General features: G+C 35.0%; 1 protein-coding gene across 4 annotated transcripts; it reads left to right on the top strand.

Annotated features, from left to right (window-relative positions):
* The first annotated feature begins 20,969 nt into the window (after positions 1-20,969).
* MAP9 (microtubule associated protein 9) lies at positions 20,970-49,574 on the top strand. Of its 4 annotated transcripts, none has more exons than XM_081077775.1 (14): positions 20,970-21,085; positions 21,922-22,076; positions 22,848-22,932; positions 23,904-24,224; positions 29,980-30,209; positions 33,475-33,568; positions 35,613-35,860; positions 37,503-37,573; positions 38,677-38,842; positions 39,850-39,939; positions 41,419-41,580; positions 41,709-41,854; positions 42,032-42,164; positions 45,473-49,574. In XM_081077775.1, the coding sequence occupies exons 2-14, from the start codon at positions 22,002-22,004 to the stop codon at positions 45,593-45,595; spliced, it is 1,944 nt and encodes a 647-aa protein (XP_080933901.1). In that variant the 5' UTR covers positions 20,970-21,085; positions 21,922-22,001; the 3' UTR covers positions 45,596-49,574. The 4 variants fall into 4 exon arrangements, with proteins under 4 accessions (XP_080933901.1, XP_080933900.1, XP_080933899.1 ...); XM_081077774.1 differs by having other exon boundaries at positions 33,475-33,571; XM_081077773.1 differs by having other exon boundaries at positions 29,977-30,209.
* Positions 49,575-72,089: the final 22,515 nt, after the last annotated feature.

The raw sequence follows: 72,089 nt of genomic DNA, 5'->3' as shown, positions 1-72,089 counted from the left end.
GATTGGTGAGCCAAATTTCTCCCGAACCCACCCACACTCATACCTTTAGAATTTCACAATGTTTATAAATGGTCTTTCTCTCCTTCTATTAAACTTAAGCTCATTTGAAAAGTCTTACAGAATGATTTCACTTCCCACATGCAAACATTTCTATGTCTACGATATGCTTTATCTTCAAATCATTTTTATGTGCCGCAAAAAAAAAAAATTCACTAGAACTTTAATTCACATGAAATAGACTCTTGCCTGGTTATGTGATAAATGCTTTAAGAGTTGTCATTTTTTAAAGTTCATTTTCACTGGCTCTTTGACCCAGAAAAATATGGGATTTACGAACTTCATCAGACCACCAAGATCATTTTTATATCTGAGTGGAATGAATATGTTTGGTCACAGCTCACACACAGAATCACGTTAACCCTGGAAAGGGAGGCTGACAGAGAAGGGTACCCAGTTAAGAGGGACATAATGAAACTGCATGTGATCACAACATTCTCTACCAGTTATCCCACTTGTAGAAACTCAAAAACTTTCGCACATAATTTATTTCTAATACAGAACTAAGCATATGGTCTTTCAATCATCATGAGATCATAAAAAGGAGACCAGTTTGTATGTCTAAAAGCTGAAATCACCTCTTCCTATCTTTTTCAATACAGAAGATATCTATTTGTCTTTCATTCATTCTGTACACTTACTCAGAGATTATTATGTCCCCGGTAGTGTTCTAGGCCAATGGAGTTCATGAGGGGGATTTCTGTTTCTGCAGGGGGAAAAGGAGACAGATAATCAAAAATAAGTCTAATAAATAAATTATGTAGTATGTTCGAAGATGAAATTTTTATGGATAAAGTGCAGAGTACAGTACCAGGAATACGCTGTGGGTATAGGAAAGTGCCTACTGGCAATTTGAAGTAAGATAATCCGGACAAACTTGTTAAGAAGATGACAACCGATTAAAGACATGAAGAAGGTGAGGACGCAAGCCGTGTGGATATCTGAAAGAAGGGTGTTTCAGAAAGAGAGAATGGCCATTGCAAAAATCTATGGAAACCAGATACTTGGAACAGTGAGGAAATGCAAGAAGGCTAGCATTTGGGAGCAGGTCAATAGAGAGGAGGCTATTACAATAATCCAGGTAAGACACAATGGTGGTTGGCTTGGGCAGCAGTGGAGGCAGTAGGAAAGGTGAAACATGACCAGCTTCTGAGAGTCAATAGACTTTCTTAACAAAAACCAATTCAATATTTACCATCAATAGATCATCATTAAGAAAGGAAAGAGAAAAAGAATGTGCCTGCTATAAGCCAGGCCTGGTGCTGAGCTCTGTTCTAGATAGTGCAGCAGCGAGCTAATAGTAGAATGATGGTGACAACCAACATGGTTTCTGTAAATTTGTAATGAGTTTCCAAGTCTTCTCTTGAATATTTTACTACCTTAAATCTTCTAATAATGAAAATGTAAGGGACTTTAAATGTATGAATGCAAAAGAGCCAAAAGTAGAATTATGTCGTTGCCAGCTTTTTAAACAGGCTTCTAAAAGCTTAGTTGCCAGAGAATACTAAAATGAGTTAAAAAAAGAAAATCCTATACAATAAGAAACGTTTGTATGAAAAAACATTTTCAAAAGACAAGAGCCTGGGGGAAAAAAAACACTTCAAAATAGAAAATTCCTGGGAAAAGCAAAGCTGCCAAACACAATCCTTATTTGTAACAAAGAAGGGGGAACAGTGAAATGTTATTTATAATTGCAAGCTGGAGTTATACAGACCATTCTCCAATCTTTATTCACATAACCTCTGTTACCCTAAACCTTGAATCATGTTTCTGTGTCCTCCATTGAACCCAGAAAACTGGACATACTAGAATATTTAGTACTTAGTTTTCTCAAGAGTAAGTTTATTTGAAACAAATATTATACTGACAATAAATAATACCTGTGTGTTTAGGTAATGCGCCCAGTGTTGCATAGCTAGTTAGTGGCTAAACCCGAATTCCAACAAAGAAGAGTGAAAATGGGGTTTTGGTCAACTCTCTGAAAAATGATGGTTTCGGTATAAGAGTGATGTCACTCTCTGCTAGGGCTGTAAAATACAAGTATATTTCAAACAGAAAATCTATCAGCTGTTTAATATTTTTTCCCAGTTGTAATGACATCCAAATTTAGTTCCAACAACTTTTCTCACTACTCTCAAAGCGTTTACCTTCAGCCACAGTGGACGCCAATCACCATGTTGCCTAACACATGCCCACACCTTGCCTATATTATGCATGATTCAAACCCCAAATGCCGTTTCTTCCTGTCCCTGCCTATTTAAAATTCACATGCTGTCCCTTGCAATCTCCTTCACACGTTCCTTGATCATTCAGCACCTGTCTCCCTTTCCATAACTGGCCTCTTTCTCCACTGCTGATTCTGAGACCTAATCACACTACTTGCCTTGCTATTGAAGCATTTGTTGTAAATGTAGCTGGAATGATAGTTATGCAGACAAAACTGGATATAAAAAGATGCACTGATAATTTTCTATCACTGAAAGCTATACATTTCAAGGTTTTCCATTTCCTCTCAATAGCAAAACAAAACAAAAATTATTTAATCTTGCAAATTTAGAAAAACTGTCAATTGCAGATTAAAAACTTTTTTACTTCCCCTGTAACTTCTCAGTAGTTAATACAGGATTCCTTTCTTTTACCTCCCCTCCCCTTGTCTGTAGGTAACATCAAGTTTTGGGAGGGGCTCAGACAGCCCCACAGAAATCAAGGTAGGTCAGGAGTGCAACAGAAAGGAGCTCCTTAGGTGTGTGACCCTCTTGTGTTTTCACAGGTTTCCACAGTGATGTGATGAGTCAGCCAGTTCCCACCATTGGCCTTCTTCACCATTACATAGGTCATTGGCATCTAGAGTCCTTTGTTTTCTTTTTTTTATTAAATTTATTGGGGTAACACTGGTTAGTAAAATTATATAGGTTTCAAGTGTACAATTCTATAATACATTGTCTATATATTGCACTGTGTGTTCATCACCCAAAGTAAAATCTTTTCCACTGCCATGTGTTTGACCCCTTTTACCCTCTTCTACCATCCCCCCACCCCCCACCCCGGTAACCACTAAACTGTTGTCTGTGTCTATGAATTTTTGTTTATTCATTTGTCTTATTCATTTGTTGCTTTCAGTTTTGTACCCCACTTATTAGTAAAATCATATGGTTTTCAATTTTTTTCCATCTGACTTATTTCACTTAGCATGATAATCTCAAGATCCATTCATGTTGTCACAAATAGCAGCATTTCATCTATGGCTTGACATACTCAGGTCTTCCTTATTCAAATGACAATGATTAGTTGAATTCTCTGTCTCTCTCTCGACGCTTTTGGGGGGGCACACACAAAAAAAAGCTTTTGAAAATTCTCCCAAACCTCTCTAGGCTTTCGGAGAGTAGGAGACAATCTCAGACTCCTTTTTTTCTTCTAGTCTCGCCTTACCTCACTTGCGAATCCATACTCCTATTCCATGCTGACCTTCTCTAACAGGATGCAGAGCCCTTTAACAATGTCTTGAGAAAAAGACACAAATACTCTGTGCCCCTCCCCTAAAAATTGTCTGCTGCTCTATCATTTCCCTCTAGGACACAGAAGAAAAGGACAGTGGGAGATCCTTCTCAGTAATCTTTAACCTCATATTTTCCTTCTCAGTAATCTTTAACCTCATATTTTCTCTTTAACAAGCTGCACTCTAACTCCCATATTAAAAAATAATAAAATATTTTTGAGGAGATCCAACATGGTGGAGATAGCAAAGTTGATAAATACCATGTCTACTTCCTTCTATAAACACATTAAAATTATAACTAAATTATAGAACAATCAACCTGAAGATCAATCTGAAGTCCAGATGAATAGCAGTTTTATAACTAAGAATATGAAGAAGAAGCCACATAGAGACTGGTAGGAGAGGTAGAGATGCGAAATGGGCTGGCCTCAAACCTCCATCTGGTGGTTGAGAATCAAGAGGGATATCTCTGCCATGGAGTTTCCTCCCAGAGGAGCAAGGGACCCCAGCCTCACAGAGTACTGGTGCTGGGAAAAGAAGTCCTCACAACATCTGGCTGTAAAAAACAGTGGGAATTCCAACCATCCAGGTCAGATGGAAGGTTGCAGGAAACCCAGACATCACTTAAAAGGCCCGCACACAGACTCTCTCACTCCCAGGCACTCACCCTGGGCTCCAGCGAAGGGAGGATGACTCAGGTGGCATCAAAGACATACAGGGAGGCAAATTGAGGTGTGTGGTTTTCAGGCTAGAGCTCAAGTAGAGTCGCCATTTTCCCATGTGGGGTGCTTCTCCCATGCAGCCAGCAGGTGGGCGCTGTCTTTTCTGTGTTGAGCCCTCCCCACCAGGGCCAAATCCGAATCTGATTGGCCCAGTGAGCTCCATTTTGACACCATACCATTGAACACCCCAAATGCCAGAGGCAGTTTCTCCTGAGCACCCAGCCCCACCAATATTGCACTCTTTCTTGGAAAACTATCAGCGTCCCCAGCCCCAGGACAGTGGCAACTGGCCTGCGTGTGCTCTGAGAGTTTTGCTGAGTAGCTCCAGGCTCATCACTAGCACCAAACTGGAATCTAATTTAACCTGGTAAACACAGCTCTTCCCGATCTAGTGATTCCCTGAGACCTTGCCTCACACAACTCACATACTGCAGAAGACTTTATCAGTGGTTAAATCTTAAGGTAACTGGCAGGTGGCAGTGGGACTCAGGGTGTCCTGGCATTTTGTGGAGCTACCTCAGGCCTGGTACTGTTGACAGCTGTCCTTGGTTGGCAATATGGCCTCTCCCACGTGCCTCCAACTTTAACATAGGCAGTGAACAGCTGCTGATAGCTTTGTAGCTCTTACCAGATAGTCCCCAGATGATTACTTGCAGTGGATGACCGTGGCCTGCACCAGAGCCCCTCCAAAAAGGCCCCAGAATCAACATACTTGGAGGGTAGCTTCAGACCACAGCAGAGCACTGTCCAATTAGCCCCACAAAGGGCACCAAAAAAAAAAAAAAAGAAGAAGAAGAAGAAGAAAAAAACAGTCTCAAAAGGCACCAAAGCCCACTAGGGCAAATTCAACTCTGTGGGGTAAGACGCATGTACAGCAGCTTATAAGATGTGTACATGGAAACAAAATGTGGACAGGATGTGGACATGAACATAGAAACAAAAAAAGCAAACAAACAAAAACAGAAGAGGTGGCAATACTCATACTAGACAAAATAGACTTCAAAACAAAGGCTATCACAAGAGACAAGGAAGAACCTACTAACCCCACTTCTGGGTATTTACCTGGGAAAAAAAAAACAAAGAAACGCTACTTTGAGGGGACATGTGCATCCATATGTTTATTACAGAATTGTTTACAATCACCAAGATGTGGAGGCAGCCTGGGTCTTTGTCAATGGAAGAATGGACAAAGATGAGGTGGTACATATATACAATGGAATATTGCTTGGCCATGGCAGAGAATGGGTTCTCACCATCTGCGGTGGCATAAATGGACCTGGAGAGTATTTTGCTAACTGAAGTTTCAGACAGAGAAAAATGGATGCAATGTGATTTTGCTTCTATGTGGACTCAAAAGAACAAAATGAAAAAAACACCCAGAAACATACTCATAGATACGGAGAATACTTTGATGGTTGCCAGATGGGAGGGGGATTAGGGGTGTGGGTAAAAAAAGAGAAAGGGATTAAGAGAAGTACAAATTGATAGTTACAAAATAGTCATGGGGATGTAAAGTAAAGCATAGGGAATATAGTCAATGATATGGTAATAACTATGTATAGTGCCAGGTGGGTACTAGACTAGTCAGGGAGATCACTTCTTAAATTGTATAAATGTCTAACCACTATGCTGTACACCCAAAATTAATATAAAATGATACGGAATGTCAACTGTAATTGAAAAATTCCAAAAGGGGGGAAAAGGTGAAGAGGAATAAAACGTCCATATTTCCAGGTATAAAAGAAATAAGTGATGGGGATGTAATATACAACATAGAGAATACAGTCAATAGTATTGTGATAGCGTAGTACGGTGTCAGATGGCTGCTGGACTTACCATGGAGATCACTGCTTTAGGTATGTAAATGTCGAATAACTATGGTGTACACTTGAAACTAATAGAAAATAATATTGAATGTCAACTATAATTGAATAAATAAAAAATAAATAAGAAAGAAAGAGAGAGAGAGAGAGAGAGAGAGAGAGAGAGAGAGAGAGAGAGAGAGAGAGAGAGAAAGAAAGAAAGAAAGAAAGAAAGAAAGAAAGAAAGAAAGAAAGAAAGAAAGAAAGAAAGAAAGAAAGAAAGAAAGAAAGAAAGAAAGAAGGAAAGAAAAAGAGCTTAAAGAAAGAAATGGTCTTTTCTGTTAATGTGGTGAGAATAAACGTATCTTACTTTTGGAAAAGTCCTATGTTCTTTTTCACACTGTAGTTTGCTAATTAAAACCTACCCTCTGAATCCTTCAGACTTTTCTCTTGCTAATCAATGCTATAAATTTCAAGTTCAAAGTTAAGTGTTGGCTCTTTTATTGTTGTTCTTTATGTGTGAAATTACAAAACTACACTGAAGGCAGTACACATAAAAAGTTATTAATGTTGTACACCTGAAATCTATGTAAATTTACTAACAATTGTCACCCCAATAAAATTAATAAAAATATATATATATAAAAAAAAGTTATTAATGAAGCCTGAATGATAGGGGAAGGGGCAGTAGTGAAAGGCATTGAAAACACAATATTTAAAATCAAAACTTTACTTTGCTATTATGTCTTTTTTCACTCAATATAAGCTCTCCATAGGCACTGATTTATGTGCCTTACATATTCCCAGATACAGATATTTAGCAGTATTCTTGACTTGTTAACTGAACAAATAAAGTCAACTCCAGAAAAACAGATATTTAGAAATGTATAAAAATGCCTTAAGTGCATTGGAAAAAGGAAGATTAATGATAAAATAATAATAACTGCTTGGGCTATAAATCAAATCTCGTGCTTTGTATGCATTTCCTCATTTAATCAAAATCCTCTGTGAGGTAGGTATGATGCTGAAGGACACAAACGTAAAGCAATTTGCCAGGGTCAAATATGGGAAGTTGAATTCCAACCCAGGCAGTCTGGTTCTATTGTCTGAATTCTTACCAACTCTGCCAAGGTGGTAACCTCTCAGTAGAAACACTTTTATGGATTTGGCAATGGAAACATGCACATTTATGCCAAACTATTCAATGCATATTACACAATCTCATCTCTGCCTTCAATCACTTTGAACGTGAAAATTATTTTCTGATGTTTTCTCTGAAAAGCTTCCTCTGAAAATATTAGATGTTGAGATAAACCTTATTTTTGCATGTAGTTTCCTCTTTTTCTAATCACATTGGACTCTGTGTGTGTGTGTGTGTGTGTGTCTGTGTGTGTGTGTGTGTGTGCATGTGTTTAGTAAATGTGTCTTTTATTCTCATATTTTAGGCTTAGGGGATTCATCTCTGTAACACATACTTCCATGCTAATTATCCCTATCTACTTTTTTATTCTGTTTTATTTTCTTCTCTCAGGACATTTTGTAGGTTAATTTTCAAGGATGACTTATCAACCATGGCAAATCCTCCTTTTACTTTACTAACAATCTGTAAGCACATGTCATTGGAGTCAAGTGGATATTTTTGCGATCTGCTGCATGGATTTTTCTCTTTTATGGAACCAAAATTTCATTCAAACTATCCTTCCCACATTTGAAATAGCTTGAAAAATTTCTTCGACATCTGCTGAAGTCCTAACTTCCCATGGATCAAAACCATTTATGAACATTTCTGCAACAGGCAATAGTATGGCAAAGCCTAACTGACAAATTCAGCATCCCTGTCCCCCATCATATGAGAAAAGGGAAAGAAAGGATTAAGAAGTACAAATTCATAACTACAATATAGTTATTGGGATGTAAAGTATAGCATAGGGAATACAGTCAATAATATTATAATAACTATGTATGGTGCCAGATGGGTACTAGATTTATTGGGGTGATCACTTCATAAGTTATACAAATGTTTAATCACTATGTTGTCAACCTGAAACTAATAATATTGTATGTGAACTGTAATTTAAAAATTTAAAAATATATTTTAAAAAAAGAAACACATAAAATCCTAATTAATGGCTTCACAGAGAAATGAAAATATATATCAGTCCAAAGCAAGGGTAATGGATGTAAGCAGGCATATAAACAAAGTTTGGCTGGCAGGGAGAGATTTTAGGAAACATTTTTAAAAAATAAAACAGAAAAACAAGTAACAGGAACTTATTAGCATTGGAATTGGGGAGACAGAGCTGAAAGATCAATCCATGATGTCCAATTTCTAAATAAGAAAGGTTCTATAAAGAAAGAATAGAAAATGAAGGAAGAAATTATCAAAAGTAGAATTAAAGATAGTTTTCCAAAACTGAAGGACATGAATCCTGATTGAAAGCATACAAAGTTTCGAGACAAAAAATATAAAATTACCCACACTCCAATGCGTATCATTATAAAGTTCAGAATATCAGGAATAAAGCCATTATTCCTAAAAACCTTTCAGGAAAAAAAAATAGTAACAAGTTACACTTTTCAATAGCAAAATCAGGTAACAGAGACATAATTCCTTCAAATACACAAATGTTTCTTATTTTAAAATCATAATATATATGATTTTATACATATATACATATATGCACATATATGTGTATCTACATATATATGCTATTTTATTGAATTGCTATTTTATTGAGACTTTTACAGACAAAGACTTCTAATATCTACATCATACACCTCCTTTTAAGAAGTTCATGGCAGTAACAGTAGCAAGATGGCAGAATAGAAGTCCTCTACTATCCTTCCTCACATTAACACACCAATTCAACAACAATACACAGATCAATTCCGTTTGTGATAAATCTAAAAAGTAGTCGAGATGCTCTTGCACCACTGGGCAGATGTAAAACCAACCACATCAAAACTGGTAGGAAAATTAGAGACATCCTTTCATTATAATCATCACCACTATAATCCTGATCTGCCTTATAATCAGGAGGAAACCTTAAGCAATTAGCTTCTTCTTCAAGAGGGATAGAGTTGGGTGGCTTATACAACTCTCAACATTTGCAGGTGCTCCCTGAGGGGCTGGACTTTGTCTTGCTGTCTAGGAGCACTGACAGAACCTGGCACACACTAGACCCCAGGGGACTACAGAGAAGAAAGGCTGCGGTTTGAACTAGTGCACGGACACCCACCATCGCTTGTTCTCTAAGCTCCATATAGAGTAAGTAGGCATTTGAAAAAAAGTCCAGCCTCTCCCTGAAGGAGGAAAGAATTGGCCCCATGTCAAATGTCCTAACTTTTCCAGGAGTTGCCCAAGGAACAGGATTCTGTCTCACCTGTCTTGAAGCATTGATGGGACCTGGTATATTCTAGACATCTGGGGGCCACAAAGAACAAAGATAGCAGTTTAGACTACAAGAAAGGTTTGAGAGATTCACAGAAGCTCTGGCCAAGTTGATTGGAGAAGGTCTTATCTTGTATGAGGCCAATACATGGATGCTTATAGTTTTAGTCATAATTGCCAAAACTTGGGAGTAATTGAGATGTCCTTCAGTGAGTGAATGGATAAATAAACTATGGCACATGCAGACAAGGGAATATTATTTTATACTGAAAAGAAATAAGCTATTCAGCCATTAGAAGACATAGTTGAGCCTTAAATGTGTTACTAAGTGAAATAAGCCAATCTAAAAAAGAGGCATACTGTATAGTTCCAAATATAACATTCTGGAGAAGGCTATAGAACAAATAGACTTAAAAGACATATGCAAAACATTCTACAAAACAGAAGCCGAATACTTTCATCTCAAGAGTACACAGAATATTCTCCAGGGTAGATTACATATTAGGTCAAAAACAAGCCTTAACAAACTTAAGAAGTTTGATATCACACCAAGTATCTTTTCCAAGCACAATGAGAAGAAACTAGAAATCAATAGCAGAAGAAAAACTGGATAATTAAGTCCTAAAAGAAGTCTCTTGGAGCAAAGAGAAAGTTTTCTCTGCTGGGCACTGTCCAAATTTCTGACTCAGAATCTATGAGCTTAATCAATGGTTGCTTTACAACATTAAGTACTGGGATGGTTAATAATAATCACTATTATAGAACAGATAAATGGCATAATCCCTTTGTGCTTTTGATTTCTCATCTGTAAAATGGGGATAATGAAACATACCTCCTAGGCATCTAGTAAGGGTTTACAAGTACACAGAAAGAATTTAGAAAATGCTAGATATATACTAAGCACTATTAATTGATGGTAGTTGTCATGGTTATTGTTCTTGTTATTATTACTTTTATTCATCTTCAAAAATCTTGAGATAGGAAGTAAAGTATAAGTATCTGGAGTGGTGCCGATAATAGTATATAGCTAAGGGTTACAATATTGTAAATCTTAGCAGAAATGACCTGACTCTTACCAGTGACCCTCTGCCATACTTTGGGTAAGCAAGCTATTCATATGATACGTCTTGTCTTTTGACTTTAGATGATAGAGCATGTGTGTTTCTACAAAGAGAAAGAGGGTAGAAAACAGAAATGGAGAGAGTGAGCGAGATGTTGATTTAGTTTTTCTTTTGTTGTTTTTTTATTTGTTTGTTTTTTAATTTTAATAGAAACCAGTTGAAGAATCCAAAAGTGATACAACTTTATATTGGTGCCAGAGTGAGCTTAATCGTGTCTGTTATACAATGAAATAAAAAATGTTTTAAAATTATAAATCAAGGTATAGTAGTTGAACTATATTTTTAGAGATGATTATTATGGAAAATCATTACAAATAAACCCTCAGTTAAACACTATTGGCTTTAGAAGGACTGAGGGTGAGAACAGTGGTTTGGGAGAATGAGGGAACCATTTCATTTTATTGGAAGCTCTTCAGTACTATTTGATTTTTATATTACACATTTGTTACTTTGATTAAAAAGTTAAAGTTTTTTTCAGATAAAAATAGTTCAAACAATAGAAGTCCTCTTGCTTCAGGCTGAAACTTACCAGAATTTTTACCAGAGAACAGTAAACACCTAAGCAGTTGGTTATTAAAATAAAGTGGCTTTCCGTAACAATATAAAGGACTGCCTGCAGAAGTACGTGAGGGTTGTACAAGAATTATATCAATGTTCAAATAAAAGGATAAAAATATCAAAATCTCTTAAAAGTATCTTGGATATCCGTACTAAAGGTATGAATGTAATTAAAAGAATAGACATGTAATAGTTGCTCCTATAAGCATGCAGCTTTGGAATAGATGAAAATCCTTAAAAAGCTCACATTTTCAGACTCTCACGGTCCTACAGGAAAAAAAAAATGATTTAAAGGAAAAGACAAAATCTTCTGAATTAGTCAGATTTTTCTGGGAAGTATAGCTAGGAAACATCCAAAAATCTGTATGTCACTTAATCTTTTGAAGGGAGCCAGAGAAAGCATAGGAAAGAAAATTAAATTAAATGTGTGGGATTCAAATTATGGGAATGCAAATTGGACATATTTGGATGACTCTAAGTATAACAAACTAATTTGGTGTCCCTTATATAAATACCTTCAAACAGATTGCAGAACTTGCAAAGAAATCAAGCTTCATGGCTGCAAAATCTCACATCAGAATCACAAATGTTTTAAGTACATTTGTCCAACAGCATGCAAGTAAATAAAATATTTCATGCTTATATATTCATAAACTGGAAACTATAACAAATTGCTTACCTAAACTGAAGTGATAAAATATGCACTAATGACTGAAATATTATTAGAAAATTTTGCTACTACTAAATGCTTCTTATTATATTTTCTCTTATGGAAAAATAAAAGGAGGTTTTCCAAAACTTCTATCCTATATTTCTTATGTCACCACTTTTTGCTTTGCCTTTTATATTACTTTTATATGAAATTTTCCTATTGGGTAATACTGTTTAAGACTCCTGAATTCATGACATTCAACACTTAATAAAATAATACAATAAGCGTTTTTGTTGTTTTGGTTTTAGTAGAAGCTATTTTATGACAAAGAGCGTCTACTAAACAATCTACAAGTCTTTTGGTACCTGAATTCTTCCAGGAACTAACATGCTGATTAACTGGACCAATAGAGTCATAGCTGTCTCCAAGGAAAAACTTGAGCCTTGTAGATACACGTCATTAGTAGCAAGACTAAGAGCCAAAAGAGAAATTAGCGGAGTCAAAGTAATATAGATCGTGGCATTAGAGTATGGATTGGCCAACTCCAGTTAAGAGAGTGTCTCCGGTCAGTTTCCTCAGAAGTAGACTCTAAGACAACTTCATAAGCAAGATACTTACCTCTGAGGTGTTGTGAGTTTGGCTCCAAACCACCACAATAAAGTGACTATCACAATAAAGCAAGTCACACAAGTTTTTTGGCTTCCTAGTGCATACAGAAGTTTTGTTTACACTATTCTGTAGTCTATTAAGGGTGCAATAGCGTTATGTCAAAAAATGTAAATACCTTAATTTTAAAATATTGCATCGCTAAAAAACTGTTAACCATCGTCTGAGCCTTCAGTAAATTGTAATCTTTTTGCTGGTAGAGGGGCCTGCCTTACTGTTGATGCCTGTGGACTGCTCAGGGTAATGGTTGCAGAGGTTGAGGTGGCTGTAGCAGTTTCTTAAAATAAGGTAACAGTGAAGTTTACTACACCGATTCCCTTTCACAAATAATTTCTCTGTAGCATGCGATGTTGTTTGATAGCTTTTACCACAGTAGAATTCCTCTCAAAATTGGAGTCAATCCACTCAAATCCTGCCACTGCTTTAATCAACTCAGTTTATATAATATTCTAAAGCCTTTGTTGTCATTTCAGTCTTCACAGCACCCTCACCAGGAATAGATTCTGTCTCAAGACACTACTTTCTTTGCTCATCCATAAGAAGCAAGTCCTAACCTATTAAAGTTTTATCATGAAATGGCAGCAATTCAGTCACATCTTTAGGCTCTACTTCTAAATCTAGTTCTGTTGTTATTACCAGTATGGCCATAGTGACTTCCTCCACTGCAGTCTGGAACCCCTCAAAATCATCCATGAGTGACGGAATCAGCTTCTTCTACTTCTTCTAAACTCCTTTATAATGTTAATATTTTGATCTCTTCCTGTGAATCGCAAATGTTTTTAATGGCATCAAAATAAAAAGATGGAATCTCTCTATTTTAAGACCAGGAGAGGGAGGAATAAAGATGGAAACACAAGGAGAATTTACACATTGTATTTGGTTAATTAAGAAAGGTTTGTAGAGGATGTAATTGTGGGAAAGGGTTTTGAATGATGGTATGTAAGAAAATTGGAAGAAGTGACATTTCTGTTTAAAGATGTTTCCAAAATGAAGTGTGTGTGTGTGTGTGTAGTAATAAAACATAGGTTTGCTTGAATAGAGTGTGAAGGCAGGCTCAGAAGCAACTGTGCAATCATGGAGTTATGTATTTTTTTAACTTTTATTCACATTTTCATTACTATTAATTACATCAATATCTGCAAGATTAGTTTTTTAGAGTGTTTAGTCCATTCCCATTATAAAGCTGTCATATAGAGTGGAATTGTCTTCCAGTAATGATGGACAAATTAAGTAGTATGGTTTTAGAAAAACTAGTTTTCAGGTTTCATAAGAATCTAGGAGATCTTATCTTTCTTTCTCTTGTTCTCAATCCTAAAAGAGAAGTCTATATTCACCATCTCAGGAAAATAGTAAAATCACCTGGCATTCACCCTGGTTAGAAAGGCAACCATGAATATGCATAAATTAAATATCCCAATGATACCTTTTAGTAATGACTTGCATGAACACATGCCACATACGTATACTTGTTAAATTTAAGGATAACACAACAGTGAAAACTAGTGGGGTGGGTGACAAAATAAAATGGAACTCAAGAAGTTTCCTTTAGAATAAAAGATTGAAATAGATGACTCAAAACAGATGATGGTATTTAACACATTAACACATCAAATCCTACATTTAGGTTCAAAGACTGTTTTGATTCATATGGCACCTAGAAACTCACAGCATTTGTTTGATTACATACCCATTACATGAACCAAGAGTAGAATTTATCTCGTAGAGAAACGTTAACATAATCCCAGATTGTTAAACAGTGTTCAGACCTTGAAAAGGGATTATTCCTTTGCAAGGGTTAAACCACATCTAGGTTACTCTGCTCACCTTTGGACACAACTCTTGAAGGAAAAAATTAAATGGTATTGTCCAGAAAAGAACAAACAGGATGGTAATGGGTCTTCAACTAGGAAAAATAATAGTAAAGGAAAATGATCAATTGAGGGGAGTGTGCTAAATCTTTCTAAAATGGATGTTTTGTCAAGTGAAAGGAGGATTAGATTTACTCTCTGAAATTCTGCAGAACAGAAGTAGTTCAGTGTATAGGAAATGGGGAGACATTTTGATTAAGTATGAAGAATAAAATTGTGATAATTAAAGCTGTTTAACAAGGAAACACATATTTCGTATGCTGACATATTCATCTACACATATTGGAAATACTAGACTGGCGTTTTCCCATGATATTGTCAAGCACACAACCTTTAAAGCTATTAAATCAAACCCAACAATATATAAAATGTCAATGCATCATAAGAAATTGGAGCTTATCTTAGGAACGTGAGATCGCCTTAACATCTCAAACTCTATCGGCATAATGCACATTGAAATAAAATAAAAATAAGATGATAAAAATATATATTGTCAAAGGGATTCACATACCAAGAATTATGTGATTATTTCAATGGCATTCTAGGATTTTAACTGCATTTTCACAAGGGTAGCACAGTTTCAGCTAGACAGCAGAGACCTCGAAGGGAGACATAATGTTCTTGAACTGCTTTGTCTAAAAGAATATAAACTCTAAAACTGCTGTTCATAAGCCAGATGCAAAATCATGTTCCATTACTTCATTGTCACGTCATCTAAAACAGTGAAATTTCATTTTTATGTTAGTCCAAACTTTCAAAGGATTTCGATTTTGCAACATAAGCTCTCTCAAAAACCCAGGGAAAAAATACAAAATCTGTACTATCTATGACTTTATATACATTACTAATTTTTACCTAATACCTACCAACCTCAGACATACATCACTCAAAAATTTAAAACAAAACGAACATAACAAAAACAAAAACAAACCATATTCACTTATAGCTAATAGGGAAAATATGTCTTATCGAATAGCTATAGTATTGACTTTTTAAAGGGAAAATTTTGTGGGCTTTAATTAAGAAGGAAAAGAGACATCATAATATATAAGGCAAGGGGAAAGTCTGTATCAGATTTTTACAGGGTACATTCTTTATTCTTTCTCCATAATAGAAAAAAAAAATCAGTTGGCTATGGATTGCATGAGTATGTTGTTAGAAAATGAAAGGCTGACATTTGAATCCAGGCCAAGAAATGAAAGCATCACCTTATATATTTACTCAGGAATCACAAAAGTTCATTTTAAGGTTAAGAAACTTGCATAACAGAAAGTTTTTATCAAAGTTTACTTTAAGTTTGGCTATAGTACATGTATATAAAATGCCTCAAACTGAATCCATTATTGGGCAAATGTCATGCCTTTGAAGTTACATAAAATATTTAGTAATGCCTTAGCATTCATCACCGCCTGTTTTAAAAATGAAGAGCTTTAATTTATGTTATTTTTCGTTCCTGTGACCTAATGGATTTCCTTAAGAGAACTATATTAAATAATGTCTTCCTAATGGTAGGAATAATAGTTATATAATTAAGGAAATTTGAAAAGTTTTATTTTTATCCACAGAAAAACATTTTCCAGTTATATTTTTTGTAATTCCTCCTTCCTTTAACCCTTAATCTTTCCTTTTAAAAAACTAAAGAAAATACTTTATATTTGTTTTTCACATTCAGTTTTTTATTTAGTACTAACATATGAAATTATATTTAAAAGAGACAATAAATAGAGTTGCACAGAATAAAATAAGAAGAAATATTTAGCAAACACAATTACATCTTATAAGTGTGAAATAAAGGTGATTAATGAATACATTTAGACAAAAACTATTCCTATCATGTACTTTGGAGTGTACGTCATAAAAGCTTTTCTGTAAGGCATTTTGATAATAAGTATAAAGATAGTTAAGTATAAAGATACTAATGTAGATTATACTTTTTGACTCAGTTATTCTATCCCTAGGATTTTATCCAAAATAAATAAGTATGCCACAATATTTATTCAATGCTGCTCATAAAAAAATGGAATCCAGCTAAAGTGACATTGATGATGGTCTTAAAATATACATAATTGTACAACCATAGAGCAATGCACAATTCAGCTATTGATTAATGTGAAAGGATATTCAAGTGAAAGACAAGTTATAGAAGAATACATGTAACGTGAACATTTTTACGTACATTAAAAAAAGTATGGACTATAATTTTATATATATAATGTGATGGCTCGGTGTGAGGTCAGAGGGATAATGGATGGGGGGAAGGGGGTTCACAGTGTGAGGGATATAAATGATGAACATCTAAGTATTACCTTGTCTTGTACACCTGAAACTAATAAATTAAAAAAAAAAAGTATGGAAAAGAATCCTAACTATTAACAATGATCACGGCTGAGTTTGAGAGAGTAAACAATGGATCGGCAGGCAAGCAGCTTAAATGAAGTCTTTTAAAATATTTATTTAAAAAATATTTTCTTGTCACATTAAAATATTAAATTCCTAACTTTCTAATACAAAGAAAAAGCTGATCGTTCAAGCTGTTTTATGAACTAATTTAAAACATAGCTTATTTTTCCATGTAATTTTTAATCACTCCAAGCGAAGTAAAATATTCCTAAAATATAAATGATTAGAGTTCCTGCTGTATCCCCAGGTGCCAAATCCTTTGCTGCCATCTCCTGGAACTTGGTTACTAATGCATGCCATGGGATTTCTTTCCCCTCTTGGAAAATGATTTCCCAACGGAGAAAAAAAAGGAATAATTGCATTCTCATATGAGTGCACTGTTAAACCAAAATTAGCTTTTGAGCACAGTGTTGAAAAGTTTGTTTTATTCTAACCAACTGTCACAGGGCCTTGGCTTTTCCTTGAAAATCCTGAAATGAATAATTTTTTTACAAGGAAACTTTCTACTAAATGATGCCTCAGCTTTCTTTAACACTGGATCTTAATTCCATAAAAACTCATAAAGTTTTTGTGTAAAAACATGTAAATAAGTGATTTTTCTTTTCTATCCCAAAACCAGATTTGTCTTAAAGGGAAGGTGCAAAGCGCAGGAAGACTCCGACCAATTCCAAATAGGTAAATGAAAGGGGGAGCTACCCATAACAGAAACGACACATAAAAACACCTTATGTGTGCTACTAGTTCAGGAAAGAAAGAAAACACTAGATCAATTACTTAAGTAAGAACAATGTGGTTTTGTATACATGAAACATGATTAGAAGTGAAGATTTCTTCTTAAAGCCACAATAACATAAAGTCCATAAAACAAACCAGTCTTATCTGGGACATTTCACAGGAGAAAATATTTCTTCAAACCTACCTGCATCTCAAGATGCTACCATATCTCCCTCTTTCACCTGTAAAACCTGTAGATATAAAAAGTACCAATTTCACAGAATTCGGGAATGACTAATTAAATGATATGGGTAAAGGACACAGAATTATACCAGGCACAGCACAGTTAGCAATATATAGGTAGTATCCACCCAGAGGATGTATTTTTGTCTAGAAAAATATCTGTAAAGGGCATTTGACTAAGGACATTACCCGGATAACAAAAATATTTTGTTCAGAATGACAAGTTCTGAGTTGGAATGAGAAATCATACTTCTCTTGCTGTATATAATTCATGTATGTATGCATAACAATTGAAAAGACAATGTACTAGTATAGTTGACTAACAATAGCCAGTTTTCCCTCACTCGTAAGAGGCTGATAAACACTTTATCCAGTGTAGTTGGTCATGGCTGTCTTTTCTGAGGATTTTGATATTTCCCTTCTGTAAGTCTCCTGCTGTTCTCATCCCACAAGTCAACACTGGTATTGATTGGTACCTGCACGCTCATTCTCATCTGACATATTTAATATAAGTATAGTCTTTATCAAGGGACACCCATGGGGATTTGCTTTGTGTAGTACACTTCTCAACATTCTGGACAGGTGCCTTGTTGTTTCAATCAGGGCTGGCTGTGACTACTAGATCCTTTGTCTCTAACTTGTTTTGCCAATCGCAGGACATAAACAGTTTTTCTGCTGAAGTGAAGGTGGGGAACTTTCAAAGAGTCACTTCTCAGTTGCTTCTTTATCTGAAAAGGGATCTTCTCACACCCCTCCTTGCCCATTGGTAGCCCAGTCTGAGTACCAACACCATCTGTCTGCTCAACCACTTACACCCACATCAGAGGAGCTCCAGATTCATAGACCATTTCCTCTGCTTAAAATGTACTTCCAATCCTTCCTTATTGCCTAAACTCATTAATCAACTCACACTCACTTTCTCAGTGAAAACTTGCTAGAGACTCTTAGGAAGAATTCTTCCCTCCCTCTTGAGAATGTCTCACTGTGTACTCCTACAGAGAAATGGTCACAGTGGATAGTCATCATATGTTTTAACCAGCGTTCCAGGTATCTTTAGTCAATACAATCCCTAGGCATGGACCTAGTCTGGTTGACCTTTAAACTCCCAAAATCTGACCCAAAATATTATTGCTATTATAATACCTACTGAATGATGAATGACTAAATGAGTGATGGCAACTTTCAGAAATGAAAACAGTGTTAAAAAAATGTTTGCTAGGTAAATACTTCTGAGGTCTAATATATATTAGAAAAATGAAAAATAAAATAGAGATAAAATGTTACATAAGCTACTGAAATTTTGGGTGTTGTAGTATTTTCATTTTTTTAAAGTGAGTATCTGTGAACTTCTTTTGGTATGTTTCAAAAATTATTTTCCAGTTTAAAATGTTATTTGTTTATTCAGGAGTTTATTCAACAATTATGTATTTATTGTAAATTATGCATTAAATTTTAATTCATATATTATATAATGTTATTATTAACATATTATACTGAAGTTAACTGAAAATATAAATAAAATACATAATTTTCTGCTATTTAAGATAAGAGAATAGTGGAGAACATTGTACTTTAGGTCTTTGGAAGAAATTAACCAGAAATTAAACTGTCCTTGTTTACTGTAGCTTTGTATGACATAGCTTGATATCGATTATTAATTATTTTGGATGAAGTCGAAAATAAAAATCTGGTAGGTTCTGTAGAAAAGAGGATCTTTTTTAAAAGGCTCTTTTCATTAAAATTTTTAAATTTTATTTTCTTATATCTAAATGAAAACTGTGTTAGTCAAATGGATTAAGAAATGAACAGAGCATAAATTTTTTAGAATGAATATAAGTATTTCAACATAGGCAAACTAGTACTTCACATGTAAGGAAAATGCAGAGGCTGTTTTCTTACTGTGAGCACAGGTGTTATGATGGAATCATATTTGTTGATTAATAACTTATATGGATCAGAAGGTTAACAGTAATTGGTGAACAGAAAATCTTTCTCTTATGCCAAGACTCAAAAATGTTTTAAAAACATCAAAATTAAGCAAATGTTGATCATACCGAACTTTTCAAACAAGTTAGCATGAATTCAACACAATCTTTCAAAAGCTGCATTGCACATATTGTTAAAAGCATAGGGTTTTTTTTAATGAAATTTCGAATTTTTATGCACATTCAGTTTTTCAATATATTGATTTATTAAATCTCAATGTCATTTGTTTATAAATAATTCTTGAATAAGTGAAAAAACTAATAAATTTTAGAAATATGGGAGAAAGTATTGGGAACAATTTAATTAATAAGTAGTAAGTTCATTCAATTTAGCTAAGGTTAAGCTACTTTTAAATTATAATAGAAACCCATGTTATTTTAAAGTATTACTTAAAAAGTTTTTTGCCTTTTGTTTAAAGGATTACCTATGCTAATTAAATGATGATAATTTTGGTTACCTAGCAGCACAGGATCCTCCCGCCTATTAGATCGTTTTGTTGACTCCTTTGATTTTAACCAGATTATCCACTGAGTATACAAAAGGGGAAATTTTAAATTAAAGAAACACTTGGAAGGAGTTTTCATCTATGTCGACGAGGGATGACATCTGACCATGTCCTTGTGGCTGAGCTGCATAAAAAGCATATCTGATAGCGACTAAACGCAATCCTCTGCACTCTTGCGAGAATTCCACCTGCATTATTTCATTTAACACGCACAGCCACGCGGTAAGGAGGCTCTTATTTCTCTCTCCCTCTACCTCTCCGTCTCCCTCTCTCTCCCGCAGAGAAAACTGGGGCGTAAAGACGTTAACTTGCAAAGCATCACACGGGAAGAGGCGCCAGAATTCAAACGTGCAGTTTGACCCCTAAGTCTGCAAACGTCACGATCGTGCTATTCGGTCCCATCCGTCCGTGCACTGTTGCCAGTCCACTGCGCCCACTCACAGACTTCTTGTCCTACTGTGGCAAAAGGATGAATGTGCTCTGGTTCACGCAGCAGGTGCGGATGAAGCCCCTCACTCCACTGGCAAACTCAAGGCTCTCGGTGCCGGGTGGGAGCTGGACCAGCCCTGTGTCCTTGGCAAAGACTGAAGCACGGGTGGGCGATTTACACCCTTCTCCCAAGACCCGGAGGGCTGATGTCATTTCCTTCCGCTAGGCGGTTGCCCCAGCGCCGCGCCGCGCCGCGGAGTGGTGTTGGGTACCCGAGAGACCGGACGGCGGGGAAGTCACTTCCTCCCTGAGACGCTGTTTCCTAGCAACCGCCTCCCACCTCCGTTCTTAGTCCCGCCCCATTGCTCAGTGCGGTGTCCTGCCTCCCAGAGTCTGCAGGCCCGGCCGAGACGAGAGGCTCCTGCCCGAGGCCAGCCGCTCAGGGTCGCGGGGGCCGTCCTCCGGAGTGGCACTGGTGGGTACAGAATGCAGGACTCGGGTGGGGGGGGGGCGGACAGGAACCGGGCGGAGACAGCGCTCCGGGGTGCGTCGGCCTGGCGAGTGCCCGGCGCTCGGCTGGCGGCGCGGGGCGGGGCTGGCGGGGACCCGGGCGCCACCTGGCCGGCGCGAGCGGTCCCCAGGCGCGCGCTGCGGGGAGGGCCGAGGCCCGGGCCTCCGCTTCCAGCGCGAGAAACATCCCCCGGCTCCTTTGTACGGGGACTTTAATGCCCCCCATCGCGGAAGCTTCGTTTTGTTTTGTCCAACCCTATGGACACTTCTGTAAGAGGGAAAAGTGGCTTGAAAAAACATCGCTATTATGATCTTTCTCTTTCCCTAGCGCTGTACGAAAGCGTGTGTGTGTGTGTGTGTGTGTGTGTGTGTGTGTGTGTGTGTGTGTTGCTCTTAATTAGATATTTTATGCTTACAATCCTCTTGGCAGTCTTTTAAATAAAACATCTGTTTCGTAGATACAGATGTTATAATTTTTCGAATGGAAGGGAGGTGAGAAATAAAGTTTCTATTTTAATTGGCAGCATTTTATCATATTAACCTATCGCAGTCATTTATTTGCTCATCCTTAAAATGGCTGCAAAACGATGTTAGGAAAATTTAAATTTGAATTTCTTTGAAAATAACCTTGTTATGAGAATTTGGTGCTTCTTGCCAAGAACTTTGTATTTTTATGCGATGATTAGCTCAGGTTCATATGATGCTTTGCTTGTTTTTGTTTGGCTTTGGGGTGGCACTGAGTGTAGTAATAGAAATGCTCAAACGTGCAAAAATGTCGTTTTGTTTTTTTGTCTATTTCAGCCACCATCGGATGTTGATTTATTCCTGTCATTTATTACCCATTTTATAAAGGTAAAGAGTAAAGAAAACACCCAAACACTATGTCTGATGACGTTTTTAGCACAACTTTGGCATATACAAAGAGTCCAAAAGTCACCAAAAGAACTACGTTCCAGGTAAAGTATTTCAGAACATTTTTATTTTGAATGGCTTTACAGTAAACACTGTATTAAGAACATTGGATTTGAACTGGTTTTAGGAAGAGTCCTATATAAAGCTTCCTCCCAGGAATAACGCTTTTATTCCTATATAAAACTGAAGTCTTACATTCCTTTTGAAATGTAGCAGATGGTCCTGTTTGGGCTGTAGTATTACAGACTCTTCTGTGTGGCTTTAAGACTACCGAACTAGCCTCAATATTAGGTTCTTACAAACTTAAAAGTTAAATCAGCTTTTAAAAATTGAACAGGAATTTTGAGCTGATATTTTCATATAAATATTTAATGGGATTTTTTTTCTATGGTAACATAACAATATTTAAGTTTCCTCTGCCTGGCCACTACAATTTTGAATTCTCAATGTGCAATATTGATTACATCCATTACTGCAATCTGCTGAAACAAAAGATACTCTAAAGTACCAGTTTCTTTCAAAATGTCAGATTATAATAAATGCTGTCTAATTTTAGTCTCCTCAGTTATTTATCTTATTTGATGTTGTCCATCTCCTCCCATTCATCTGTAAGCTCCATGAGGAGAGGAATCTTGTCTGTGATGTTCTGCATTGAGTCTAGGGTTTGGATGCCTGGCAGAGGGTTGGCTGTTAGTGAATATTATTAGATGGATGAAACCTAAGTTTGAGAGTAGTTATTAACCAAGCATTATTTGTTTAAAGAGTTAATTTTACATAGGAGCCTTCTATCTTTAATTTTAATTATTTTATTTCAGGATGAGTTAATAAAAGCAATTACAGCTCGCTCAGCCCGACAAAGGAGTTCTGAATACTCTGATGACTTTGACAGTGATGAGATTGGTATGTGAGAATATGGAAAAGTATGCCACTTTACTCCTTTTTTGCTTCTTTGGTTATATTTAGCCCATCCTGGCCCCCCCAAAAAAGCACTTATGTTAAAATAGTATCTATGAATTCACTGGGTTTAGTGTTCCTACTTTTTTAACGAGTAAAAAGCCACTCTTAATTTTCAAGAAGTTGTATGATTGTTCTTGGTTGTTTCTGAATGTGTGTAAGAAAATATAAATTAATTGACAGTAAAAGGATGCCTGTTAGTGGTAAGCCACAATGGAGAGAACAAGTTCATCTTTAAGGTCAACCCTATGAGACCTTACAGTGAGTTAATAAGTAAGGCCCAAAGAACTAAATTTTGGTACACATCAGAATCATTTTCATAATGCTTTTTATAAATCATGTTTTTTGGCTATAATAGGGGCTCAGTTTTAAAAACCCAGTATATTAGTACTGGTATGATTTAATATGGTTTATTTTGATTATGTGAAAATATTTACAGTTAGGTATAAACATACAGAATTCTAAACTTGAAATTCAGTATTTTATACTTTAATATATTCAGTGAATAACTCTTAATGTTTTCTGTAAAAATAATCGGAATAGTTTAAACATTGCTATCTAGTTAAGATGACATTCTTTATTATTCTTTTCCTAGTAAAATCTAATGAAATTGTTTGCAAATAAAAGTTTTACATCCAAAATCTAAATATCCTATGACCGATTGTTATTTTGAGGAAACTTTGGATGCTTTTTCTCAGAGCAAGCACAGTGTTTGGCAACTATTGACACTTAATAAGTATGTTTTGAATAAATTACTGAAACAGAAATTTCTATTATTTCATCAATGTCAATAGAAACTGCCTAAATTGTTCATGGTTATAGACTTACTTCTAATCTTTAAGGTAAACTTTTGATTAATGTAACCTTCAAATCTTTAAAATACACTATTGAAGACATTTTTTCCTTCTATTTTTCAGTTTCCTTAGGTGACTTTTCTGACACCTCAGTAGATGAAAATTCAGTCAAGAAAACTTTGAATGATTTCCATATATCAGATGATGAAGAAAATAATTCTCCAAAACTGTCTTTTTTGAAAACCAAGAAATCAAATAGTGACATGATGAAAGACGAGCCAGTATTCTCCATCAATAATGATGAAGAAATGGCACCTGACGATTCTGCAGACATGGTTGTAAATCCCTTATCTGAGTCTCAACATGAAGACCAGGAAATGGAAAAAGAGAAAATTATAATGAAACCTAAACCCAGAATTCTTCCAATCAAAACCACATCATCAGGTAATTTGTTAGGTCACTATAACTGCATTTCTTGAAAATTTATTTTAAGATAACCAGTCACAAAATACCTTTATATGGTAGCTAGCAAATATTTAAGGAAAAAAGCCAGAATAACTTTTCAATTTTACAGACATAAATTAAAATGTGGAACCATCGCAAAAACTCATAATGCTGACGTCCAGTGTCCAGTCTAGCATCTATTCTGGTGCCTGATAGAAGGCTAAAGTATTTCGGTCATCTATAGCTGTAGTTTCCAGAACTTGTAGGTCCAACCTTGCTTCAGTCTATGAGCTTCAATTTTGTCTTTAGGGATAGAACAGCAGTGGAATCCTTTCTAATCCATTTCATGCTCCAGAGATTTATAGCATTTGGACTAGTCCTCAAAAGAGTCATTTCCATGCCATGATTTGCCAGAATATTTTTTTGACATTTGTATATTTGAAGGGAGAGCGTTTTGTTGTTGCTGTTGTTGTTTAAGCTTCCAGATTTTCCATTCAGTTTCTCTATTCCCTACAACAATACATTAAAACTCAGTTTTCTGAAGGTAAATTCCTAATGTAAGCTGGAATTACAGTAATTTCTGCCCAGTTCTACTGAGCTGTAGGCACAGTGGAGCAAAGATGGAGTGAAGCAGGAACCAACCCCTCTGAGGGCCCCTGGGCCACCATGCAGAAACAAGGGCATGAAAGGTCAAGGGTTTAATGTCTTCCAGTCCTCTTTATTTTCTGTTTTATAGAAAAAATTAGGTGGTACTAACCTTATAGAAATCTCTTTTGTTTATATCATCATTAAATACAGTACTGCTAAATATTACATACTTTTTCATGTTAGATATTCAGACATGTATCAAGGAACCACTCCTTATGTTTCCCCCGTTAACTTTCAAAAGAGGAGAGGATGTGAGCAGAGCAATGAATACTAGAGCAGGGTCCAGGACACTGAAAATAAGCCACTGCATATTTGGCATGTGTGACCTCAGCAAATAGGTAAGCCTCACTGTTCTCATGAATAGGAGGATAAAACCTATTTGTCCTGTCTGTCCCACAAAATTGTTTTGGGAATCAATTGAAGTCTAAGTCATAAACTAAAAAATGCTACAAACATGTAAGCACACCATGCATAATGAAACAATTACCTTGCTAAAAATGTACCTTCTCGGTGTACTGTGTACAATAAAATGGAGAGAAGGGGGAACTTGGTGAATAATCCAATAGTTTCTTGAAGTCTGTTCCACAGGTTGTTTATTCATTGGTATTATGGGGAAAACAGAATTATAGAAAATTTAAACTGATTTCTTTATGAGAGAACTTCTTGGAGCTGTTGATAGAGAAGTACGCATGGTGACTTTTTAAGAAGGATAGAGTAAGTGGTGTTTTCTAGTCTTATTTGAATTTAGAAATCTATTTTTCTGGATTATATTTATCCTGTTTGTCTTGATTTCTTACAAGTTTTTCATTAGGCTGATAAGAAAATGTGAGCATATAGAAGCTAAAAAATGGTGTGATATAGGTGGAAATATATACTTAATAACTTTATGGTAAATAGCGTAGTCAGCAATAATCCACCTGTTTAATACCGTTTTTTGTGTGTGTGTTTTTTTAAGTCTGTGATGAGTTAAAATGAATAGAGAAATACCAAATTTTAACCACAAGATGGCACCTGCATTGTAGATGCTATACACGAATGTGCACTACTATATTTTTAAACAATCATTAGCCATTTGCTATTCAGGATATGTAACAAAAATAATTACCAAAATAAGTAATTTTTTACATTTGATAAAAAAAATGCATTTTGAAAATGTTTTTTTTTCTTTCTGAAAACTTGGCAAGGCTTCTGGAAGTGGAATTTTTGCATAAAATATGCTAAAATGTATTAAAGTCCTTATTTTTAGATTCTTTACAGTAAAGGAAAACATTGAGGCTAGTGGTCCTAAGATAGTACCTGCTATATAGAATTCATTAAGTATTTGAATATATAATGAATAACTGAACGATTCATTTATGAAAGGCATGTAGTTTGTGAGCTTAGCTTTCTCCTTCTCTAAATTTTTAGACTTTTTTTTTTCCTTACATGGTGTGGAACTTAATATTTTTTTAATGTGGTGAGATATTACTGAGAAGCAATTAATGCTTTATAAAAATATTAGAACCTGAAAGTTTTTTTTGTTCATGCTTGTCTTTTGTAAAATGTACAATAACCAGATACTTTCACTTTAACAAGTACCTGTCACATGTGTAGTGATTATAGAAAGTAATTTTTATAGGATATGTTGTTTTTATTTTAACATTAAAATGACTAAAGTCATAAGCTTTGGAGTCAGAATGCTCCTGCTATAATCGCATAAGTTAGAGTTTATGACCTTGGGCACAGGATGTTTTTGTTGGTCATTTTATTTATCTATAAAATGGGGAAAGTATTTGAACCACCATTAGGGGTTTGAGGCCATTAAACGAGTTCATATATTTGAAGTGCTTAGAACAATCTTGGTGTAAATTAAGTACTCTATAAATGTTTTTATTATTCATTTTATGATTTAGCATTTGTTCATAAGAGGTCATTTTCTTTACCCACACATATTTATCGTGGATACAATGTTTCACTATGTTGTAAGCTCTGTGATGGTAACTAAGAATACAACATTAAAAAACAAACAAACAAAAAAAGAAACATAGTACCAATCCTCCAAGACTGTCTTAGTTCCTTTGGGCTGCTGTAACAAAATCTAGGGACTACAGACTGGATGGTTTATAAACAAGAGAAAGCTCTTTCTCACAGTTCTGGAGACTGGAAGCCTGAGATCACATGGTCAGTCAGGTAGGACCCTCTTCTGAAGCACACACTTCTCATTGTATCCTTCCATGGCGGAAGGGCCAGGGGAACTCTATGAAGGCTTCCTCCTTTATAAGGGCCCTAATCCCATTCATGAAGATTCTGCCCTCATGACCTAATCACCTCCCAAAGGCCCCACCTCCTAATACCATCACCTTTAGGAGTAGGATTTCAACATAAGAACTTGGGGGATGGGGATGGGACACAAACATTTATACCATAGCAAAGACTTCATAATTTAGTGGGAGGTATGCAAAAGATACCGGAAGAACACAGGAAAGTGGGACCTGAGAGCATCGAGGAAGGCTTCCTGGAGGAGACGGCGATAATAGCAATAATAGTGAGAAATAACAGTGACCGTAATCAGGACTCTTGGTGTCAAACGACCAACTCAAACAACCTTCAGTGGAAAGGGGAATTGATGGCCTTATTGAGTATGGATGTCAGAAGGCCTTGCTTTAGGCACGATTAAGTTTAGAGACTCAGTACTTTTATGTCATCTGGATTCTCTCTCTTTACTTCTGCTCTTCCTCCCTGACATGCTGACCTTCTCATTCTCTCCTCCTGCCCCTGCCTGTCACTGCCCTAGTTACTCCATCCCTTGATCCTGTTTTTCTGTCAGTTAGTCTCTTTGTCTCAGACAGCCCTTCTTTTGGCAGGGGAGAATGCCACCAGCAGTCTCCACATCACATCTTTCTGGCTCCATGACCTTAAAGGCATATCCTCCAACTCCAAACAGAAAAATGGCTGCTGTGCACAGTGGAAATGAAGTTTCTGTGATAAGCTGGGTCAGGGGGGTGCCTCATGGGCCCACGCTTCTCCCTGAGGTATGGAGGAGATAATTGCTAGTCCACCATAATCACACTGATGGAGTAGAGAGACTACTCAAAACAAAAACAATAACAAAAAACCAACCAAATCAAAAAAAAAAAAAAAAACACACACACACACACAAAAAGCCCTGGACTGATAGACAAACCAAAAAGGGAAAGAAGAAACGTTTACCACAATTGTAATGGTCATTGAGCATTAGCAGGTATCTATCAGGCACTGTGCTAGCACTTTATATATCATTTCACTCAAGTCCCACAGGCACGTTAGGAACTCTTAATTAATTTTACCAATGGGGAAAAGCAAAGTCTGTGGAGGCTAAATGATTTGTGCCAGGTTACAATGCTAATAAGAGTCAGAACCAAGCTTTAGGTATGTGGAATCTAAAATAGTCAAACTCATGGAAACAGAGAAGAGTGGTGGTTGCCAGGGGCCAAGAAGAGGGCGAAATGGGGAGCTGCTGTTCAATTGGGGATCAGTTTCAGTTATGCAAGATGAGTAAGTTCTAGAGATCCACTGTACAACACTGTGTGTATCGTTAACAATACTGTATCGTGCACTTAAAAACGTATTAGGAAGGTAGAGCTCATGTTACGTGTTCTTACCACAATAAAAAATAACTGGCTCAACACCTCCTTTCAGGCATTATACGGTATTCTGCTTAAACTGAAGCCCGAAAGACATGCAAGCATTTGTCAGGAGGAGAAGCAGGAAATGGACGTTCTAGACAGGGATCAGCTTGGGCAAAGGTCTGGTAGCAGGACAGGTTGTAGCTGCAAAACAGCCAGCAGCCCAGCATGTCAGGAACACTGATTGGAAACTGCGTGTGCAGTAGACAAGACAGCACAGGTAGGCAGGGACAAGACCATGAAAGCTTTCATATTGTTCAGAGGCACTTAAGCGTTGATTCTGTACGACTGGATGATGGGGAGCTGTTGAAGAATTTTGTGGAGAGTAGTGATGAGATCTGATTTCTACGTTATGAATATCACGGAGGCTATAATGTAGGAAAGAGCAGATGAGGAGCTAACAGCGGGGATACAGAAAGTCAGAGAGATGTGAGAAAGATTCAGGAAGTAGAACCAATAGGGTGTAGCGGTGCTTGCATATGGGGGAACAGAGGGTCTGGGATGACTCTTACATTTTGCATTGAACATTTGGCCAGATTTTAGGACATAGCTAAAATTGGCAAGAAACATTTACGCACCAATTGGTATGGTTTGGGAATCTTCTAGCAGCAGTCATAAACCCAGTTATAGGTAAAAAGACGGGAAGTGTTAATTAGTCCAAGTCTGAAAATTGGTCAGAAGAATGCATTCGTAGAACAATGGAGAAATGAATATGTTTAACAAGTGAAATTAGGCCAAAAGTTAATGTAAAAGCTTTCTCATCATGTTTCGAGGACTGGAAGTATAGAAGCATTAGATTATTGTTTTAAACTTAGAAATGGAAATAGCAACTGAGGAAGTTTCATGAATTCCAAGAACGCTTCACAAATCATCTAGTTCTTCATTTCTCCTTCCGGTGCGTTAACCCTTCCATCCCCTGTACCAACAGCATCTCCACACTTGTAACAACACTTACATTTGTCTTGTAATTTGCTTCTTTAGCATCATCTCCCTTCCCAACCTGTAATGTCCTTGGACAAGGCCATTGTCACGGTCTTGATTATGAGGTCCAGGAATGCGACTAAGGGGACAGTGCCTGGCAGCAGGGACTCAGGAAAGGTTTAATGGGTGAACCCCCTCGTTTCGTAGAGGCAGAACCTGGGGCACGGTTTTGTTTAGTTTGGTCTTGAAATTTTTTTGAATACTGCAAGATTTCATAAAGTTGAAGAGCTCACTGCTCACAAAACTAAAGTATACAGTTACTTCCAGGATAGCAGCTGTTTTTAAAAAGTATTTGATTGTGAATGATCGCTTTTTTGTGCTTACTGGAGCTCTGTGTAGAGATGGGTTGTGGCTTCCTCTGGACTTTCCAGGACAGCCAGCCAAGGTACATTGGGCACAGGAGGGAAGTGTGATGGCACCTGGGCCATGGTCTTTTTTTTTTTTTTTGTACACCCACATTAAAACATTTCATTTTTCAGCAGAAAACAGCAGCAGCCTTGAAGTAGACAACCATTTGACACCTTCACCGAGGCCAAGGAGCATGTTGAAAAAGCACAGCCACAGGGAGGAGAAAGATGGGTTAGGAGAAGAGAAAGAAGCTGCCCTCGGTGAAGAAGTAAAGGCACATTCTGCACCATTGCCCCTCCCAAGGCTGAGAGGCAGACAACTAGAAGCTGAGAGGAAAGCGTTCCCTGAGAATCTTGATCCTGAGGTTAGCATGCTGCTGAACTGCTGAACCGTGTTCTTGAGTTCAGGCTTTTGGATCTGATTATGAGAGAGAGAAAGAGAGAGAGAAATTGTGTGCATGCATGTGTGTGTGTTAAAATGTTTTCTTCAGCAGTTGATAAGGAAATAATTTTAAGTATTTTTAATATACGGTGTTCCGTTGAGTCTGAAAGCCCATCAATTGTAAGTTATAGCAAAGATACAGCACTATTTTGTGTACTGCCAAGAGAGAAAAATGCTCTGCCAATTAAGCTATAACACACCAGTAAATAACGTGCATCCAATCTCAGAAAAAGTTAACTCTGCATAAAAAAATGGAGCCCTTTTGAATCTATGCAATATTGAATATCTTCAATTGTAAGAATTTGTATTTTAATTACGTATCTTTGAATTGTATAGTTTATAGCTAAAGACATTATAGCCTGTGTCATTTTATTCATTTGATTTTATTTACTGAATGTTCATGGCACTGTCCTATGTTTTCGGGGATATGCCAAAATGGAAGTAAACACCATCGTTCAGGATTTCACCAGGGAGTTTCCAATGTACTTTTGTTAGGGAAAACACTTAGCCCCCTGTCTTTACATTTCACTATGGTTAGCAAACTTCCACTTCACATTTAAGAGGGGATGAGTATGTAAAGAACATTTCTTAACATGCTTCAGCAGTTAGGGGAAAGAGAACTAAATAGTACCTGGCTAAGCTTCTATTAAGAAATTTGTTTCTTAATATTATCATGACACTCCATCTTTTCTTTCTCATACATAACCTGTATTTTCTGTCTGTCCTATAAGTTTTTGTAGGTATCACTCAATTTTATTAAACTTTTCAAAAAACCAGCCAACTTTGGCTTTGTTAATTTTCTGTTTCCAATTTCGTTGATTTTCACTCTTTATCACTTCTTTGTATTACTTTCTTTGGGTTTCGTTTGCATACCATTAAGTTGGAAAATTGCTTACTATTGATTTCTAAGACTTTCATCCTTTTTAATAAAATTATTGAAAGGTATAATTTCCCTCTATGCACTGCTTTAGCAGCACCCAATTTTTTTGGTGCCTTTGATTTTTGTTATCATTTATTTCAATATATTTTCTAATTGCCCTTGTGATCTCTTTTCTGACCAAGTGATTATTTTGTGGTGAATGATTTCGTTTCCAAATATTTGGGCCTTCTATAGATACAGTCAAATCTTTTGTATTGATTTACAATTTAATTTTTTGTGATCAGAGAATATATCTTATATGATTTCAGATTTTTAAAAATTGTTGAGATTTTTTTTTTATGGCCCAGCCTAAGTATATCTTGTAAAATTTCCATTTCCATTTACAAAAAATATGTGTTTTGCAGGTGTTAGGTACAATATTCTATAATTTTAGTTTGGTCAAGGTGGGTGGTAGTATCATTTAAATCTTTTCCACCTATACTGATTTTTTTTGTCTAGTTGACTTACACTTACCAATTAAGGGAGGTTAAAATCTCCAGTTACTTTTGTGAATTTGTCTATACTTCACTTTAATTCTGCCAGTATTTTATAACTCTAGTATTAGACGTGTAGTACATATTTATTATTATTGTCTTGACTCTATTTAGCATTATGAACTGTTTCTACCTCTGGTAATAAGCCTTGTCTTGCACTTTGTTTTATATATCAGCTTTCTTGTGACTGGTGTTTGCATGGTAAACCTTTTTCTGTCATTTTCCTTTCAGACTATTTGTGTCCTTTTCCTTAGGTGACTCTTCTGTAATAACAGTTTGATATCACTTTTTTATCAAGCCTGGCAATCTGCTTTTTAATGGTAGTCGATTTATGACTCCATTAGACCATTTGTGAGTGTTTAGTCCATTGACTTTTAATGTAAACACATTTAGGGCCAATTTGTTGCTGTTTGCTTTCTATTTATTTTATCTGTTTTCTTATTGATATTGTTGTTATTGTTCCTCTCTAACTTTTCCCACCTTTTTTTAAGTTAATCATGTAATTTTAGTTTTCCATTTTGATTCCTTTATCGCCTTTTTAGTTGTACCCATTTGCATTATAATTTTAGTAGTTGCTATATGGATTACAAGGTACATATATACATTGTCACAATCTACTTAAAGTCGATACTATATTGTTTCACATTTAATGTAGAAACCTTGTAACAGTATATAGTTCCATATACTCCCTCATCCATGATGCTTTTGTTGTAATGAATATCTTCGTTCTTTCAGTTTCTAGCTTTCATGATTTTACAGGGCTCTCTGAGGTCTTCCCCATGCCATGAATAGATGAGCCAAATGTTTGGTATAAATTTTATATGCAGATTTTCAGGTCCATGCTCTCAGTACTCAAACTTACTGGCTAATCTTCTGGTCCTAAACTCTATCCTTTGACCCACCCAAGCTAGTCCAGTAAGGCTGCAACATTCTACCTACCACCTGGGGAGGATGCCCTCCGGCAAAAAAGCCACTTGCTTGTAACTCTCCTCAGGCGAAGCTTTGTCTTGCAAGATAAGACTCCAGTGTTTCAGCCCTTCTGCCATCTTCCCAGGTAGTTCCTACCTATTGCTTCTAACATATAATTTTCTTTGTACCCATAACATTCTCTGGGGGAAAAAATTAAAATTTATTATTTTTGCAACAAAATCAAACTTCTTACATTGTAATATCAACACTTTTGGGGTGCAAATACTATTCTATAAAGCAATGTTTAGGCACACATGTAATTATTTCATTTTAGATGTAAGTTTTAGAATTTTGAGCAAAACTGAAGTGCATGAAATTTCTGTACTTTTTTAATCTAAAATATTTGGAAGTGGCTCTCTACGTAGTTTTATAAATTGCTCTCATGTAGATGACTAGTAATATTTGTTTGAAACTAAGGTGTTTTTTTTTTTTTTTACCTACTATATTTATACTTTCTTAGAAAGGAGAATTAGAGGAAGAGTTATCAAATCTTTGCCTTAAACATTTTGGAGATTTGAGTCTAGAGCAGGAGGAGTTTTGAAAATTGCTAAAAAAAAAAAAAAAAAAAAAAATACAGACTTGTCAGTTAAAGAACTGGAATAGGGACCCTTTTAATGATCAAGACATCAAGGCTTGAAAGTAAGCCTATTGGCCTCCATTGATTGAATAAGCTTTTGGTGTTTCAGCAGCAAACTGCTAACAATGCAGATTCCCAGTTATGGAATAGTCTTAATAATGCTCTTGTCTGCCCTCCACAAACCTTCAGAACTGAACCTAAATAGTAACTACTTTTTCTTTTTTAACAGGATCCGTGGTTAACAAGTCTATCATCGTCATCCCTTAAAGAAAGTCCTGGAGATTCCTTTTCACCAGCATCTGGGGATAAAACATCTGTACAAGGTGGTTGTATCCAATTATTGTCTTATTTTATTTTGTGAACTCTGCATAGCTTAGAATTTTATGAAACAGATTTGTAAAAGAAACAATACTTTGCATAGTTACAGGAACAATATATGTTTGTGTTTGCCTGCGTTTTCATCCCGACTATACCATTTACTAACACATGTGATTTGAGATGCAGAACTTAACCTCTCAGTGCCTCAACTTTCCCAAGTCATAATAAGACCCATTTCGTAAGGCTATTGTGAAAATTTAGTGATGTGTGAACACACTGTGTGACATATAGATGACGTATTACAGAACTGTACACCTGAAACCTATGTAACTTCACCAACCATTGTCACCCCAGTAAACTTTAATTTAAAAAAAAAGTATTTTAAAGAAAATGATTTTCTAATAGCTGAAAAAAAAAAAAAAGAGAAAGAAAGACATGATGCGATGCATTTTAGCCACTTGCCCAGGTTTTGGCACAAGTTGAATGATCACTAAATCTGAACTGTTAGTATACGTGTGTTCTTGCAATAGGCTGCAGTACGATATGAAAGTTAGGTGGACTTTAAGAGAGAGACTAAGCTGGACTGGAACCCAGACACAGCTACATGAACAAAGAAACTAACCTCTCTCACCCTGTATATTGATCTTTAAAATTGAGATAATAAGAGTACCCTACCTCATAGGGTGTTTATGAGAATTAAATTAGCTACTAATATATGTAAAGTACTAACTACATACCACAGTAAGCACGTAAGTGTGAATGTGAATTGTTAACATTATTTCCTTCCTTAATCTATAACATGTAGCTTAATGAGAGCTAAAGGCATAGGTGTTTCTAGGACTGGGCTATGTAATTAACATTTATTGAATGCTTACTATGTAGTATAATTTTTGTCATTTTACAGATGAGACAAACTGAAGTGCAAAGATAATGGGAAACATACCCAAGGTCAGTGATGGAGCCATAATTTGAATCTTTGGTTCCAAAGCCCTTGTTCTTTTCCCTGAATACATTGACTAGCAGCTCTAAAAAATCCATTAATGATACTTTGAGTCATGAGTGCTCTCCAAATGTAAATGTATTATAAGTATAATTATAAAGTGATTTTAAATCTAGCACACCTCAGAACAAGTCCAAAAAAAAAAAAAATGACTGTAATGAAAGCAGCAAAATTAAGGCTTTGACAGTGAAGATACAGGTTTGACCAGTAGGTGGATCCTAGTAGAATTGAAAGTTAGTGATCAACAAAAAAACACTGATCTCTTTCTGGTGAGCATTCCAGAGTGTGGTAGAATCAGAACAATAGAAGCAATCCTGTAAAAACATAACTGAATTCTCTCATGCCAAAGCTCGAACCTGTCCCTTGGAGCACTGAGAGGATAAGTAATAAGCCCGCCTTTAGTGCCCCTTTGGTCTCAGAGGCAACACTGCATCTTGGTGGGAATAAAACTGTTTGGAGAATGGCTTTATTCTCTACGTGGTGGACTCTTCCAGAATTGTACGAATTCTTAGTTCTCTCTGCCTCTGTACACTTTCACATTGGTACTGCTAGTGACCCTAGCAGCATAGAGATGTGTGCTTCCTATTTATACAGCCTCTTATTCCAGCAAGAAACACGGGCTTTTGAAGAGAATAGATATTGCCATCTCACTTACTTAGTTTATACATCATCAAGCACTTTTGATGTGTCTTTGGTTTAGGGTAGTTTTTCCATTCTATTTACCAGTATGACACACTTTCCAAGTATTAGGAGTGTCAGATGTTTTAGTAGATGGAGTAGCCATTTTCTCTTTTGTAGATCCCTTTGGAAAAAGTTTATTCAAGTTGGATGTGCTATTAGGTTGGTGCAAAAGTAATTGCATTTTTTTGCAATTTTTTTTAACCTTTTAAACTGCAATTACTTTTGCATCAACCTAGCTTTCTTCATATTTTATTTTTCAAGAAAAAGAGAGTATAGACAGTCCTCATTTAATGGAAAGCAAATGAAACTGTTATCCATCTTATTAATTTCGAAGGGAGTTTTAGTTCTGTTACTCTGTCTCAAAATAGATCAGAAGGAAGAATTCACTGAAAACCGTGATTCCTTGAAATCACACGAAAATCAAGAGAATTCATTTTTGATAGACTCTGTTAATTCTGCACTTGAGAAATCAAAGGAAAGACAAGTAACTACTGATGACCTGGAAGAAGAAAAGGAGAAAGCTGACCTGATTATGAGGGATAACTTAACAGTTGATGCACCACTACTGAAATCTCAGAGTGTCTTAATATCTACCCATGCAACTGAGTCTGCAAAGGTATTTATATAAAATTATACCTTTTAGGCTACAGCCTAAAACTTGACCTACAACTTTTACATATTTTATGTTCCATGTTACCTACTTCTGAATTACCTGTGGAAAACTCATCTTTTGATAGTGGTATTATATTATTAAGTGGTTTCTATGTAATTCAATAGAATTCTAACTTCAGGGAATGTTCACAGTGAATATCATAAAACCCAATGTTTCATTAAAAATTATCAGAAGTATGTGATCCTAATATACTTTTAAATATTTCAGAAGTAAATACCCATCAGTTGATAGGTTTCTATAGGTCTTTATGTTTTTAAAATACAACCATCGGGAACAATTTGTGAAGTTTTGAATGAGTACAAGTTATTCCCTTAGATATCATTCTAAACAAATTACACATTTTAATGAAAATCTTTAAGAAATGTTTGTTAACATCCATGCTTGTTGAAATGGATGGACAGGGTCATTGTGAGAAACATTATTATAAGCTTGAGAACCAGCTTTGCAGTGTTGTGGGATTACTTGTCCCTATGCTGTACTGTACCAGAGTACTATACGTTTAAATTTTATGGAACAGCATTTTTAGTCTCCATTTCTCCTGAATTTAGTTTCTGTCTCTTATAGTTACAGTTAGCTGGTGGCTATATGAATTTATTATTGGAGAAGATAACAGTGCTGGCTGAAAACTTCTGGTTGAACAGAACTCTTGTAATACAGAATATTAGCTTTTTATTAAGATTTATGGAGAAGGTTCATTAAGCCATGTTCTAGGTACATTGTCCTTCACCACTTTCCTTAGGAATACACATGAATGCCAAGTTAGGGACGTGTTTACACCTGTGCTCTCATTTTAATGCGAGCAGCCATCTGTCTGTGTAAAGTACACAAGTTATTCCTTAAAAGGAAGAAGGGTATTCTGGAATTTTGTAGACAGAATCTTAGAAATGTCTAATAGAGGTAATTCTAAATGAGAACAAGCAATTTACATACAACAAGTAAGATCATAACATATTTCTTTTGAGTGAATCCTTTCTGACTGAATCCTTTATTCTTATTCTCTACTGAGCGATTTTTTTTAAAAGTCTGAATTAAATCACTCCCCTGCTGAGATCTCTATTGGATTCTCACTGTGAGAATAAACATGAACTCCTTACCACTCTCTAATGACTTCACATGATTCCTCTCTGATCACATGTTCCTCCACTCTCCCTGCTGTTCACTGAGCTTCAGCACCATTCACCTTTTTCTGTTGCTCCAAATTCCCTTTTCGGGCTCTCCAAACTCACTGTTTCTTTCTTTCCATAGGCCTTCATGAGGCCCCTTTCGACTCGTCATTTGTCTTAGCACTGATGTCAAGTCCTCAGGGAGGCATTCCCTGACCACCTTCACTAAAGCAGGCCCTCAGCTCCACGCTAGCCACTCTCCGTCACTGGTGCTAGTTTAGCTCTTTCATGGGTCACATTTGTTTGTGTGAATTGTCAGTCAGCTGTCTCTTAAATGCACTATCCGTATCTGTTTCCAGTGACCACTGTATTTGACTCACAGTAGGTGCTTCAAAAACATTGATTTACTGGCAGTTTGACCTCTAAGCCTAACTATGATAGTTATGGTGAGTAATTCATCTATGACTTTTTCTATTTAATAGAAAACAATTGAAGATAGAAATATGAAGAATAAAAAGTCAACAAATAATAGAGCATCCAGTGCATCAGGCAGGTAATAAAGTTCTTATTATCCCTCATTTATGGGTTTACATTCCACAAAGCTGGTTTTAATTTAACTTTCGTAAAGAGTCACTAGCATTTAGCGTTACTTGATTTCCTCTGAATTTCCATTTCATGAGACGAATGGAGTAGTGTCTTTATGATAAAGCCCCTCAGTTTGTTATATTCTCTTATAAAAAGGAATTGACTGGGGATTCTCCATACTCTGCATTCCTCCCGGGATAGAGTTTCTTTCTCCTGTTTTTCCTGAGACGGTAGATACAAAGCGGTAATAAAGCTGAGGCCAGCGTTGTACTTCGCTATGAAGTATCTTCGTCTAACACATGAAAAATTGTACTTAATGCCTTGAGATTCTGTGGATTAAGTTGGTTTATTAAAATGAAAAGAATCTCTGTAGCTCCATTCACACTGATGAGAATGATGACAGTGAACACTAACTCATAAATGCTAATCAAAACTTTCTGAGTCTTTTAAATTATCATTACTCAAATGAGCATTAATCAAATAGAACTGGGTCAGCAAGCTGTCCCTGTAAGCTGCCAGTTAGTAGTTTGTTTGGCATTGTAGGCCGTCTAGTCTAGTCTCCGTTGTAAGTAATGACTTCTGCTATGTAGCAAGGAAGCAGCCTTAGGCAATATGTAAATGAATGAATATAACGGAGATGCAGTAAACTTCAGTCACTAAAACAGATGGTGGGACATAGTTTTCTGCCAATTCCTGAAACAGAGAACATTATTCTAACTTTATATTTAGAATGTTTATGTAAGAAAATCATACAAGAAACTACTGAAACCTACTTTACTCATATTTTTCCGTCTAATTTCAGATGTGGTCCATGTTTCTTTAAAACATTGTAATTAAAAATACCTAAAACGAGTGATCACTCTGAAACTATATAACTTAAAAGTTATAAATTTTAAATTATGTTGAATGAGACTCATTATATACCAAGAAAAGACTATTCATCATTTTCAAATTGTGATTTATTAAATTACAATGTAGTTTTCAAATACATAGTAGTTGCAAATTCTAAGGAACCTTTCTTCTACCAAGTGAAATTGTAATTTTTATCTTGATTCATTTTAATCTTTTCAGATTAATGACTTCTGAGTTTTTAAAGAATTCTAGTTCTATAAGGAGAACATCGAAAACTACCTCTTCTCAGTATTTAGGAACTTTGAAAGTGTTGGACCAAAAGCCCTCACAGAAACAGAACGTAGAACCTGACAGAGCAGATAACATAAGGGCAGCTGTTTATCAGGTAAAAAGGAAAAAAAAAAATTTTAATTAGAAGAACTAATCACATAAGATTACCTGTTTATTAAGGAATAAAATAACCCTCTAATAAATAATGATTTAATACTTGATTAATAGGAAAGATTTCCTTTATAATACCTGAGCAATCCAAAGGTTTATTTTACTAAATTATCTTCTTCCAAGCTTTGCTTAACTAATCATAGTAGTTTTTAAAGAAAGAGAATATGCCATGGCAATTTATAAAAAATATAACTGTGTTTATATACTTATATATATATATGCCATGTTTTCCTGAAAATAAGACCTAGCCAGACAATCAGCTGTAATGCGTCTTTTGGAGCAAACATTAATATGAGACCCGGTATAATATTATATTATATTATATTATATTATATTATATTATATTATATTATATATTATATTATATTATACCGGGTCTTATATTATATAAGACCCGGTCATATATTATAGTAAAATAAGACTGGGTCTTATATTAATTTTTGCTCCAAAAGATGTATTAGAGCTGATTGTCTGGCTAAGTCTTATTTTGGGGGAAACACAGTATATATTTAATACTTTTAAAGTTTTTATTGTTATGAAAAAGAATTGAAATATTTCTTTCCTGAGATTCTGTATTTGAGTTAGGCTTACACATTCAAAGACTTTCTGACTTTTTTCACAATTCCAAAAGAGGTCATTTTTTGTTTGTCTTGTATGTTATAAAGAATAATATACTTTAGAAAAGTGTACATGTGAATTTCGGAGAAAAATGTTAATATATGTAGCCATTATATTCAGTCTTTGATGTCTGTTGTTAATACTCAGAAAGACAATGTATTTTCTTAGTTTGTGCTCCTTTTTATATATTAGAATATTATTAAAAAGATACTAGTATATATAGAATTTATACATTTTGTGTAATTAAAATTTTAATCAAATCAGCAATAGATAAGAATTCAAATTCATTTGGGAAACTTTGAATACTGTATAGCTTTTGTCTTGTTCTCACAGGAGTGGTTGGAAAAGAAAAATGTGTATTTACATGAAAAGCACAGAATTAAAAGGATTGAAAGTGAAAACTTAAGGATCCAAAATGAACAGGTATTGTGAAATACAGAAGTGAAAATATTCTGCAGTTTTAAGTCAGTAAAATATTTCTGAACATTTAGCATTTCTAAATCAACTGTTTTTTAAATGGCAAAATAACAAATAAAAGAATTGACTTCTGACTTTATTTCTCTGGGACTTTTTAGTTTGATAAAATATAACCATTTTGCATAAAAACACAGATACACAAAGATTCTTATGTTTTTATACATGTGGAATAGCTTGGGAATTATTGGCTATGAACTTATTATTGCTTATGACCACCTACCTACTTCACTCTTACAAATTGGCTTCAGTCTCACAACTTAGCCAAGAATATAAAGGGTCATCAGATACTACCCTCCCGTTTTCCTCTTTTCTATCTTGAATTTTATATGTGTCTTGAAGACCAACCCCTGCTTAAGCTCTTTACCTGGATCCTTCCCACTAACTAAAGTTGGACTCTTTGTTTTATTCTATACCTCTAACTCCTGACTGATAGCTTCCCATGGGGTCAGTTCTTTCCCATCTTCTAACATAAAAGCCCTGGGAAAAAACCCTTCGCTGTGCTGTTTAATACTAAAATGGCTTTAGAAGGAAATGTATTTCCCAAATGCTCAGCACTATGTGGAGCAGCCCATCAGGGGGTGGCCTGTGCACATGTCACGAAGTGTGCAGCATTATGTGCTGTGTTTAGTGTCAGACACCTCTCATTTGATCTTCACAACTCAGTGAGGTAGGTAGTACTTGTACTTCTAAATTATGTTGACTCCATAATAAGGCTTTGTATCATTTAATGTTAAACAATTTTAAAGCAAACACAAGATGTTAAGTAAAGTAATAACATACTTGCAGTCCACTCACCTGCATATTGTCCAGGGTGGCACACAGTTTCAACATTTGGAATGCATGTATGTAGTAAGAGTTTTATACTGATATCAGTCAAAACTCAGTTCAAAGCAAAGATCTGAGGCTGACTGTGTGACTTGGCCAATTTACTTTACTCTGTCTTACTTTATAAGCCTGGAACAACTTTCCTGATGTTTTTCTTTCGCTGAAATATTTTATTGTGAACATTTTACAGTACCCGCTTAGCCTATCGTAGTGTATTTTGGTAATGTTTGTTTAGTATACTTCCAAAAAAATGTTGACTTCCTTCCCATGATGAATAGTAGTAGATCAATATCTGATAAGTGCTTTTCAGAAAAGGACATTTTAAAATGCAATGTATAGATGATGTAATACAGAATTGTACACCTGAAATCTATGTAATTTCACTAACAATTGTCACCCCAATAAATTTTTTAAAAATGCAATGTATAATTCAGAATACATTTTTCATAAATTAACTTGTTTAACCATTCTAAATAAAATATCTCAATTTCTACATATGAATACTGAGGGAATTAAAAATAAATACCTATGGGAATATCTGTATATCTGGGTAGCTATTTATACATACATATATGACTGTCTATTATTTTTCAAAAACAGAAAAGAGCTGCTAAGAGAGAAGAAGCATTAGCATCATTTGAGGCCTGGAAGGCTATGAAAGAAAAGGAAGCAAAGAAAATGGCTGCAAAAAAAAGGCTTGAGGACAAAAACAAGAAGAAAACTGAAGAAGAAAATGCTACAAGAAAAGAAGAAGCACAACAAGTATTCAGCACCTTTGCAGAGCTGTCTTAATTATTGTTAAATATTTTGCAATCTAAATTAGTGATTAACTGTGTATTTACTTACTTTACAATATTCACAGTAAATAAAATCGTTCTGAACTTTTTCAGGCTTTTGAAAGATGGAAAGAGAAAAAGATGGAGTATCTTAAAGAGAAAAATAAAAAGGAGAAAGAATACGAAAGAGCAAAGAAACAGAAAGAGGAAGAAACTGTTGCTGAGAAAAGGAAAGATAACCTCACTGCCGTGGAAAAATGGTAATCCAAAATAATAAATGTTTTGATAGATTTTAGGGTAACAGTTTTGGCTTTTCTAAAATGGATTCATTTGAAATTTACTAATGCATCTCAGTCTCATTCTTGCAAAGATCTATTAGGAAGTCTTTATTATATATTTTCCTTTAACTTCCCAGTGTTTTGTACTATCCTACATAGGAATGAAAAAAAGGAAGCTTTTTTCAAAGAAAAGGAAAAAGAGAAAGTAAATAAGAAAAGAAAAGAAGACCTGAAAAGAGCTGAGAAAAAAGATAAAGATAAACAAGCTATTGATGAATATGAAAAATGGCTGGTAGGTGTTGTTTTTAATGCACTTGTTATTTTTAAATGTACTTTTTTGTGCCTTTTTTGTCCCTAATGTCAGTTCTATTTGTGCCTGCCTACTGACCATTTCTATCTGGAAGCTGCCCTGTTGAATTCATCCTCTCCTACATATATCACAGTGTCTTTGATTTACTTGTTTCTATGAATGCTGACACTATTCCTTAAAGGACTTGGGCTTAAAACTTCAGTCATAATATCCTTCCTTACCTGCATCCTCCCAATTACCCATTTACTGGTCATGCCCATTCTTCCTTCAGAATGATTCTCAGATCTGAAAATCATAGAAAGCTGACAAGTATACTACTGAAGGTGTGCTAAAATATTTTAGGTGGAACTTGGTCATGACACACAGTAACACTGAATTGAATGGTAAGGAAGTTATTCCACTTTTTGTTCTCTTCTGATCTTTCTGATGACTTCAAAAAGAAGGTCTTGTTTAGGTGTTTTTTAATGAAAGACAGCAAATTAAGTTTGGAAGGAAAAGTCCTAGCTGGACTTTATAAATTTTTTTGGTTTTTTATATTTTTTGTTTGTTTCAGTATATTTTTGTTTACTACAGATACTGTTCACTAATGTCAAACAAATACTGTTTACTATCTTAAAATATCAATATAAATATGAATTTTTATTAATTTTAATAAGTGATACATTCATATGAGTAGGTACTTTACATGAGTAGCTGACACATTCGTATGAGAAGTTAATCACATATTTCAAAAAGTATAAAATTTCTCCACAGGGGTTAGGATTCAATAGGGTTTCTTTCCAGTGGGGTTTCTGATCAAATTTTTTTTCAATCCATGCCAATTTGCTAGTTAAAGAATATCATCCAGGGTCTTTTGTAGTTTTATTTCTCTGGTCAGGATTGAGCGTGAGTGTCTTTTCATTTTTATAAGGGTCATTTGTATTTTTTTCCTATAAACTATTCAGTCATAGACTTTGAACATTTTTCTGTTGGTCTTTTTGTTATTAATTTCTAGAAGCTTTTTATATATACAAGGAAATTAGCCTATCATGTCTGATAAGAGTTACAAATAATTTTTTTACAGTCTCTCAACTTTCTATATCATAAAGAATTTTATTTTATTTTCTGGTATAAAATGCATCAATCTTTTTTTTTTGGGGGGGGGTCTGATTTTCAGGCATAGTTGAAAATACCTTGTCCATAACTTCAGGTTAAACAAAGTGCTCCCATTTTAATTCTAATAACTTTATCATTTTAATATCTTAACATTTTAACATTTGATCTAGTTAGAATTTATCCTGATATATTCGTATGGTGGGGAAAAAAAAGGAAATATGATTTCAACCTTATTTGTTCTAAATACATCTTTTATAAAATAGCCCATCTTTTACTGATTTGAAGTACTGCCTTTATTATATGATACAGTCCCGTATTTTGAGGTTTGTTTCTTGACTTTCTGTTTCGTTGCTCAATCTCAATGTACATATCCAGTACCACACTGTTTTATTAACAGGGCTTTGCATGTTTCAGTGTCTGTTGGGGTTAATCTTCCTTCCTTGCTCTTCTTTCAAAGTTTTTCAGACTATTGTTTATTTTTTTCACACAAACTTTAGAATCAACAGTAGCTAGAGAAGCATGACTATTTAAAGGTAGGATAAAAAGATGAAACACAGTAATAAACTTAAGATATGCTCAAGACTAGTATGAAGAAAACTTTAGAATACCCCTGAAGGACACAAAGGAAGACTTGAGAAAATGAATCAAAGCTGCCCTGGCATAGAAACACTCAGTTTTATAATAATGTTATAAACATGTCAGTTCTCCTAGAAATTAAAGCAATCCTAATAAAAATACCAACAGAATTTATTGTTGTTTATGTATTGACTTCAGTGCTGCTATATGCTAACTGCAGGCAGAAAATAGTAATAAAATAAAGCGATCAAATTTTTTCAATGGCTTGCATGAGGGAGGTAGGTAGTCTTTTATGATTTTCTTCGATTAAACTCTTAAATAAGAAATAACAAGAGATGAACAGATATTGAATTTAAGATCATGAATACATCAAAATAAAAAGTCAACGTGAGTGCTGATTAAAGGGTGAATTCCTACAGATGTGGAGAATAAACTGTCATTGTCCAGCAAACGTGAACATAGTCATGCCCTGCAAACCAGCAATTTCTCTCCTAGGCATATACATGGAGAGAAAACATCTTGGCTTATAAGCCCATAGAATCAGAGTAGCATTGTCTGGGCATGGAAATGAAAAATGGATACATCGTATCTTCAACAACAGAAAAATAGATTAATAAATTGTGATATGTTGATTTACTGGTATTCCACATATCAACAAACTAGAGCTACAGCTCCATGTAGATGGATCTTAGAAACATAATAATGAATTTAAAAAGGAAGTTGCAATAGAAAATATAGCATGAAACCTTTTAGTATAAATTCTAAAAACCTTAGGCAAAACAAAATTTGGTGTTATTCAGGGATAAGTACATGTGTAATAAAAGCAGTCAGAGATGCACTGCAATGATGAGCATCAAATGCAGAGTGATGGTTCCCTCAGGGGGTGGAGAGGAAGGAAGATGTGATGACGGAGAAGACAAAGGGAGCGCCAAAAGTATTGGTCGTGTTTTACTGCATAAGGCAGATAGTGGCTACACGGGTGTTGATTATAACACTCTTCAAGCTGTTGTCTATGGCCAAAGCATTATTTTTCTTATAAAAATTAAAGACTAAAAGAAATGTTGATAAAATGGTAGCTGCAAAGGTAATATTTATTATATGAAAATATGCAAATTGCTAAACATTAAAAGCACCTATAGCCATGCAGTTATATGAGCTAAATTATTGAGCAAAAAATTCACAAAAGGGCTAAGTAAATAAAAATGTGCTCAAGCTCAACAATAAACAAAGAACCATGAGGCTCAGTTTTTAATTATTTGTAAAAAAAAACCTGAGTATTCCACGCTGCTATGGCATATTCAACATTTGAATCCAGTAAATTTACTTCTGAGACTGTTCTCAGATAGTCATCACTACTGATTATTATTGTCTTTTAGTTATGGAATTATAGGTATTTTTTTCCTGTTTTACATAATTCTTTTTAAATACTACTCTTAATATTAAAAAGTTAAGTGGTGCATTAATACCTATTGGTAGTATACTTATAAATTGGCAATATTCCCTAGGTGCTATTCTATAACCAATTAAACTGGGAAATGACATTTAAATGTCTTATTGGATTATTTTGTTCCTCTGTTTATATACACATATAAATTTATTGTTTCCTATTTTCTCTTTAGGAAAAGAAAGAAAGACAGGAAAGAATTGAACGAAAACAAAAGAAACGTCATTCCTTTATTGAAAATGAGGCACTTCCTCCATGGAGCCCTCCAAGCAGAACTGTGTTCTCAAAAGTGTTTTAATAGTTCTAATTCTTACATTATTTTTTTTTATTAATTCAACAATGTTAGCCATAGGTTTAAAACTATTTATTCAATTATTTACAGTTAAAAGAGTCTATTTTAATTAAATGCCAGCCACTTCTGCTGATAATGAAAAAGGTACTTTGGAGCTTAATCAGTGAAAGCATTTTTTGAAGCATTTAGATAAACTGCCTCAGATGAAAAGCTAATAGATCGCTCTTACCTTTAAAGTGCATAACCCTGTATCATTTCCTGATAATTCTTGCAGTCAGATGATCTATGGTTACTTTCGCTAAGCTGTGCATGTTATTTAAGGTTTATTGCCCAAAATAAAAAGGAAACCATCTAGGTACAATAATTATTGAAATAATTGAATTTGTAAATGTGCATCTAGATTCAGGTTTTTAAATGAATGATCTCTGGGGAGTGTATGTGTATTATTTCTTATAAAATTGATATTTAGTTCAAAGCAATTGCATTTACACTGTGCAAGCTAGAATTTTGGTCAACTGAGGCAGTAGTTCAGTAGAACTCTAATCATCAAGGCATTTTATCTAAGAATTTTGCCTTCTGTTTTAATATGAGTGTACTTTGTGTGTCCCAGGCTTACATGACAATGATAGGCACTTTACATGCAAAGATCTCTGAAATTCGTCTTTCTAAGTTCTATCTCACTTTATTATTTTGGTGATACCCAAAGAAATCCATTTCGTGGTAGTGAGGTACTCATACATTAGTTACAGAAATTCCACAAGAGTTCAAGGTTATTATCACTATTATTGTTTTCCAGACTAAAGCCATAAATGCAATTTCTGTCCTCTTAACTAATCTAGAGTTTTATAGCTTTTATTTTGAAGACAGCTATATGGGAAGGTAATTTGTAGAAAATGTCCAGCGTCTTTATTTAGATCTATGCATATACCTGTATTAATTGCACTCATACTTGAACTGGTCAGCTAGTTTATCAGAGACCAACTGCTACTTTAGACAATGATGCAATGCAATGATGGATAAGAATAAACAATAACTATTTCTTAACCACCTGTTATGTATCCTCTTTGCTGGATCTGTACAAATGTTTTTTCATCTTTACAACCTCTATTCAGGGTAGGTGTTATTAACCTCATTTGGTAGACAAAAATACTGAGACTCAGAGAAATTAAATAACTTGCCACACATCTAGCATGTGACTGTGTTGGGATTAAACAGAACTGATGAAACCGGTCTCCCTCCAGAATCCACATGCTCGTTTCATGCTCTCATGTAGCCTCAGAGAATTAAGTTCTGTCAAAACCTCTGAATTATATCAGTCTTATGAACACATTTTACCTCTCAGATCCTATAATCAATCATGTATTGTTATCCAGAGATTATCTTTCCCTTAAGAAATAGCTGCTAGTAGCGATGGTGGACCTCATTAGATCTACAGAATGAAAAGAGAATTCATAATATCTAAGGAGGTAGGTCACATGCCTTGTATCTAGTATTAGAATATTAGAAAACCATCCGGTTATAGAACATAGGCTTTGTGGTATTCACTCAGGAGGTTTACACCCTGAAAATGAACCTTCTTGCTGCAGTGTGGATGCAAGATAGGAAGGATGTCATGGATCAGTTGTGTAAGGTCACACCAGTGCTGCGGATGAATAAGAGAAATTTCGTACATAAAACTAGAAGCCTTTGTATGCTGCATGAACTAGGAGAATGCTTCATAAACTTGACATAATTACCAGCAACGTGTATGATTAGCCTGGGATTTAGGGCCCCTCTTTTTCATCCCTGGTCCCCCATAGTACCAAACACACTGCCTACAAAAATAGATTGTTAAGTACTTATTGTATGAAATTAGCTGTTTGGAGCTGAAACACATTTGCAAATTCCAGGGAAGTGAAAAAAAATAGAAAAAAGTATAGCTACTTCTAGGACTGTGAGTTCATAAATGTGTGTGTCATAGATTTCACATTAAATACTTACTTAAACTTCTTGATCATTTCCTTCTACGATATAGTATTTAATGGGTTACTATTATCACCTAGTTGTGAAAACTGAATGAAATTAATTAAATGGAAAGCACATGACACATAATGAGGACTTAGTAAATATGCACTGGTTTTATTTATTTACTACCATGAACGCTTCATTTCCCCACTTCATACATGTGAGAAAAAGGTTAACATAGATGGGGTAGATAACGGTTATTTGATATTACTCGTTATCATACGGGAAGAAATCTCCAATCCTGGCCAGTCTGGGCTGTAGCACTCAAAAGAGAATGAGGAGGTGACCTGTATTAGGGACCGCCTAAAAAGAAATCTACATACTGTTTTCTTAGCGTTGCTCTTGAGGTAAGATGTATTGAGGTGTTTGCAAAGACCCAACAAGTAATTTTCTTCAAATGGAGATTTTTGTCTTACTATAATAAAAAATTTCATATTTCCTGTTTACAGCAACCTGTGCTGATTCAATTATCTAATAGAATGAAATCACCTCTTCCCTTGTAGCAGAAATAAAGCTGACTTTTGGAAGCTGGGAGAAAATACTACTATTTACTTTCTGAGATCCAAAAGGAAGAATCAAGCTTGGTAATCTCTTGAATATATTTATTTATTTAAGGGGTATGGTTTTCCCATATTCCTTTAAAAGTATCAAATATCAATATAGACATTTGTTCATTAAATTTTCATTAATTTATAATATGAGGGACTTTTAATTCAAATTAAGGACACTAAAAGCTTATAGATTGCCAGTTAAACTTCTAGTTTTGTAAATTGTATCATCACTTGAAGGATGCTTACACTTCCAAGTAAATAGGAATTTAATAAATATTTTAAAATGTTGAAAACAATTTCCCTAGAAATTTAAATATTAATACTAAAAAAATAAATTTTTATGCAGAATTTACTTTCTGTAATCAAGAAAATAAGTGTTAATAAGAAATAAGTGTGTAATTAAGAAAATAGTGTTAATAAATAAACAGAAACAATATGGCATTTTAGACCAGAAGGAGATTAATGTTTTCTTAATGAAAGAAAACAACTGTTCAGGGATAACAACGTTCCAATGGTTTGTATTGCGTCACATTCTGAAAATATTAGTACTGCATTTGTTGTTTTAAATAGTATTGAAACTGATATTTTTCACAGTTGCCAAAGCAGTAGCTGATAGTAGTAAGGTGTCCACAGTTGTATGTACCTTAGAGTGATATAACTATTCATCTAAAAAGGATTTTAATAATTTAATAAATCTCACCCAAATTCTTTTGCTAAGTTGAAGAAACTGATTCCCAACAACTTGCCCAAGCTCACACAAGTAACTGTAAGAAATCTAGAGTTAGAACTCAGATATCAGGTTTCCCAGTTGTACCCTGCCCACCAACTTAGTTGACTTATTGTCTCAGATGTTTCTTATTCTCCCACTGCCTTCTCCATAACTATCCAGCAGATCCAAGCTGTTTGGGCACCTACCCTACCACTTAAAATGTGGGGAAATACTCAAGTTTCTTAAGTCCTGAGTCAAAATACAGTAGAGAAAAGGAGTTGCACAAAATGGGGAAAATTCCATGTTAGTCAAGATAGTTCCCAAGTGTAAACTAGTACAGGAAATTATTTTCCTAATTTAATCTTGGCTCTGGTTTCAATAGGACTGTACTGAAAAACATTTAAACTCATATACTTCCATTCCAAAGCAGAGATATCAATTTTTCTGCCTCCTAGGTACATTAGCTGACAGAACAATAAATGCTAAACAAATGCTTAACTGGAGACTTCTCTGACTTCTTATTTTAAAATTTCATATGATTTGATTATTTTGGAGAATATGTTACATATGATTGTATAATGTTAACTTGGGTGAACTAAATTCTTGGTGTTGAATTTAGGATGTTGTTTTAAGAATTATTTGAGATGTACTAATTGTCTACTTTTTAGTAGCACATTTTCATGTAATGCTTAATTAAAGTGAACTACTCAAGATTTATTTTACTTGGTGATATAATTTTGTGACTGTGCCAAAATTCATTTTACAATGTTAGGAAATGTGGTATGAGTTCTATTTGTGGGTTAAATGTGAAATAATTATGTTGATATACCTTTTATTAGAAAAATGACCAAAAGTTTAATGCATTTACTTAAAACACTGCACAATTACAAAGGAAATGTAATTATATCATTATCAAATAATTAGAAAATGCAAATAGCAAATATTACCCACACTCTCATCTCCCAAAGATAATCATAGTTAACATACTATGGATTCTTTCAGTTTTCAGTTTCCCGTGTCTTTCCCCTGTACTGAAATTAAGCTGCTAGTGACGAAGATAGATACAGTTCTCTCTCTCTTTCTCCATCTCAGTCTTTCTTCATGCTACCTATATGTGTGTATACGTATATGTGCATGTGTATATAATACAAAATGCATGCACATATATGCATAGATTCAAATATCCATGATTTTATTTAAAATAAAAATGAGATTAAACTGTATATTTGGAAACCAAATTTTTCCACTCAACAATATAGAATGAATATATTTCCACACTATTTTACCTTTCTAATAGCAGGGTTGTAACAGTGGAGGCAATCTTTGATGCTGCAACTACAATTTATTTAATGTTTTGGGGCAATGTGTTTCCTCACAAGACGTTTGCTGTAGTAAAGTAACAATACAGCAAACATCCGTGTAGTCACTATCTTTGTTGTCAGAGATGGTGGACCTCATTAGAGCTATAAAATGAAAAAAAGAACTCACAAGATTTAAGGAGGTGTCAAACGTCTTCTATCTAGTGTTAAAATGTCAGAAAACCCATAGGTTATAGCACATACACTTTGTGGTAGTCACTCAGGAGCTTTGACACTCAGAATGACCCTTCTTGCTGCAGTGTGGGTGCAAGATAGGAAAGATGTCATAGATCAGTTGTAAGGTCGCATCAGTGCTGTGGATAACTAAAAGAAATTTCAAACGTGGGATGGGGCTGTTTAATGGGCAGAGAGATTCAGTTTTGCAAGATGAAAAGAGCTCCAGAGATTGCTTACACAACACTGAACATGCGTAACACTATGACCTGAACACTTAAAAATGGTTAGGATGGCCAGTTTTACCTCATGTATATTTTCATGCAGGAGAGACTGTGGAGAAAAAGGAACACGCATACAGTGTTGCTGGGAATGTAAATTGGTACACTCACTATGGAAAACGGTATAGAGTTTCCTCAGAAAATTAAGAATAGAATTACCGTATGACCCAGCAATTCCTCTCCTGGGTATCTATCAAAAAAATCTGAAAACATTTATCCATAAAGATTTATGTACCCTGATGTTTATTGTAATTTTATTTACAGTGGCCAAGACATGGAAACAACGAAAGTGTTCTTTGGTAGATGATTGGATAAAGAAAATGTGGTATACATACACCATGGAATACTATTCTGCCATAAGAAAAGATGTAATACTGCCATTTGTGACAACATGGATGGATCTTGAGAGTATAATGCTGAGCAAACTAAGTCAGACAGAAAAAGTCAAGAACCATATGACTTCACTCATATGTGGGATATCAAACTGAAAACAACAAAGGAACAAGATGAACAAAGAAACAAAAACTCAGACAACAATTTAGTGGCTACTAAAGGACAAGGAGTGAGGGGGGTGGTAGAAGAGGGAAAAAGCGATCAAATATGTGGTGACAGAAGGAGAACTGACTCTAGGTGGTGAACACAAAATGTGATACCGTGTTTCCCCGAAAATAAGACCTAGCCGGACCATCAGCTCTAATGTGTCTTTTGGACCAAAAAATATAATATAAGACTGGGTCTTATAAATTTTGGTCCAAAAGAGCATTAGAGCTGATGGTCAGACTAGGTCTTATTTTTTTGGGAAACACAGTATATAATGATGTATTATAGAAATGTACACTTGAAACCTATATAATTTCACTAATCATTGTCACTCCAATAAATTTAATTTAAAAAAAGAAAAATATCTTGGCCACCGTAAATAAAGCTGCAATGAAGACTGGAACACATATATCTTTACGGATAAATGTTTTCAGATTTTTTTGGTTAGATACCCAGGAGAGGGATTGCTGCATCATATGATAATTCTATTCTTAATTTTTTGAGGAACCTCCACACTGCCCTCCATAGCAGCTGCACCAGTCTGCATTCCCACCAACAGTGTATGAGGGTTCCTTTTTCTCCACAGCCTCTCCAACACTTGTTACTATTTGTCTTGATGATGAGAGCCATTCTGACTGGGGTGAGGTGATATCACACGGCTTTGATTTGCATTTCCCGAATAGCTAGTGATGTTGAACATTTTTTCATATATCCATTGTAGAATTAGCATACGATCTAGTAATCCCTCTTCTAGGTATCTGCCCCAAAAATTCTGAAAACGTTTATCAGTAAAGATATAAGCACCCCTATGTTCATTGCAGCATTATTCCTGGTGACCAAGACATAGAAACAACAAAAGTGTCCTTCCATAGATGATTGGATAAAGAAGTTGTGGTATATATACACAATGGAAAACTATTCTGCCATAAGAAAAGATGAAATAGTACCATTTGCGACAACATGGATGGATCTTGAGATTATTATGCTGAGCTAAATAAATCAGACAGAAAAAGTCGAGAACCACATGATTTCACTAATATGTGGTATACAAAACTGAAAACAACAAAAGAACAAGACAAACAAATGAAGAAACAAAAACTCTTAGACACAGACAGTAGTTTAGTGGTTACCAGAGGGGAAAGGGGGGAAGGGGTGGTAGATGAGGGTAAAGGGGATCAAATATATGGTGAAGGAAGGAGAACTGACTGGGTGGTGAACACAATGTGATATATATAGACGATATATTACAGAATTGTACACCTGAAATCTATGTAACTTTACCAACAATTGTCACACCAATAAACTTTAAAGAATAAATAAAAATAAATAAATAATTGCACAGCAAAACTGACAAATGAACAACAAAAAAGAAGCTTACGAGCTCATCTGTAAGAGAGCTACAGAGAAACCTCACCCCTAATTACAGAATATGTCTGATCAACTTGCCCATCCCAGATGACTCATTGATTAAATTACAGTTGTTAGGGGAATGTCATAGGGTGATGGGCTTAGACCTAGATTGACTGCTGAGTAAAGAAACAATTCAACTAAACTTTCTAATAACACTTTCAGATGGTTTTTCTTGGATATTCTTGCCCACTTAATTTTTTGAGATAAGTGTTAGGGTTCTTTTAAAGGGTTTAAAACAAAATTATGATTCTTGGTAGAATTGCAGTAACCATGCATAAAATAAAATCTGTTAGTTTGAGAAAGATGAAATGAAACCAATTGCTTTCCAGAGAGTGATTGATGTTCACTTATATCTTTGTATGCATATCCATTTAACTTTTTTAAATAATTAAACCTGATGTTCATGGATTTCCTCTGGGGAAAGTCTTCTGAGATCCCTACCTACCTTACACCCAGAGTAACTTAGTTACTATCTTTTCTACACTGCTCCCTCACCCTAAGTAACAGTATTACATGCCAAAGGTTTTTAAGTGTATGTATGTATTTCCTTAACTTAATAAGAGCTTTATGAGGACAGGAATTATACTTTATACATCTTGATATTTATACTTTATCAGTGGGCTCAATAAATATTCCTTGGCTGATAAAAAAGCAAGTTAAAAATGTAATATAAAAGACTGCATTTCTGTTTGTAATGACTATATAGTATGTGTATGAACAGGGACCTATTATTTGATGAAATATAAATAATTCTATAAATATTATTAAAAAGGTGTTACAAGTTGAGTATTATAACTTGCAAATAGCCTAAATTTTTATTTTAAATATTACACCGTATTTTTCATTTCCAAACAAACAAAAAATTGTTAAAAATGGAAAAATCCCTGTGTGGTGTGTTTGTGTGTGTGTGTGTGTGTGTGTGTGTGTGTGTGTGAGAGAGAGAGAGAGAGAGAGAGAGAGAGATTGCATTAAGTTGGAAAAGCTCACATATATTTTAATAATTACAATTAAATAGATTGAACCCTATCAAAATAAAAGAATTATTTTCTTACTTTCTTGGTGTTTTTCTGTGGTAATATTAAGCAACAGCAACAAAAAGAGAATGAAGGAAGGAAGGAAGGAAGGAAGGAAGGAAGGAAGGAAGGAAGGAAGGAAGGAAGGAAGGAAGGAAGGAAGAAAACCTAATGAGTTGAAAGTAACCACAGAGTGACTATACACTCTACTCACCAGGACTGAGGTATCATTTTATATATATATATATATTTATATATTTATATATTTTATATATTTATATATATATTTATATATTATATATAATATATTTATATATATATTATATATATATTATTTATATTATTTATATTATTATATATTATATAATATATAATTATATATATATATAATTATATTATATATATATATATTATATATATATATATAATATATATTATATATATATAATATATATATATAATATATATTATATAATATATAATATTATATATTATATATTTATATTTATATATTATATATATATATATTTATATATTTATATATTTTATATATTTATATATATATATATGGTTTATATATATATATGGTTTATATATATATATGGTTTATATATATATGGTTTATATATATATGGTATATATATAATATATATATGTAATATATATATATATGGTTTATATATATATGGTATATATATATATTTTATATATATATATACATGTGGTTTCAGCATCCACACTTAGCATATCTGAATTTCAGCTCTAGTCAAAAGATAACTGCACTTAAGATTCATCCTTTACATTAAATGAGCCAGTGAGCCCTAGGTTTTCTTTTATATAAGGAAAATACAGTTAATTGTGTTAACCAACCTGATTCAGGAAGTGACCTTACACACTTAAGGTCATCAATAACAACGTTGTTTTTTCCTGATGCTATATGAAACATTTTGGGAAGCACAGCTCCACCCTTCCCCAAGAATGAATGTCTCATGTTTCATTAATAGAAAACCAAAGTTGTGACTCTTTCAAAACAAAGGAGATCTGTCCAAGGCAACTCATTTTCTCCATGCCAGTATTAGAGGCAGATGGCAAATTTTTCAATAACCTCTTCTTCCGTTAAAAGAAGAAAGAAAAGATGTTCAATCCCCTGTGTAGCAGATAAGCTAAATTTTAAAAATCCAAAGAATGCAAAAATAGCAGTGTGGTGAAATAATGAATGATTTTGATTCTATATAATGCGGAAGCCCAGTCAGTGGAATGGAAGTGCCAGGTGTTAGTCTAGGCACTGAGTATACCTGAATGAATAAATTTCCTGTTCTCATGTAGATTATATTCTAGTAGGGGAAAGAAACACTGAACAAACAAGTACATAGATGATGTACTGTCCATCAGTTCTGAATAGAGTCACCTCTAAGCAGGCTAAGGAGATAGAATAATAGAGGCTGCTTTGTAGGATTATCAGAGCTCTGTCTGAAGAGAATAATTCTAAGCAAAAACCACAAAGGAGTGAATGATGAATCAGGTGAGTAACTGGAAGAACAGCATTTAAACCTCATTGGGCATGATGCAGCCTTTTGTTTCATTTTAAAAATCATCATATAAAACTAGAGAATTAACAGCTGTGACCTCACAAGACCTTGTGATATAGAAAGTTCCATTAGACAGTTGTTGGGTGGACAATAGACTTCAGAGAGAGAGAGAGTGGAGTATTGAGAAGCTATTGCAATTGTTTAGAGGAAAGATGATAGTGGTGGAAGGAAGTGCCATGTCATCAAATTCCAGATGTGTTTTGAGGGAAAAGCTGCAGGATTTACTGATGGGTTGGATAAGAATTTGAAAAAAAAAATAGAAGAATCAAAGATGGGCTGAGCAACTGAATGAATGGTGGTGTCATTTATCAAAATGGGAACACTGGGTAATCAAGTTTGGGGGGGTACAAAGAGTTCTTTTCTGTAAATGTTAATTTCCCAAAGAGATATCATTTAGTGAGTTTGGATATTTAAATCAAAGGAGAGAAGCTCTAGAAATATACATTTGGGCATCGTCAGCATACAGGTGGTATGGTAAAAAGTCATGGGATTAGATGAGATCACGTAGAGTGAGTATAGATCACGAAGAAAAGAGGATTCCACATGAAACCCTAGGGTGACCCAACATCTTGAGCTTAGAAAAAGGAAAGGACAGAGCACACGAGACTGAGAAAAATAGACCAGTGTGGTTAAGAGTAAATTCAGGAGAGGTGGATTCCATGATATCCAATGGAATGAAGTGTTTCAAGAAAGGGAATGATACACAGTGTCAATCTTTCTGATAAATCAAGTGATCAGGAGACTGACAACTGACATATTTGGTAAAACAGAAGTCAGTGTAAATTAAAAATAAGATTTCAACAGAATGATGGGATGAAGACCTGATGAGAGTGTTTCCAAAGAAAGAGGGAAGAAAGGAAATTCAATTAGAAGTATAAACCACCCTTTTCATATACTTTGCCGTAACCAGAAACAGAAAAAAGTGGGAGGGGAAATCACAGCTGCTGGGCATGTGGAGTCAGGACTGGGTTTATTTGTTTTTAAGATGGAGAATTTATAACTTATTGGCAATAATTACTTAATAAAAATAAAAAAAAATATGCCTTGTGTGCTTTTACAGGCAATACATATTGTAGAAAGCAACTAATTTAGATGAATACGATCTATGCCATTCTGACAGTAACGTTAGTATTTTCCCCCATAGCAAGCAGAATCTAATAAGAAAAAAATATCTTGAGTAATAAAATTAAAATTTAATGCTTGTATATTATGAATATTTGATACCTGTCAAGGTTCATTCAGGTCAAGATTACGCATTTTTGCTCTTTCTTTCTTTTTTTTTTTTTTTTTTACAAATAGTGCCTTATGTTCACCAGCCATAAAAGCTTATTTGGAACTTTATTTACAGATAAAAATTTTACTTGAAGACAAAAATTTGAAAAGAATTCCCTAAATAAAAACCATGTTTATTTGGAAATTCATTTAAATAATAATAATTCACTATATGTTAACGTGTAATCGCAGAAAATGTATTAAATGAACATATTCACACACAATTATTTTTTATATTGAAGGAAACATTTGCAAGGCACATAGAATCTATGGATTCGTATATGATACAACAAACTTTGTATTAGTTGCTGAATGTCTCAGCTTAAACTACCCCCACATCAAAAAAAAAAAAAAATCAACCTTCAAATAAATGATAATTACTATCATCTATGAGTCATGGCAGCAAGTGAAATCTGTCATAAATATAATATATAAATGTAGCTTCCAGATGTTTTTGACTAGATGAAAGTATATGTTTTATTTGAGTCATACAGGAGAGTTGCTTAATTAGAAACTTCTGGTAAGATAAATCGAAAAAGAAGCTAATGTAATTTCTATTGCCCTTACACAAACTAAACAAAGAGATTATTAGCTGAAGTTACAGACATTGGTACTTACCTAACCAATATTCATTCTCCAATTCTTCTTTGATAATAAAACCATAGCTATGTCTTGGGCAACAAGGTGACCAGTTAAATATTGACTTTCTATCCTTTCTGTGACCAGTGGTGAACAAATGCCACACTGGAAGAAGCCAGCGAGACTTGAGTTGATGATTGCTGAGTTTAGGTAAGCTTTGACTTTTCTGATAAAAGGAGACAGATGCACTGAACTTTTCTACTGTTTTCCTGTCTTGAACATAGACGTGATGGTGGGAGTTACAGCAGTCATTTTGCAATCATGAGACAAAGCAAGAGATTTCCATATATATTGGCTGCCAAAATAAAGCAATAACTGCTACTTGATTGACAATATGTATTGCTGTCACTTGTATAAATAGACTATCAGGTTCTTCCTCCTACATATCCCCTTCTTTAGATAGAGGCCCAACTGTATTTGGCCTTTTAGAAACTAGAGTGATTTTTTTGAATTGTTCTAGAAGAAAATGTCTTTATTTTTAAATATTTAGTTGTATAATTTCTGCAATTAGCCTAAAAAATTTCTGCTTTATGAGAATGCAATTCATAAGGAATTGAGCAATAACTTGATGTGCTCTATGGTTCACATCACACCTGATTCTCTCTCCCTTTCTGCTTCCTATCACTATCTAGATTTTTTCTATATCTTCTCTGTCCTGCTAAGTATTACTGCTCTTCAGGGCAGTACTGTCTTTTAGTTCTATATAAAATGGGACTTGGCCAAATATCCATACAATTTCACAAGCTTGTAATTGATGTCAATCTGCTGCTTACTAAATGAAATACATTTTCCCCCTTCTCACAACTATCTAACTCAATAAATTGGTCTCCTATTTATAATAACCAAGACACTATGGTTTTAATGTAAATTGGCCTCCAAGAAGGTTCTTGGATCACGAAAAATGAATTATGCAAAATAACAATGACCTATCCCCACGTTTACATACATCCCATATAGTCCTACTGCTCTGAAGATGAAGCATAGATAAGGTAACAACTAGAAAGTAATGATGATTTTTAAATTTTACATGTCAAGTTAAACTACAGAGCATATAAAGAATAATTTGCTTTTATTGCTAACTGTTTTTGAGATCTCCAATTAACTTATTCTCTAGGCATCCCGATAAATTTGGCTAATATCAATATCTAAGCTTTATAGATGTGTGACCTGAGTAAAACAGATACTGAATAACATGAATTCAAACTTACAAAATCATATTTTTACCCCGTTACTTTCATGTTTTCTATGCATGGGTGATTATTAGCCACACACGTATTTCAAAAATTGACTGATAAGCAAGATCAAGTAGGATTGACAGGAGTAATTTTTAGTGAGCTTTAAAAAAAATTATTTCCTTTTGAGGTATCATTTACACACAATAAACTGCTTGGATCTTAAGAATGTCATCCAATGAGTTTCAGAACTATATTCTTGACCCCCCCAAAGAGCATTTTCACCATACCGGACAGTTCTCTTTATGTTATTTCCCAGCTATTACCCTCCCTCTACCTCCCAAGCAACTACTGATCTGTTTTCTGTCTTTTTTTTCTTTTTTCTTCCGCACTGATCTGTTTTCTATCATCATGGTTAGTTTGGGCCATTTCAGTTGCTTATTTTACTCAACGTAGCACTTTTGAGATTCATTCTATGTTGCTACATGTATCATCAGTTTCGTGCTTTTTTTTATTGTTGAGTGGGACACTACTTAGTATTCTGTTGTATGAGTATATGACACTTGATTATCCATTGGAATGTTGATGGACATTTAGTTGTTTCTAATTTTTTGGTAATTATGAATAAGGTTGTTGTAAACATTTTTATTATCTTTTCATACTATTATTATTATTATTATTATTATTATTATTATTATTATTATTCACAAAGTGTATAAAGTTGTAATTTGGTGGAATCAACAACCAACCAAAATGGGGACAAAGCTATAAAGAAATTTTGTAGGTTGTTGAAGTCAAGCTGATATAAATTTAAATTAGAGTGCTAAAACTTTAGGACATTAAATATAACTCCCATGGTAACGACAGAGGAAATAGCTATAGAATATACGTAAAAGGAAATGAGAAAGGAATTTAACATTTCACTACAAAAACAAAAACAACTAAACACTAAAGAAAACAGTAATTTAGGAAATGAGGGAAAAAATATAAGTAATATATAAGACAAATAGCAAAATTACAGAAGTAAGTTCCTTGTTACCAATAATTACTGTAAATGTAAATGAATTAAACTCTCCAATAAAAAGGCAGAAATTGGCAGAATGGATACAAACACAAGATCCAGTTATGTGATGTCTATGAGACTCACTTGAGATCTAAAGACACTTGAAATCTAAAGATGGAAAATGAAAGAATGGAAAAAAAGTATTTCATACATAGTAACAAAAAGAACAAGGGTAGCTATACTAATATCAGACAAAATGGACTTTAAATTGAAAAAAGTTTGCAAGAGACAAAGACATCATATAATAATGAAAGGTTCAATACAGAAAGAAAACATAAGAATTATAAATGTTTTATGCACCTAATGACAGAATACCAAAATATATGAAGCAAAAACTGACAGAACTGAAGGGAGAAATAGACAATTCTGTAACAGCTGTTAGAGACTTCAATACCCTATGACAATAATGAATAGAATGACCAGACCCAAAATGGTAAGGAAACAGAGGACTTAACACAATTAACCAACTAGATCTAATAGACATATACATATACACAACACTCTATCCATAACAGTAGAATACACATTCTTCTTAAGTGCACATGGAACATTTTCCAGGATAGACCACAAATTAAATCACAATAGATTTAAAAGGATATCATACAAGGTAATTTTTGACCACAATGAGATAAAGTTAGAAAACAGTAACAAAAGGAAAATTGAAAAATTCACAAAATTGTGGAAATTAAACAACACAACTGCAAACAACCAATGGCTCAAAGAATAAATCACAAAGGAAATTAGAAAATACTTAGAGATGAACAAAAATGAAAACACAACATACCAAAACTCATGTGATGAAGTGAAAACAGTGCTAAGGGGGAAATTTATAGCTGTAGCTCTAAATGCTTACATTAAAAAATAAGAAAGATCTCAATCAACAACCTAACTTTGCAACTTAAAGAATTAGAAAAAGAAGAACAAACTAAACCCAAAGCTATTCGAATGAAGAAAGAATAGAGAAGAGATGAATGAAACGGGAAAGAGAAAACAACAGAGAAAAAACCATAAGTTGGTTCTTTGAAAAGACCAACAAAATTGAAACACCTTTAGCCAGATTGGGACAAAAAAGAAAAAAAGACTGCAATTACTAAATCACAAATGAAAATGGGGACCATACTGCAGAGTCTATAAAAATCAAAAGGATTATAAGAGAGAGCTAATTGGATAACTTAAATGAAATGGACAAATTCTTGAAACACAAAATGTACCAAGACTAAATCACAAAGAAACAGAAAATCTGAGTGGACCTATAACTAGTCAGGAGATGACATAGACACAGTTAGGGAAGTCATTTTTCTGCCTATCACAACTTTCCTTTGCTTGACAATAAAGGGGCAGAAGCAGACAGAAGAGGGGGACAGGGTGGGAACTAGAAAGGGCAGCAGCCAGGAAGGCAAGAAGAGCAGGCTTAGCATGGGGAGAGGATATGCAAAGGCATGAGGGTCTGTGGTGGCGGCACATCAGGGACTCTACAAATAATTGACACTTGGTCTCGCAATGCTCCCCAGCTCAAAGTCTTCACACAGTGTTCTCCCTCTTGACTGAAAACTTCTCTCCATCTTGTGTCCATTTACCCACCTAACTTACTCATCCTGTATGGATCAACTTAGAGGTTTCCTCCTCCAAGAAGCCTTCCCTGACAATGCCAGTCTGGATTGACTGTCTAGGCTTCCATCTTATCCTGAAATATCCAGATACCCCACATCCAGGGCATCCTATCTTGTTTAGCTTTTCTGAATCTCCCACTATACTGGAAGCTCAAAGAAAGCATGGAAGTCTTTTTCTTTTTCCTGATTATGTTCCCTGTTCTCTGCACAGTCTGAGCTCCTAGTACGTGCTCAACACATGTTTCTTGAATGAAAGGCTTACTGAAGGGAATATGTCACACGAAAGCCCCGGGACTTTGTGCTACATCAAATGAGTGATCCCTGAATCCTAACCAGAGAAACAGAACTGAAGAGTGTTTTTCAAGAGGAACCAAGCTTTAATGAGAGGTAGGAGTGACTCTCCAGTCTTATCAAATCTGGCTGAGGGTTTGAGCTAAATAATATTCTTATTGTAACCAAAGCTGTAGATTTCCCCTACAACTGTAAGAATCTGAAAAACTGATTTATAGAAGCCTTCATGTCCTTCAAAGAGAACTAAACTGGAGTCTCTAAGCTTGCATTTGAATCCTGACTCTGACCCTTCCTGTGTTGTCAGACCTTTCGTGAAGTATTAGCTTCCTCACCGAGCACATAAAAGTGCATTAAATACTAAGACTTGTGATAACATGTAAGGTATTATTAGTCTAAATGAATGAGAGCTTTGGGTCACTGTTAACATTGCGTGGACCAAGGAGTAATTAGATTATCTGAATAAAGTGATCTCTGTTAAGCAGGCTGTATATTTGCATGGCGCCTATTACTGCAGTACTTGGATGTTAGAACAGACACATTGGGCTAAATTAATTACTCAGGAGTTGGGAGAAGGCCATCTTTTTCATTTCAACTGTACTGGAATCATGAGGGAAATAGTTCCTTCACTGCTCAGATGCCCTTTGTTAAGAACTGGGAGTGACAAGGGGGTAGTGACACTAGGATCAGATCTTTGATTACCTCACGAAAACTATGACGCTTGCCTTAAATCAAAGAAATGAAAGCATCCTCCACAACAGAAGCTGCCCTCTGAAATGACCCTTGCTTTACGTCCTTTTGTCTCTCCCCAGGGACACAGCCACAGACAATCTGCATAAGGCAAAATCAAATCAGGTTGCAATCCATTCGGTTAGGAAAAAACAGAGTAAGTTTTTAATGTTTAAAAGAGTTAGCATCTGGTTACGTTTTACCCAGACTTTTACGACTACAATTACCATTCAGAAATTATATGTTGTCATTTTTCAATTCTGTCTTCTTAGAGGTGCATTGTACCATGAGACCACCTAGTCAAATCCTTTTGAGTTTCAGAGCTAAGTAAGAAATATTCAGGAAGTTTGTTCAGCACGCAGATTCTGGAGCTACAGACAGAGACGTGTTGTTACTGGGGCATGACGCAAGAATCTACATGCCAAACAATCATCCCTTCCTGATTTGTAAGTAATTCTGAAGTCTGACAATGACTGTACCATGTGGTCTTCTACAATCCCTTCTCTCTGTGAGATCATACAAGTCTACAACCCGTGGGCCACACTATCAAATCTACAACTTTAATACCTATCTTTAAATACCCTGTTTCCCTGAAAATAAGACCTAGCCAGACAACCAGTTCTAATGTGTCTTTTGGAGCAAAAATTAATATAAGACCCTGTCTTATTTTATTATAAGACCTGGTCTATAATATAATATAATAAATATAATATAATATAATATAATACTAGGTCTTATATTAATTTTTGCTCCAAAATACGCATTAGAGCTGATTGTCTGGCTAGGTCTTATTTTCGGGGAAACATGCTATCTCTTGAGATAGAGAGAGTCATACATCCTCTCTAATGGGTGCCATGATGGAGACGCTTACTGCTATGTGGCAGTACATAATGCTCTCATGTCTGTCTCCTCCCCTCTGAGCAGGAACAAGCTGGTGACAAAGTAAAGGGCTCACGACCTAAGTAGGCTCATGACAGCAGCAGAGCAGAGCTTCTCCAGAAACACAGCCTCATCCCCATGAATGTACCTTGGACGTGCCTGCATCTGTACAGGTACTTGGCTTTTCCTCCTTCAAACCCCACTCTTCTCTACAAGACGTGGTCTGAATTTTCTGAAATATTCAGAATAAACTCTAAGTTTAGAAGGTGGAAGGCAGAAGTGTAATGAGACATGTCTTAGCTTTTCAAAGGTATGTACGAACTAGTGTTCCCCAAGCCAAGAATTGGAATCAGCCTCATGGTATAAGTACATGACAGAGAAGAGAGATGAATTGTGAAATAAGGTGAAAGGAAAATTGACTCCCTCGTATTAAATTATAATTCCTTAATCAGAAAATTATCTCTCAAGCAAACAACCAAAACAAGGTAAAATAGGTCATATTCTATAAAGTAATTGCAATTTTCCCTGTGACATTGTTTTCTGCAATATTTATCACCAAAGAGAACAAAACTGATTGAGCTTACAAAGCTGCAAAGGGAAATAATATGCAATAAAACAGTTCCTCTTAACGTTGAAATAAAAATGAATAATCAATACCATTTAGCCTTTTCCCTAATGATCTATTCCTGAAAAGAGCATTTAAACAGAAAACTCTAATAACTATTGAACTTCATGACAAACTCCACATTAGACGGGAATAATATTGCTTATATTTTTTAGTCTGATATGATTATAATTGCCTACATCTTCCATAAAAAAATAAAAGCCATAGAATTTAGGTTTTCCTCCACTACCCCCAAAGAATTAAACTTGATTAGTAATCGCCCATAACAGTGGAGACAAAAATCACAAAGAGAACAGGCTGTGGGATTAGAATGACCTGGGTTTACATCTCAGCTCTTTTGCTTACCAGTTATGTGGCTTGAACAAGAATCTCAAGGCCTTGGTCTTTTTATCTATCAAACGTAAAGGCTTTGTAACATTTTTGTGAGAACATAAAAATAATAAGGATAGCATAATAATGGAGTAGAGGTGCCCTGCTGTAAATTAAACTTGCTTCTTAGCCAGTTTTTTTTTTCTGACTTAGGTAGTGAGAGGGCTGCTGAGAATTTTTGATTCTCCAAGGGGAGCAATTACTTAGGAAGTGAAATGTTTTCACTTTCTTTTGGAGATAATTAACCAGAGTCTATACTTTATTCAGATTGCCTTAGCTTTTACCCAATGCCCCTCTTCTGTCCCAACAGCCCATCTAGGTACCACAGTACATTTATTTGTCATGTATCCTTAGGCTCCTCTTGGCTGTTACGGTTTTTCTAATTTTGCTTGGTTTTGGTAACTTTGTTTTGGTAACCAGTTTGGAAGAATACTACTTACTGGTCAGGTGTTTTGTAGAATGCTCTATAATTGACATCTATCTTATGATTTTTTTTTTAAATAGTTAGACTGGGGTTATAGGTTTTGGAGAGGAAGATCAGATGTGAAATAGCATTCTCAACACAGCATCACGGGTATTATCAACATGACGCTGACATCTGGAATTTTAAAATGAGAGAATTCACCAACAGCTCTGGAGAGGCAACCAAGAGGAATGGACTCTAGTATCAGTTCTAACAGAAGAAGACTCTAGTATCAGTTCTAACAGAAGAAGAACCATGAAATTGCCTTCTCTAGATGTTTTTTACCCATCTAAAGACTAAATTTCCTCTAGTCCTAAAATTCTGTTATTCACACCCACCAAGGGCACTGGGCCTGTTCTGTGGGGATAGAGCTCATGCATTTCCTTGGAATCGGGGCCATCTCCTTTGAATAGACATTGGTGTGATTCATGTAATGTTGGTAAGAAACATGCTGGAAGGTCTGCATCCTAAGTCAAGTTGCACTGTAGCATATAATAAAGAACACCTACTTTGTGCCTAGTGAAAAATGTTATCATGTTTTAAAACTAAATTCCCATTTAGGAATTTAGTTCAAAAAAATAAAATGGATCCTTCCTCCACATTTCCTCTGCATTGCCATGCCGTCTGCTTCCCTACACAACCATCACCAAGCCATATCTGAGTTAAAGCCAACCTTCGGTACTGCAAGTTGAAGAAAAATATTCTATTTAATTAGATTTAAATTGCTATAATACTTAATTGGTAAATATGTAGAGCTATTATATGTTTCCATTTATGCACAGAGGTGAAAATCAGATTTTCTTGGAAGCATCATAGCTGAAAAAAAAATTTGTTTTTAATTCCTCCTATGACTATCTGGTGTAGTTTCCAAAAAACACTAAAAAAGTAACAGGACAAAAGAAAGGGACTTGGGTGGTCCACAAATTCAGTCATTGGTCTTTGAGAGTTTAACACATGAACTGTGTCATGTGTCCTCACCTCATACCCCCTCAACCTTGCAGGACTGAGGAGACTTTGTCCTTTGCACATGGTCACTGATAGTCACCAGGAGAAATGTAAGCAAGGCTCACAGCACAGATTCCTGCAATGTTCAGAAAGTTTGATAAATACAGATGGTGTCCTCTAAGAGATAGGTAACTACATCCGTTCTCCTCTAGTGGAAAACTGCTATAATAAAGCGCAGAGAACGTTCTCCCTGACATTTGGAAAATAGTTTCCACAGATGGGAGGAGTGGTCTATTGGCAGTAGAATTAAACTTCTGCATTTTAAATAGGCAAACCACTAATCCCAGAGCATGCATCGATGCATTGTTTGCTAATTGTTACTCTGAAATAGACTATTTTATATGTTTCCATTAAAATTTGTATTTCTCTTAACTCTTTGTATGACTTCCTTTTTTTATTATTCAGAACTAACCTTTGACCTTGAGGAGTGATTTTACTCTTCGGCAGACAGGAAACAGTCATGACAGGAAACTTCTGTTTTGACAGTTTAGGCCTTTTTTTCTCTTCTTTGAAAAACAAATTGGGTCACTAGTATATGATACTATTATTTGCCTCATCAATCAGTGAAGTATATATCACATAGAGCACAGCGTTCAAAAGGCTAAATCGTACCCAATTGAGAACACAGGGTAGAATGATACAAACCACTCCCTTTCCACTCCTTGTTTCATTAACCAGTATGTGCTGCCATTGTCTCAAAAAGTACACTTACTGGGCAGCTCAGCATCCTTGCAGGATTTGTCATCCATGTAGAGTGACTGTTAGATTCTCTTACCATTTCCTCATGCCAACAGATGGCTATGTGACAATATCTGTGAATCTCATGCGTGTTGACTTCTTCCTCACCTGTTTTACTGGAAAATGGGTTCTTTGCTGACAATGGCATGTGGGATCGCATATGGCATACAAGCCATTCAGTAACTCCACAGATGGTAATACTGATAGAAGCACTGCAGGTAGGAAATGCAAATTCATACCCAGGGTAAGTGAGTGTTAGAGAACAAATCTTCACTGGGGCTTCTATGTAATCAAACCACCACCAATTGGTTGGTTGGTTCTCTGAGGAATGGGGATAGAGAGAGGCTCAACAATGGCCTCTACTTTTGACAGGTTGGACACTCAGCTGACCACGGAAGAGCCATATAAATCATCCTGTCATCCTGTCATAACCTCAGACTTGGGTGACAAGCCATATCAAAATGCTTTCTGCTCTTAGGGAATATTCCAGCTGATTGATATAAGAAGAAGAAGAAGTACAGCAGGAAGTGTGGGAGGAGGAGAAGGGTTCTATGTTCTTTGACTCTTTCCAATGCCCAATCTCAGTTGAACTTGTTTTCTAATCCTTTACTGTTGTTTTCACTAATTGGATATTATAAAAAGAATTCAAGATTTATAACTTGTTTAGACATATCAGTCTGACTTTCATAAGTACAGGGTCACAGTTAAAAAGAGCTTCATTACTGCAGAGAGATAAGCAGTTTGAGATATAACAGCCTACAACTCAAATGTTTTTTTGTCTAGTTAATAGATAAAAATAGGTTATCCTCATACAATAGAATTCTATGCATTAACTAAAAGGGGGAAAAACTGTTGATACACATAATAACATGGATGTATTTCAAAAATATTATACTGAGAGGAAAGAATCCAGAAACAAAATTAGACACACTGCATGACTTCACCCATATGAAGTTCTCAATGAGCAAAACTAACCTATAATTGGCAGAAGCCAAATCAGTGCTTGCTATGGCTGGGGATGGAGCAAATGAATGCAAAGAAGCAGAAGGGATTTCTTTGGGATGACAAGAATGAAACCTTGATTAGGGTGGTCGTTCATGGGTAAATGTATTTTTCAAAATTCTTCAGTTGCTATTCTAAACAATGGTATGTTTCTCATGTAAATTTGCTTTGATTGAGTTGGTTTATAAAGAAAAAATACAAAAGGAAGAACAAGGTTCAGAAATGAACGCAATGAACTCAGGTTTCTCAAACATCACAGTGAGTAGCTGAAAAAAAAATTCTTCAGGTTCTTAAAAGCACATATAGCAAAATTTGAGTTTAGGATCTTGAACATTTAAAGCAGTATTCTGAACCGTAACTGCATGTTAGAACCATTAGGGGAGATATTGGGGACACTAATGTCTGGGCCTTACACCAGAAATTCTAAATTAATTGATTTGGAGAGAAGTGAAGAATATAACAATTTTTTTTTTAAAGCAGCCAGGTATTTTTCGTGTTCAGTCAGGCTTAGATACCATTAATATAAAAGGTTGTTGAAATTATGGAAGTAGATAATACCTCTTTCAGATAACTCATCAAATGAGAAAGAAGAGGCATAAAAATCATAGCCTGAAAAATACTCATATTTAAAATGTTAAAAAAAGTAAAAGCAATGAGTCTTTAATCAAAATCTTATGATGTTGTGCTTATAACAAAAACATTAAAAGGAAAATAAAATAATACTATGAACAATTTTATACAAACAAACTTAACAGCTTAGAAGAAATGAACCAATTTTATTTGTTCATTCGTTCATTTTGTACAAACTTACCAAATTAACACAGGGAGAGATAGACCTACATCTCTTATAAAAATTGAACTTTTTTATCAAAAACCTCTAAAGAGAATACTCCAGGTCCAGGTGGTTTCACTGGTGAATTATATCAAAAACATTCAAGGAAGAAATAGCACTAATCTTGCATAAATGATTTAGAAGCGATAGAATAAATGCTCAACTCATTTTTGAGGCCAAAATAGCGTTAATACTAAAATCTGATAGACATTATTAGAAAACAGAAGAATATTACAGACAAATATGCCTCATGTAAATAAATGAAAAAGTACCTTGAAAACATTAAGAAATCAAATCCAACAATACGTAATTCAAGATGAAGTGTTCTTTGAGCACAGGCATTGGCTGCCACATGGGGTATGGGAGGAACAGCATTTGAAAAAACAACAACAATAAAACAACAAAAATAACTAGCGTCCACTACAATTTCTGATTATTTCTAATATACCTATGCACATTTTTGCTAGGGATAATTAACCTGGATTTTAGAGGTGTGTGTTTATTTGTTTGTTTTTAATCTTCAGTAAATAAATGTACCTTCCTGAATATCAATGGAGAAGTGCAGAGAGAAGGCAGAGAGACAGAGACAGAGAGAAGACAGAGAGAAAGCAATGTTTCATTAAAAAGATTCCTATACCATTAGAGAGTGGATAGGAATAGGATCCTTAACTCCTAATCTTCATTCCATGACATTTCCTGAATTTACATAATTAAACTTTCAAAAATGAGTTTTAAGTTCTAACAGTCTTACTCATCCTCTACTATTAACTCATCCTCTACTATTAATGTGCACTTAATATACTGGTTACAAATCTGGTCACTGTGACCTAATTATTACATGATATCTTGCATCTAAAGCAAGACACACTTAGATGACTGTTATCATCTCTGAGGATGTAATCATCATAAAGACTTTCTTATCAATCTACTCTAAAAACATACCATAATCATGACATCTAAATACTGCAATACATAGGCAATTTAGCCTACTCTAAGTAGAATGTGTGAAGCTTCAAGAAATATGTTCTTTTATGTCATTTCAATTATATTCCAGGGCTTACATCTTGGGATCAGGCATCCACTTTGCTATTTATCCTTTGTATTCTTGGCTGGTACTGTAGAAATTTACATTAAAACCACCATTTACTCACTGAGCTATTGTCAGTTTTAAACAACTAACAAAATTGTCTAGTAGAGAATTCTTTTTGTATCAATCTTCAATCATCCACAAATTGGAAAGAAAATTGGAAGAAAGGCAATTCGAGACGCTGGACAGAGCACTTGGCTGGTCAAGGCTTACTTCTTTAAGATGTTCTAACGAGAGGAAAACAGAACTACTGTCAATTATGCCATCATATTCCGTAGCTCAGAGGAAGTAGCTCTTTTAACCTCAGTGCCAGTAATGGATTAGATGGTATTCAGAAGTAGTATTTACTTGGAAAGAGATGGAGGCAAGGGGGGGGGGTGGAGTTAGTGAAAGAAAGAAAGATTAAAGGAAAAGAGACATAAGGAGAAAATAATATAAAAAATGATGAAGAAATAGAAATGACCAGACACTACAGAATCTAGTGCTATAAGGCAACTGTCATGGGAGGCTAGATAATACGATAGTAAAAGGTCACCCCCAAATCTGAGACTTGATCACATACAAGCTACGTGCTCCAGGCCTACAATGATGAGCACAGGAACTCTGCTCATTGTACTTACTCCCAGGCTGGTAAAACAACTACCGTCTGGAACATTACCAGTTCTCTGCCAGAGAAGCAAATGCTCACCCTCTCTTAGCTTTCCCCAGGAAGTGACACATATCATTTCTCTCAGTGCTACTGACTGAAACAAAACAAACAAAAAAACATGGCCCCGTGTATTTTCAAGGAGGTGAGAACATACTATCCTGACAAGAGGCCTCATAGGAGAATCATAAATATTTGGTCAATAACATGTGATTCTATATCCCCTGCCATATAGTGAAGTACATGTATCACATAGAGCACTGTGTTCAATTGACTACCCAGTATCCAATCTCCCTTTATTTCCTATCAACAAATATTGTTTTTCTTGAGATGGTGATTCTAACACCTAAGAACTACATTTTCCATTTTCTTTTGTAGATAGAGGTAGTGTTTGACACAGTACTGGCTAACAATACATGGAAGCCATTAAGTGGAATTTCTGAGATACTTTGTAAAACAGGCACAGACCTAGCCACTCACATCTTTCTTCCTTCCCCCTGGAAATCAGTTGTGATGCCAGAGGAATTGGGAAAAGAAACATCTTGTGACCATGAGGACAAAAGCAAGCCTAGGATACTGATGAAGTCTCATCAGTTGTGATGTTAATATAGTCACCGTGGATTACTAACTTTCAAACTCCTAGTTGATGTGGGGGAAAACAACAAAAGAAACCCTCTATTTTGTTCAGCCACTTTAAACACGATTTTATTTTATATATGTCACAGAGTTTATTCCTAAATGACGCAGAATTTGAAAACAAGAGGGTGATGAAACAAGGAACAGATTCTGAAGTATAGAATTGGCTTAAGTGGAGCCCCTGCAGTAGCAGGAGCTGAGGTTGCACCCGTTTTATTTCCCCTAAATCTCATTCAGCACTAGGGCAACAACAACAACAACAAAAATTTCTTTTTTTCTCTGATGAATATCCAGAATCACTTTCCACATTGTTCAGCTTTTTGTGATTATGTTTCTATATCATGAAGCAAAGTGGAAAAAGTGAGCACAGCAACAGCTTCTGACTAGTTCATGGTTCTGAGATGTTCCCACATTGATTGACTTTATTAAATATGAGGATTATCAACAAATCTCAGCTGTCAGCCATTTATTCTTTAAACCCCCTTCCCTCTTAGGACCTCACAATGCCTCTGGCTGCTCTCCATTATGTTGTTCCACTATACTCCCTACCTTCTCTAAAAATCTGTAGTTTGCTTTCAAGTCATTCATTTATAAGACAGTTGTGTCAATATGATGATATCAGGTGAATTTCTAAAGGTGGAAGCCAACTCTGAAATCTAGGAGGAATAAAATGAGGAAGCTAGGACAAGCAGACAGGAAGTTCTACTTCTTGAGTTATCATTAGGAGAATTACGCCATTACAAGTAAAAATTGTCAGCTTTTGTATATTAGTAATTTTTTAAATGTCCATGATTTTCTTTCAATCATAGACATATTGCCATATCTTGGTCTTTTGATAAATTTGCCTAATAAAAAAGTTCTTTACATATTAAATATATGTGGTGACCATGCTCCCCATCTCTTAGTTATTCTTCTCTTATTGCTAATAGAGTGCCCCACAGGATAAATGTTATGGAATGACTCTAAGTTGAGCTGCATTTTCAGGGAACTGAAAAAACAAAAATGACCAAGAAATAGCTGAGTTTAATGTTTTTCTGAGGAAAAAAAAATGAGGTAATTGCATGAATCTCTCTCTCTTTCTCTAATTCCTTAATTTGCTACCTTTATAGTATGTGCATATTGTGGAATGACAGGTATCATTTAAGAGGGTTTCTGTTAAAAATAAGCAAAATGTCAATAGTAAAAAAATGTCGATTGAAAATTCAGAGAAAAATAAAAATTCAAAAAGATAAATAAATAACAAAATTGTCTCAGAGAAACAGATAAAGAGCCCTCTTAAGATGTAGTGACATATAGCTTTCCACAAAAAGATACTCCATAATCATACCACATTAAAGACAAACGTTTTACATTAAGACAAACTCTTATTTAAACAGTAGTATACTTCTACTTACCTTTTTTCCACTAAAAAGCAATTTAAAATACTGGAAACAAATATTTTCAGAATCATGATTTTTTACAGTATTGCTATCTAGCAAGAAAGTAAGATATGTACAGAAGCAAACTAATACACACACATGACACCCAAACCAAACAAAATGACAGAGTGAAAGCAGATTTCTGTGAGGAAGTAAGTGCATAAGCCAGCTGCTGTCCTGAGGGTATTTTTGAAGCTCACAATGACAAACTTTCATCATGACATCAATAGGAGGTAAAGATTAGGTTCCACATAAGGTAGGAAGATTGAAGGGTACCCATCCTTAAAGATGGAACTTCAATATTTGCAAGCTAATGAGAAATAAACCAACTCTGCAGAAAAAAAAGAAGAAGAAGAAACTAGCTATTATCAATTATCACAGTAGGCAAAGGAAAAAAG

The sequence above is a fragment of the Rhinolophus hipposideros genome (assembly GCF_964194185.1).
Source record: "Rhinolophus hipposideros genome assembly, chromosome: 16".
Taxonomy (NCBI): Eukaryota; Metazoa; Chordata; class Mammalia; order Chiroptera; family Rhinolophidae; genus Rhinolophus; species Rhinolophus hipposideros.
Note: the sequence above shows the minus strand (reverse complement) of the source record. Positions and strands in the feature narration are given on the sequence as shown.

Bases quoted from the DNA above. Each gene is read 5' to 3' on its own strand.
- MAP9 (XM_081077772.1), top strand. From the start codon at position 22,002: ATGTCTGATGACGTTTTTAGCACAACTTTGGCATATACAAAGAGTCCA. The intron at 35,861-37,502 runs GTATTTATATAA...TCTATTTAATAG, and splicing joins ATGCAACTGAGTCTGCAAAG to AAAACAATTGAAGATAGAAA. The intron at 37,574-38,676 runs GTAATAAAGTTC...TAATCTTTTCAG, and splicing joins GCATCCAGTGCATCAGGCAG to ATTAATGACTTCTGAGTTTT.